This window comes from Carex rostrata, chromosome 2, assembly GCF_964058835.1.
Source record: "Carex rostrata chromosome 2, lpCarRost1.2, whole genome shotgun sequence".
NCBI classification, from domain to species: Eukaryota; Viridiplantae; Streptophyta; class Magnoliopsida; order Poales; family Cyperaceae; genus Carex; species Carex rostrata.
Genome location: NC_135919.1, coordinates 4,386,233 through 4,458,321, shown reverse-complemented (window position 1 = coordinate 4,458,321; position 72,089 = coordinate 4,386,233). Strand labels below are relative to the sequence as shown.

At 34.3% G+C, this 72,089-nt stretch overlaps 4 protein-coding genes across 4 annotated transcripts; 2 read left to right on the top strand and 2 right to left on the bottom strand.

Annotated features, from left to right (window-relative positions):
- The first annotated feature begins 3,481 nt into the window (after positions 1 to 3,481).
- Positions 3,482 to 6,551, top strand: LOC144569805 (uncharacterized). Its single transcript, XM_078320284.1, has 3 exons — positions 3,482 to 3,811; positions 5,228 to 5,512; positions 5,618 to 6,551. Exons 1-3 carry the CDS (start codon positions 3,482 to 3,484, stop codon positions 6,545 to 6,547), a joined length of 1,545 nt encoding a protein of 514 aa, XP_078176410.1. The 3' UTR covers positions 6,548 to 6,551.
- A 35,079-nt stretch (positions 6,552 to 41,630) lies between these two features.
- Positions 41,631 to 55,038, bottom strand: LOC144569771 (cysteine-rich receptor-like protein kinase 8). Its single transcript, XM_078320246.1, has 7 exons — positions 54,175 to 55,038; positions 47,293 to 47,397; positions 47,022 to 47,200; positions 43,410 to 43,620; positions 42,789 to 43,029; positions 42,498 to 42,648; positions 41,631 to 42,076 (listed from the first exon to the last, which is right to left on the bottom strand). The coding sequence occupies exons 1-7, from the start codon at positions 55,025 to 55,027 to the stop codon at positions 41,768 to 41,770; spliced, it is 2,049 nt and encodes a 682-aa protein (XP_078176372.1). The 5' UTR covers positions 55,028 to 55,038; the 3' UTR covers positions 41,631 to 41,767.
- On the bottom strand, positions 45,219 to 46,276 carry LOC144550642 (uncharacterized). Its single transcript, XM_078298629.1, has one exon. It carries the CDS (start codon positions 46,077 to 46,079, stop codon positions 45,219 to 45,221), a length of 861 nt encoding a protein of 286 aa, XP_078154755.1. The 5' UTR covers positions 46,080 to 46,276.
- Positions 55,039 to 58,020: 2,982 nt separating the features above from the next.
- LOC144569801 (F-box protein At4g22280-like) lies at positions 58,021 to 61,257 on the top strand. The gene is made up of 4 exons (XM_078320279.1): positions 58,021 to 58,172; positions 59,047 to 59,992; positions 60,477 to 60,626; positions 60,970 to 61,257. The coding sequence occupies exons 2-4, from the start codon at positions 59,054 to 59,056 to the stop codon at positions 61,129 to 61,131; spliced, it is 1,251 nt and encodes a 416-aa protein (XP_078176405.1). The 5' UTR covers positions 58,021 to 58,172; positions 59,047 to 59,053; the 3' UTR covers positions 61,132 to 61,257.
- The last annotated feature ends 10,832 nt before the right edge of the window (positions 61,258 to 72,089 follow it).

The following is a 72,089-nucleotide window of genomic DNA, read 5'->3' as shown; positions in this document are numbered from 1 at the left end:
ATGTAATCACAACGGAGTCCGACATGGTAGGATATGTAAATTTTACCGCCTCAGTGTGCATCAAACTATTTAGAAGTTCTACAAAATAAAGTATGAGCTTAGTTCTTGCTTATTTTCAAGAACTATTATTTTAATTATAGCCAACAGCTGAAGTGAATCATTAAAAACCACTATTTGTATAAATAAAAATCAAAAGACAACAGCTGAAAGAATTAGTTTACGACTCAGAGTCGTCTATTCTTTATCATGCACAGGCAGTCATATGATAAAATTATGGTATTACACAAGATGCTGATCATATAAATTAAATTAATTGTAATTACACAAGTGACCGTATGATCAGATGAGGGATATTTGATACAGAGAGAGAGATAGTAGATAATTAAAATGATGCATGTATTCAATTTGGATGATACAATCAGACCCGGAAAGCTACTGGGCTCAATCCCTGAGATGTTAGATCGTTATATATGGGATAAATCAGGTAGCTCACATAGCTGTGAATAACTCCCAATCTTTCTTCCTGAAGCAACTTCAACAACTGGCACAGTTCTTACACTGTTCAGTTCAGCAAGATGATGCCAGTGCACAAATCAAGTAGTGATGGACTCAGAGGCGGAGTTACATTCAAGAAATGGAGGCCAATTAATCTCATATATTTTCAAAAGTTTTTGTACTTATACATAATTTTTTATATGAGAAGGGTTCCAATACCTCATACTTTTTATACCTCATATTTTATATTTTCGTTTTCAAAGTTCAAACTATTAATCCAAACCACTCAACATAATTTTTATACTAAAATATGCATGGAGATGAAATTTTATATTTTTTGGAAAATTTTTACTATTTTTTAAGATAGGTACAAAATCACTGTTTTTGGACTGTTAAAAAAACAGTGATTTTATATCCATTTTTAAAAATAGTACAAAATTTTCAAAAATTATAAAATTTCATTCCTAACCATAATTTAGTACAGATATCACGTTGAATGGTTCTGATTGACAATTTAGACTTTGAAAACAAAAATATAAAATATGAGGTATGATGAGGTATATATGAAAGGCATGAAGCATTGGAACCCTCCTCTTTTTATATAGTTTAGAGTAAAATTGATCCCCGTTCGCAATGAAAAATAATTTTTTTTTATATAATTGAGCTCTATTTATGTTTGATTTTCATAACTGGAAAATCTAACTCAGTTCCTGAATGGACTTACAGTCGCTTATACAGCAGCAAGTCAACATATAATCGGTTGCATAATTAATAAGGGGTGATCTGTATTGTACATATCATCCGCAGGTGCTGCTTGTCAGAGGCTGCAATATCATACCAAATTGGGCTTTACGTGGTGACACTACAATTGAGACGAAGCATTTACTCTAGTCATTCACATTCTCTCAAATATCTTCGAGAGGTCTGACAGCTCAACTAAACCTCAGATTGGTGAATAAACGGTATGAAACAATAGTGCATGCGCACGTGGGGTGGGATAACAACCGGGCCATAATGAATAAATCGGTAAAAATTGCCAAATCAAATGGGAAACTCATATTTTCTCAAAGAACTTGTTTTATACTAAAAAAACAGAAAAAATTATACAATTTTTAAAAAAAAAAAAAAAAAAGGCAAAAGCCCATTTCATTAGATTGAAATTGGTTAAATACAAAAGTTTCGATTTTTGTGAATTCCAATAAGAAAATCACATCGACTAAGTATTTAAGATCTTATGCCACAAAAACAAAAAAGAGCACATACACCATTCATATAAGTACCATTAAAAAATTATGATAACTCAAAAGTACATTCAAATAATAACTAATATAATATAACACATTTATTTTGTCAAATTTTTTTATTTATTTATCTATTTTTTATAAAATTTGTTTAATTAGAGACCGCTATTATTTTACCAGCTTTTAACTCTCGGGTAGGCAATTCACTAAATATAGTATCTAGAATTTCTATGCCTTTTGAGTTATGAAATTATGATTTTTTTTTAGCTACATCCCTCTGGCACTACCCCAGCAAAGAAGTGAATTTCAATCTTACAGCTACCGTAGGCCAGTTCTACAACCTTGCAAGGCACAATTGTAGAACTCATTTATCTTATTTTATTCCGTGTCATTTTTACCAGCCCATTTTTTTTTTTTTTCAATAAAAAAAAAGGCTAACTACCCGTTTCATTTCACTGAAACAAATAATTACAAGATAACAGGTTTCCCAGAGTGGCCACAACACTCCGGCCTGGGACACATATCTCTGCCAGAAATTCTCACAAAATAAACGAGCAATAAGCTGATAGTTGCTAAATGCCAAAAAAAACTCAAGTTTGCTAATACTAAGCCCACTTAATAAAGGACTAGGAGTAAGTAACAACAAAAACAAAATTTTGTTGCTGGTGTTTCTGCATCTTCATTCCCAATTACTTTTCTTCTCTCCTAAATCAAGCTCCATCTCAAATTTTCTAATATTGATCTCTGCTCAAATCTCATCACACAAATCTCCACATACATCTTTCTTTACTTTTATCAGCCACATACATCTTTATATTAATATTCTATTTTAAGGCCCAAACAGAAGTCGGCCCATGGTACTATGCATATCACGGGTATTTACTGTGCTACGGTTCTATATTTGAGTTTTCAAATCCTAACGGTCGATCCAAACCGTTCATCATGTTCTCCATATTAATATGTGTTTGGAGACCAAATTTTACATTTTTTGAAATTTTTTTACTATTTTTTTAGATATTTAGAAAATCACTTGATCTGAAAATTCTGGACCATCCAAAAACAGTGATTTTCAATCAATCTAAAAAAATAGTAAAAAAATTTCAAAAAATGTAAAATTTGGTCTCCAAATACATATTAATATGGAGAACAAAATGAACGGTTCAGATCGACTGTTAAGATTTGAAAACTCGAATACAGAACCGTAGCACGGTGCCAAATCGTAATATGCATAGTACCATAGACTCACTCCTAAACAATTATTCCACTTTTTCAGAATCTCTTTCTACCTCCATTCTGTTCGATGCTTCCTTTCCGAAATAATTATCTAAACAATGACTTCCACGCCAACTGCAAAGCTGCAAAATCTGAGATGCAAGTTTTTACAGGGGTAGGCAACGAAAATTATCTGGAATAGGCAATAGTCCTCATCGGGATTAGACAACAAATCAGTCATATATACTTAGTACAGTTTTTCAAAATCCACATGTAGACAACTAGTTATCTCCATTTCATTCGTACCAAAGAAACTATTACATGCATTGCAATAACAGAACCCAACTACTAAAGGCCCAATTGGAATTTAAGGCCTCAGCACACTTTTGCATCCTTGGCCTATTCCAAAGACCACAACATATCTTCTTCTTAACTTACCGTAGCCACACTCTTCTTTCCGTTGACTCAACATAGTCGGTGTTGGGTCAACACACGGCATAAACTCTATTTAAGGAACTTAACTAGCATTGTGTATGGAAAGAAACTCAACTAAGGAAAGGAGACTGACTATGGATACACTCTTTACAAAACTAGAAGGGGCCTCTCAAGCTGGAGATGTGAATTCATTAAAAGAGCTACTCAAGAAAGATAAGCACTTGCTTGAGAAGGTAATTGGGATTACATTAGTGAGAGATAACGTTAACCCCCTACATATTGCAGCAACGTTTGGTCATGCTGATTTTGTTCGTGAGGTTATCTATCGCAAATCCGAGCTTGCCAAGGAGCTCAACGGCCAGGGCTTATCACCTCTGCATTTGGCTGCTGCACACGGTCATGTCACTGTAGTTAAGGAGTTGTTGAAGGTATATGATCAGTTGATTTTTGTTGTTTCTGACTTTCTGTTATATGTTTTTGTTCCTTCGTTTTTTTCTTTTTCATTTTTTTTTTTGCTATTTGGGTAAATATTTTGACAGAACTAGGTTGGCTTCATGCAGCGCACTAATCATATATTTTCTTCATTTCCTTAATTTATTAATTGTGTGTTGCATGAATTCAAAATAGCATTGTCAATATCTTTAGCACCCAATTTTTTAATAGAAAATTAATGTTTTAGCACGGTCTAACTCGCATGACTCGACTTGAAAATCAGATAACTCAGCCGAATCAAACACTGCTCAACTGAGTTTTGCTAAAAAAATCGCATGGTTGCGAGACTCGGGTGAAACTCGGATCGGACCTGACCTTTGGAAAGTTGGCCGAGTCAGAACGGTATCAGCCTGGTCTGAGCCGAGTTTCATCCGAGTTTCACGCTCATGCGATTTTTTTATCAAAACTCGGTTGAATCGGGGTTGACTCGGCCGAGTTATCCGATTTTTTATCCGAGTCAGGCGAGTCTTGACCGATTCCAGATCGATTCTCTCTCAGAAGAGTCAATTTTGCCTTTTTCCTTTGCGTCAAATTGAGTTTATTGGAAAGTTTTCAATTCGGGGAAGAAAGAAGCGAAAGGTGCTTTGGAGGAGAAACGAAAATGGATTCATTTAAATAGACTTGGTCTACTAGTCTGTTAAGTATAAATATAGAATATACATATGGTCCATAGCGAACTGGGGCTACAAAAAGTTATAAGGAGAGATGGGGCCACTTGTAACATTTAATGAAAAATTAGAAGCTGCCTCTACCTTTTTCTGCTCCTGTCCATTTCAGTTATCAGTGGACCCGTCCATTTAACAGTTTTTTGCAATTTGTGCAAATGCTTCTGAATTAATTTTTCATGTTTTTTACCTTTTTTTTGTTCCTTTTTATTCTTTATTTTTCTTGTATATACTTAGTTCTTTTTTCTAATCAAAAGGATTGTATTTACTATTTTTTTCTATTTTTTTTAGTACAAAACATGCTTCTGCTTAAAAAATCCAAGTTACTGATCCGATTCTGACCGATTCTGATTTCATGATCAAGTGACCGAGTCCGATTCCGATTCCGATTTTATGAACTATGCTGACCAATACCGAATTGACTCGGATTCCAAACCATGGTTTTAGGAACAACCGGCGCCAGGTTAAAAATATATGGCTATTGATGGTAATTAGTACTTTGCATACATGCAAATATATATATGCAGAAGATACAAGTAAACAAGATTCAAATGAGAACACCACTACTATATAGTAGTATATATATATCACTTTGTTGTCAGCAAATTAATTAAACGTACGTCAAGATCTTACGGTTTGCAAAATATATATGCTTGTAATTATTTAATGGTTTATTTTTCTCTGCAGGCTGACTTGGACCTTTGTTTAATAAGGGAGAAACAGGAAGGGCTATTGCCACTTCATATTGCTGTTAAAAAAAGGAGGACAATAATTATCAAAGAGTTAGTGGAAGCCTGCGAGGAGGCAGTGCATGTGCTTACAAATGGTGGAGAAACTATACTTCATTTGGCTGTCAAATATAATTTGTTCGACACAGTTGAGTTCTTGATCGACCGGGTGCACAACCTTAATGCAAAGGATGACAAAGGAAATACTATTTTGCATCACGCTGTGGCAAGCAAGCAATTATCAGTATGCCAAATATAGCTTTCTTTCTGATAAGAAAAGTGGGTTAATATATTCATCCTTGATGCCTTTCTAAGCATGTACTTAACAAATTGCACCTTTGCATCTCAGGTAATCAAATTTTTGTTGAGTAAAGCAGCCATCGATGTGAACACCATGAACTTGAAGTTCTTAACTCCACTCGATGTTTTATTGGAATCACGGCAGCAGAGGGGAGATCTCGTCCTTGACGAGATGATACGAACAGCGGACGAGATGATACGAGCAGCTGGGGGAAAGACTGCAGCTGAAGTGTTGTCTGAATCAGAACCTGTTGTCAGGGACTCTAATTTAAGTGACAGTTCAAACCCAATAGTGCGACAACCTGGCACAATAAATGACATAGAACAAGGAACTGTAGAGTTGCCAAAGGTGAAAAAGAAAACTAAGTACGATCCGCAAATTCTATTGTTGGTGTCAACGTTGGTGGCGACTCTTACCTTCACAGCAGCAATATTAAATCCACCAGGAGGATTCCGTTCTGATGGTAAACCTCTCCTCGCTGATTCTTTAATTTCTTTCTGGAATCTTACGATGTTGGCATTTTTTTCATCCGTTAGTGTTATGATGCTTTTCTTATGTGTGGTCCCTCGGAAGAAAAAAGTTGTGAGAGAGTTGTTGGTGCTGGTGATATGGCTTACTGCCTACTTAATGCTTCGGGCATTCCTGGAGGGCATAAATGTACTCTATGGTAATGATAATGAACATAAAGAGTTACCGAGAAACATGTTCAAGGCACTGAACGTTCTCTACACACTCGGTTTCTCTTGGATGTTAGGTCGGTTTCTGATTTTCTTGCTGAAGAAAAGTGGGTTCCTGGAGCCAGTTCGACAGCGTTTTGCTTTGCGAAAGAGACAATGCCTTTTGAAGTGGCAACAATTTAGTAATGGATCAAATTGTTTTAAGTGGTTCAAGAGGATAATTTGTGTTGTATCGATCCTTCTTGTTCTGGGGTTGTATGCCATACTATTGCTTGTAATAATAGAGACTGTTAGTTCTTAACAATATTAATACATATACGTAGTATCCTTTTTATGAAATATATTTAATTTTTCTTAATTACAAAAAAATATATCTGGTCTTCCTAAAAATGAAAAAACTCATTTTGTTGATTTCAATTGTCACAATTCATGTTTTTTATATGATATTTGATTTCCATTAAAAAAATTTCTGATTCCGCTCATGAGTACATATATCGGTTTAGGTGTCGTGAGATGGTGTTGTGAGAAGGGAATATAGACCCCATGAGATACTCCACTGTACCGTGGGGGGTTATATTTGAACCGCGCATCCGCTATAAATTAACATGAATCTTAAAAGTCTGATATATCAAACATGAATTCTTTACCCGGTCGGAGTAACCTCACCTGTGAGATAACTCGGAGGATACTCGTGGAGAGGAAGATGGCAAGCTACATTACAAAGAGATCCGGATTATGCAAGAAATGTGTGTATGTACATGTGAGCGTGCACAAGAGGTCTCTTCTCCCTAATAATCATAACATATTTTTAATGAATTTGTATATTTCTCCCTTAAATAAAAGAAAATAATATTTATAGAGCTCTATTATTGAAAAATTCATACCTCCTACCTCGATTAATTTTTGTTTTGATATACATCATGCTCATTTTCGAAAGTGATCCAGTTTTGAATTTTCTAGAAGATGTTTCACTGAAAGTACATCAAGTGGCCTCTCTGCAAGTACAGTAATTTTGTCTTGTTATGCAAGTTGCAAATGGTTAGCAACAAACTTGGGACCACTTCGTAGGGTCGCTGGTTGATATTTTATTTACTGACGTATTATATGTGATATATTGTTTAAGTATACAGTATGGATGAAGAGTTTTACAGTATTCACGTAATTAAGTCAAATAACAGTTTTTTTGTGTTAAAAACTAGGTACAGCTCAGTGTGTACAATTAACTGCTTCCATATATAATATGTTTATTTTTAGATAAATGTAGTTTTAAATTTTAAATTTTATTTATAAAATAAACTAAATATTTATAAACTAAGTTTTAATTAATAATTTAATTTGCGTAGAACTTGAACTCAATTAATATATTCATGTTATTAATCTTGACTTGGATCAACTCAACTTATAATTAAATTAAGCTAGAGTTAGAGTTAACAATCCGAATTATCAAAATTTGACAACATTATGTCTAGAATCAAACACATGCCTTCACAATATTCACGATTGAATGTAACCATTCAAAGGGGAAAAAGATTTTCCAAGCATGAGATGAATGAACCAAATCTAAAAAACACATCTTTTGCACGCATTCGCTCATGTCCACCCCTCTCATCTGTTTTTTTGTGAGTTTTTTTTTTCTTTTTTGAGGCATGTGTTCTGTCAAAACTATTGAACGAATTTGTGTCTGACAGAAAACAAAGGAATTACAAAGAAATTTCTTAATGAATATTAGTATCACACAACAATAATACCCTGAATTTATATATATGAATTATAGTATATTCTTATATATAAAAGAGTATCTACTATCGTAATACAATTTCTATATTATGTTTAATATCAAATATTTTTTTTTTCAAAATAGATGCTCCAAAGAGAAATTAAGTTCCAACTATAGAAAGATACTTCTGTGAGGAAAGTATTTCTTTTGAAGGTCAGCGTTAAGCTGACATTTCCATTAATAAGAAAAAGTATGTACAAGCCTTAAGTGACAACTCTATTTACATGAATGATATAATATAGCTACTCTAACCTACTCCCTGCCTCTGTGCCGGCCCTGCTATCCTAACTAAACATTTGTACCAGTTGGCTGCCTCCTCTCTCGCCTGTTGGATTATGTCTTGCACCCGCCTTCTTTCCTGAGTGAAAACTCGCCTATTTCTCTCATGCCAAATTGACCAGCATGTAGCCGCCCATAGGCCATCCCATCTGTGTCTTACCCTTGATTGCATCCCTTTCCTGGTTGCATACCAGTATTGTATCAGGTCCATGTCAGGGTTGAATTGACCGCCCCTCACTCCCCTCCATATTACCATGGAGAAGCTGCACGTGTACAGTAGGTGCTCCGTGGTTTCCTCTGTATTCTGATTACATAAATGGCATCCTTGCTGCACCACACACCCTTTTATTCTCAAATTTTCCTGTGTTTGGATTTTATTTTGCAAAGCCACCCAAAGGAAATTTTTTATTTTGAGCAAAACCTTGATCTTCCAGAGAGTTGTATTTGTTTCGACATGTACCCCACTGTTATGCAGCATCGCATAAGCCGATGAGGTTGTAAAAACTCCCTTCTTGGACCATCTCCATATTAACTCCCTTTGATCATTCAGCTTGATTGACACTTTGTAGAATGGTAAGTATGAATGGTAAGTACGATCATTGGGGCAAGCAACACCCTCACCTGCATAGAACCCTTTAACAAAATTAATGACATTAGTGCCTACAATTTTCCAAAATACCTGGTAGAACTCTGCCGGCATGCCATTCGGGCCGGTTGCTTTCCCTTTTGGTAACCCAAAGACTGCACTTTTTATTTCCTCATCTGTTATATCCTCATCCATGTGTGCTAGTTCTTCCGTCCACTGTTCTCCTACCTTCCCGACTAGGTCAAAGGCCAGATATCAATGACTGTTGTCTTGCTCCCAGTAGGTTACTAAAGTGAGCAAATATGGTTTCTTTTAATTCTGCTTGCCGAATTGCTACCCCTGATTCATCACTGAGTACCGAAATCTCATTACAATTTTTCCTACCATTTGCCACCACGTGGAAGTACTTGGTGTTGTTGTCACCTAAGTTTAGCCACCTTACGCATGATCTCTGTTTCCATTTTTCCTCTGCTTGGGCTGCCAGGTTATAAATATGCTCCTTTAGTTTGATTCACAGTCTGAGTTCTCCCGCATTTAGAACCCTAATCTCTTGAGCGAAGTCCAGCTGTAGCACCACCCACTTTGATCTGCGCAGGTAGGTGTCCCTTCTTTAATAAGTGAGATTTGCCCATGAGGTAAGCGCTGCCTGCGTTCCTCTCAACCGCTGTTGCAATCTCTTTATTGGGTTTCGGTTGTTATTGGGTATAACCCATGCCGCCTGTACCACTACTTTAATGTCAGTATGTTTCAACCAATATGTCTCGAATTTAAAAGGTCTCCTACCCCTAGCCGAGTGGGGCCTCATGTGTAGCATGATTGGCGAGTGGTCAGACGCTGTTTGTGGTACATCGGTGAGAGTATAGGACGCCCCCAATGAGTTCCAGTGAGGTGATATCAGCACACGGTCCAATTTCGTGAAGGTCGGACGCTGTCTGCCATTGGACCATGTATAACTCCTCCCCACCAGAGGTATGTCCAACAGGTTCAGATGTGCAATGAAATTATTGAATTGCAAACAAGTTCCAATGTTTTGACTTATTGCAGTGGTGTCATTTTGCGATCTTATCATGTTGAAATCTCCTAACAGTAACCATGGTAGATTATTTAGGTTTCTTATTTGTCTCATTTCAATTAGAAACCGCAATTTATCCGGATCTCTTTGTGGCCCATATATTCCCGTTAACATAAATTTAAAATCTCCTCATTTTAAAATTACTATCACACTATATTCTCTTATGTAAGATTGTAGGGATGTATAGGAACTACTTCACGCGAGTAGAATCCCACCCCTCGTACCTATCACATCTAGTGTTATGTAATTTACAAATTTTGCGGGGCACACTTGTCTTACACGAAAAATAGAGTGTTCACTCCACTTTGTCAAGAAACAAATTAGATCACAATTAGAGTCTATTACCGCATCTTTGATTACAGCACATGTCGCACATTCCAATCAAGAAATTTAAAAGAAAACTTAAATTCAAGATGATTAGGTTCGTTTGACATCATTAAGTAAACAAAAGTTGTAGTGCTAAACACTTGCACAGAACCTACAAAATATCCTTAACTTAAAAACTTAAATAAACTTAGGTTAACACCTAATCAGAGGTATAACCTCCCTTCCCATCCTGAAGGAGGTAATCCTCATCAGATTCGAAATCGATGCCGTCCATGACTGATTCCCCTTCCTCATTGAAGTCAAGACCCGCCAGGTCCATTTCTTCATTCTGGGTTTCTTCCGGCTCGACTTTCTCCAGCTCAGACTCTATCATATAACCGCCGTGCTCCTTGCCAGTCCCCTGTTCCTTCTCTTGAACCTTCCCCAGTGACAGTAACTGTTCCACCATCAGCCCCAATGTCTGCCACCCCTTCCCCAGTGACATTTACATCTTGGCATCTCTCTCAAATTGATATATAGTGGTGATGATACCTATATCAATTTGTTCACTAAGAAATATGTTAACTAACGTATACATGGCATAAAAATCGTTGGTGTTTAATCATTGTTGATCAGATGGTCTGTAGCAGTGAAAATAAATATCTTATTCGTATGATGTCTATTGGATAGAAAGTCCTTTAAACATAATAAATTTCATTTGACCTAATCAAACATGCCTTCAATTGACAGCAGCAGTTGGTGCATTGACTAGTGACTAGCTAGTGGTGTTACATTCATTGCTGTTGTTTTCATCTTAGAGAAGAATAATCTACATTCATAGAGAGTGAAGTTTTAAGCCTATGTGAACAATATCTCAATAGGTTTGATTCATTCGTGAAAAAATTGGATTCTTATGATTCGCTCTGAATTGTCTAAAACATCACGATGGTTGCTTTCAAATATTAAGTTATTGTCGATATCAAACTTGACTAACAAATTACTTACCATGTAAGCCTTGAGCCCTTTATTCAACTTAGAATGTGACCATGAGTCCATGACGCGTCACAAAACCCTCAAACATCAAAATCATGACATTCTTTATTGTGCACCTTAAAATCAACAAACCCTCAAACATTAGAAACACCAAAATATCAAAATATCCGGTGAGATCATCACAATTGTCCAAAACAGCGCTTCGACAAGATTGCCCAATTCTATTAACCGAGACACCAAATCAACCAAACAACAAATTAATACACATTTTTTTCAAAAACTTTAAAATAAACTGGAGTGTATCACCCCAACTTATCCAGTTCAATTTTCATGTTTTAATCCTTGCTTGGATACAAAAACCCTGGTAGCTACCTAAATGGCCAATTATCTCTTCACATCAAAGAAAAAAAACGAGAGAGAGAGAGAGAGAGAGCGTGTAAAAAACGATGATAATATTTCAAGAAGTTTTATATTGGATAGTTCCTATGTAATGAGTTAATTAATGGTTTCAATTGCTAGTTCAGACTACAGTACATGTAGCTAGGAATATAATATACTTGAATATCTATCTTGACAAAAATATTTATTATAGACCTAGATTGTGATTAAATTAATGACTATTTTTCCTTTGATGGAATAAATACAGAAAGCACCGACATAACTAATATAACTTGTCAGTTCTTTCCTTCTGGTGTAGATGCAAATGAAATGACCCACACCCACCTATAAATCAATCATATAATTTTTCTGGAGTAATTGCTTTCTTCTACTACACATATATTGATTAAAACAATATTAATGCATAACCCCAATACGAAGATACTATACACAAACCTTAATCCTAAGATTAGCTTACTTGCAATAGATAGAATATACTTTAGTATTAACTTGATATGCAATTTTGTACAAGATTTAATTATATTTTTCTTAATCAATATATTTGTTAGTGGCAACCTTTGCCGCTAACGATCAAAAGATTTTCACACACCTTTTTCTACAGATGCGCTCATATGTCATAAGTATGACAGTGGAAAATCACTGTGGGCCAGAAACTCGTGCACCATTCCATTCACCTCTATCAGACTGCCTCCTCTTTCTTTTCTCAGACCTCTCTCTCATCTTTAATCTACCGCTAATAGACTCACCAAATTCTTGACCATTGGCAAAAATATTCGAGAAGATAGCATGTCCACTGTTATCTCGTGCATCCAATTCCATGACCCTTTTTTCTTCGCAATTTGCTAACTCTTTGGCCCCATACATCTTACAAACAGAGAGCAATGCACCCCATATTGCCACGTCAGGCTTCATGGGCATTTTTGTAATTAACTCCTCGGCTTCTGTTAAAAACCCTGCTTGACCTAATGCATCAACCATGCAACCATAGTGTTGGATCTCTGGTTCAATGCCGTAGTGCTGAGACATCAGATAGAAGTAATTTTTTGCTTAATTAACTCTACCAGAATGACTACATGCCATTAAGATACCGATAATTGTGACATTGTCTGGTTTTAATCCTGAATTTTGAAGCATGGAAAACAAATCAGTTGCTTCATGGTAACGGCCGTATCCTGTCATTCCAGTTGCTCAAAACATTTCAAAGGACATTACACTTCTCTAGATCACCTAGACCCCTTACAATGCAGGTCACTATTTTTTTTTTTTTTTTCATATTCATAATTAAACTAAAAGCTACAATCACTTCAACAAAAAACTGACTTAACTTCAATCGGCAGCAACTCTAGAGCTCTTCCATATCCTCTCTCATGTGCACCAGTTGTTCTCCCTCTGATTCAATACCCTGACAGAATCGGATGTATCGATTAGGCATGGTTCTCATGATCTGATTCTCCTGTTCTACTGCTTTGACAACCTGATCCGTGCGCACTCCGCAAAGGGCCCCCAGTATTCCACCCTTACCTGGAAGAATCCATCTGGGTAGAGGCCCATGTGAACAGGCCCTGTTGTCTCTTTTCTATTGGGCTTTAATAGTCTTTCGGCCCCACTTGATTAGTTTCACCCGAGTTAGCTCTAGTTGGGCCTTGGTTATTTTCCGAGCCCGCTTTTCTCTTCTGCTTCTGTTGGGCCCGGTTTGACCCACTTCCATCATCTCGGTTTGGGATACCTCCATTTCTTTTTCCATTTGAACCGTTGATTTGTCCTTACCTACCAATAAAATATTGCTTTGTTAATTTTAAAAAATAATTACTTTTGTCTGTGCCTATTAAATTAAAATTACATGAATAAAAACATGAAATTTACTAAATTTCAATTGGGATAATTATATTCAATTATATATTACAATTGTAGAAACGGACATGCTCTCAGATGAATAATAATTAAAAAAAACCGTAGCACGATTTCTTTAGAATATTTAAAGTTTTAGTGCTTCGAAAAATATGGTAACCTTCTCCTTTATTTATAAATTAATATTCTAATTACTAAAATATAAAAATTAGCATTATTTCCATGACCAGCTAACTTGCTAGATTAATTACGACACGATAATGATATAAATTATTGTTTATTAATTTTTAATGTGATTGTCATGTCTACATGACTATTGACTACAAGTCTGTGTCCCCCCAGGTACCTCAGGTACAATTTAAAAAAAAATGGATGGTCGAGATTAATCCCAATTGGGCCAAACTCAATCTGGAGCTAGTTGGGGCAGTAGGGGGTCTGCTTTGAGATTCATGCCACATGTAAAGAACGGTTCAGATTTATAACTTGCACCTCAGATACCTGGGGTGATACGGATTCATTGATTACAACCCTCTAGATTGATTGTTCAACACGTTATTACATGTCATGCATATATATGTTGTTATTATTTAATTAATACCTGAGACTTGTAGTTAACTGTCCCTAATTAGTGCTCTCTCACTTTGTTGAATTTTTTAAAGATATTTTTAAGACAAGTCACCTCATTTTTGAAAATCTCAATATGAAATGCAAATTTCAATTATAAGTCACCTCATTTAATTTGCGTTGAAGCTTTTGTAATACTTGAATTTAAATCCTAATCATGCATGTAGAACTTAAGGTTATTAAAAAAGTTAGATCACAATTATAACAAGTCTGTCTTTGAATTTTGGACGTAAAAATTTTGACAATAATTTTTCAAATCAATTCAACTGATGTTTGGAAAATTAATGAAAAATTTTGACAATAATTTTTCAACATTCAATTTACTTTTGCTTTTGCGACAAAAAAATAATGAAAAATGGAGAGATAGAATATACCTAGGGGACAGCGCAGCAGAGGAGAGGCAGCACGAATTCGCATCCTCTGAGATCAAATGAACTTGTCTGCAAAATCTTGGTCAATTTTAAGGTGCTAACATAGGGGTGTCAATGAGTACGATACGGGAGGGTAGAATCATTTTCATACCCATACCCACTAAGAATTGATCTTACCCATATCCTACCCATACCCGTTAAGAATTTGTCTTACCCTACCCTACCCATACCCGTTATGATTAACGGGTAACGAAACGGTAGTGGGCGAATAACGAAAATAATAATATAATGGTTCGGACAGCATAGGGTCAATTTTGTCACTTGTTACATTTTTTCTTCTAACATTTCATTCCATCTCATTCAATTATTAAATATATATATTCATAGTATAACCTTGAGAAAGCTGACATGTGATGCCAAATTCAGACGCTAACACCTGAGCTGACATTAATGGATTACTTATTTAGATCAAACAATACATTATTGTCAGAAAATAAGGTGAGGATATATTTTCTTTGAAACATGGAATATTTTCATTTGTAGAATTGAGAAAAATGCAATAACGATGAATAAGAAAGAAAACAAGGAAATGAATTCGTTGATATATGTCTCTAGCGTTGATACAGTCATACAACAATATGAACAGAAGAAAAATAAATAAATTGGATATAATATTGATATATTTATATATAATATATTTCATATAATTACCCATTACCCAACGGGTACGAAATAACCTTTACCCGTACCCATACCCGTTTATCTAACAAAAAAAAATCTTTACCCATACCCAAACCCAATAAACTAACGAAAAAAAAACCTAACCCATACCCGTCTTATCGAATACGATACGAGTAGTGTAAACGGGTAAACAGGTGTCATTGACACCCCTATGCTAACATGATATGGCGCAGAACAAAATTCAACAAAGGTTATAAAAGTCATTTCTTATAATTATTATATTTTAATGAAAAGTAGTGCTATTATTCTAATTGTTGGTGTGGGGAACACACTTGGAATAGACAAGAAGAATGATCAATTCTCAATTTCATAATTCCTCTATTTTTCTACTATTTCATGCTCAGCCGAACAGACTCATAGAGTGATGAGATGGATCTATATGGGCTAAACAAACGGGCTTTGTAAATGGTCTTAGGTCGTGACTAAAAAAAAAGTTTTTGATTGTCCAAAAAGAAAAACATTATGGAAGTTTTCATGTAAATTATCTCTATTCTATTATTAAGTACGTTGGGTGTCCGATCCGTCAACAGCTACGATTGAGAGATAAAACTTCGGATTTGATCTCAGCTCTCAAATTATATAATTTGTCTTCTTTTGATTAAATGCATCTGTTTTATGTATAGAAATCTAAATTTAGTTAAAAACATACCCACCACATATGTTGCCACACGATACGTTACAATTAAAATTGAATAAAATCTGAAATTTAGCGATATATTTATCTGTTTTCTTATTTTTTTGTTTCCATATTTTTCATCTTCAATTGAGAAGACTCCACCTTCCATTTTTGTATTTATTGTTTTCTTACTTCTTCGTTTCTATACGGATCACAATGAAAATCATTTTTTTTATTTCCTTATTTCTCTTTCTTTGTTTCTATACATGTTGGTGTAGGCAATTTAGAATATATTTCCGATATAGAATATATCAATGTGTGTGTGTGTGTGTGTGTGTATTCTAAATTGAAAACAAAGAAGAATATAAATTGGAACGTGTGTGTGAATATATATTTTTCTTATAATATATGTGTGTGTGTGTGTGTATCCTATACATACACACGATAACACTTTTTATTTATGTTTTTTAATATCATATTATATGTTAATATTGAATTGTTGTATGATATGTGGTATTAAATTCGAATCGAGCTATTATTTGATATCATTGGTACTTAAAAATAAAAAATCATCACATCATCAAATTGTTATCAGAGATCACGATTAAAGTAATTAAAAATACAATATCATATAAATTTTCTATTAACATGTGTTTTAATTTTTAGATAATTATTATTTTCATTGATATATTTGTTTCTTATAATATGTCTCCGTTGCAACGCACGGGTATGATACTAGTATATGAATATAATCGCACAAATAATACAAACAATTGCGGATACTTCAATAATTTCATGGATGAAATACAAATAATGGGTTAAAAAATCGGTTATGACATGCATAATTAATATGAAGAAATTTCATTTATATTCTTCAAAAACTTCAAGATTACGTATTTCTCTCTCTAAAATTCATAAAATCATATTACTCTTCTAAATTTTACTTAATTTAACCTCTGGAACATAATATAATTCATGATCAAATAAACGGTTTATTTTTTGGAATTAAGGTACATTATTTTTGCATCAGATAGTTTGTAGCGTTTTTTTTTTCTTTTCCATTATTAACTAATATATTTTATGGTAATATGGTTTGTTGATTACTTGTGTTGTATTTTTATAAGTATGCAAGTACCTTAATATTAGACGCATATAATTGGGCCTCACAGATAGATTTAATGTTCATAGTTATCAAGTCCTGGGTGAAGTCTCAGTTGATATTAATTGTATACATACCGGCAGGTTTTGTAGCTTTTGTTATTACTTATCCAGGTGTTTGGTGCTTGCAAAATTCTAACTGTATCCGAAGCAACATTTTAAATACAGTATAGATAGTCTGCTAGCTATGTCAGAAAAAGAATATACACAATGCAAACACTACATGGCATCTCATGATTCACCGTGAAAATTTATGCGTGATTCACACATACATTTTCCTTTTTTTCAAATACTTGGTGATGCCAAAAAATAAATAAATAAATAAAGCAGTCATTTATTCGCCAACTACTATATATTTCTCATATCAGATCGCAGACGTTCGATCCGTGTCAAGGTTTTCCGTGGATCAAGTGCATACAAATCTTGGCGCGAATCAAAACGCTCCCCAATTTGTTCCAATGCCCATCATAACGCATCGATAGAAAAACAAACTTTGTGAAAGTTTCGAAGATGATTCCGGAATCCATTAACTAGTTTGTATAGAAAGGCATTTCATTTTTTTTTTCAAATATTTTACTATGCTCACGAGAAAAATCACAACAATGTTCTATAATCAAAGGAAAACATGCATAATAAAAATAAATATAAAAAACTAAAAGAGTAAATAATCCATTTGGTTTACTCAATATAATCCCAACATACATTACAATTAACACACAGATACATAAAAGACAACATACAATGAAACATGAACATTATAAACAAGGGACACACATGCCCAGAAAAGAAAAAGAAAAAAAAGGAAGTCAAACTGAATTAAATGAAGAGAGTGAAAGCAACATTTCAACCTATAACTTTATCAGTAACATGATCTAGATTAGGAAGTTTGTTGAGTTTCAGGCATTGAACAACACGCAGTGTGGTAAGCTGTGGAATACCCATCTTTTTCACTGATCCATCCATCACAAATTCTACCTCCCAATTCTCCAAGTTCTCCAATTTCTCAAGTTCTAAGAATTGCAAATTTGGGAACCCATTTGCGGAGCAAATCATTTGCTTCCCTGTGTATGCTCCATCTTTTATACTCAGAAATTTCAGAGCTTGTAATCTTTCTAGTGTCGGCATGGGGTCTTCCTTCAAACCAGAATTGGTTAGGGTGAGTTTTGCAAGATTTGGTGGAAATTTAAAATTATCTATGAAAAGGTTCCTACAAATCCATTTTCCCTCTAATTTAATTGATTTGACAGTCTCGAGGTTTGGAAATGCTCTTAGATCAACTGACTCTGACGGTATAATGTTGCTTATAATTGCCATTGATATGAGTTTATCCATGCGACTCAATAGGTTGGAAATATCTTTCCATTTTAGAATGTCCTTTTTCGAAAGTGCTAACTTTCTAAGGTGGATCAGGAAGTGTGGAATGTTTTCTACCCATGACTCATGAGCCGCAACTGTTTTCAGGGTATGTAGGCTATCTATAGGTGCTGCATAGGGTGGGCCTTTAATTTGGGAGCTTGGTTTCACATAAACATGGCGAAGTTTTTTGATGTTCCATAGAGATTCCGGTAGGGTTTCTATGCTTGTATCTCTAACATCTAGCGTTTGGAGATATTTCATGTCTCCTATATTGTTAGGAAGCTCAGATATGTTGCTACCCCTCAAACCCAGATATTGTAGGTAAAGCATGTTTGGTAAAGCTGTTTCTGGGATTGCGGAGTTTCTCAATTCCAACACTCTCAGGAGCATGGCACTTTTAAGAATATTTCTATCAGAATTAATAGATATAAAGGAATGCAGATGGTTATGTTTCATCTCTGTGTATTGTTTCTCATTGTCCGCATGGATTGATAAACGGAACAAGAATTTCATTTGTCCCTGATCTGGATTGGCAACGAGAAACTCATCCGTGTAGGATTCTTTGATGGCAAATTCATGAATAGGACGGAGGTACTCGACAAGTTTTTATTGTACCTAAGAATGATCTCTTTGAAACACAAACCAACGACCTGCACACAAGGAAAATAAGGAAACATCAAGTACATATTTATAAAATATCACAGTTTCTCCGTTTACTTCAAATAAGAAAAAAAAATTGATTTTGTTTATCATAAAGTAGACGAAATAACATTATTTACTATTATAATAAAAAAAATATATTTTTATTGATGACCTTTTTTTAATGAAACCACGACCTAATGTTTGAAACAGCAACCATCCTATTAATAACTGTGATGTCATTTATTCCATGACGGGTAAAATCATAGATCTAATAATCACCTATAAATTATAAGACCGAATGTCAATTTAAAATAAAAATTGAGAATACCTTTGAACAAGTTGCTCTAGGTACTGATTTGCCATCTCCTCTCTAGTCTCTTGATCTTCCTTTGGTCTATCAGGTCCTTCAATACCCCATTCTTCGTCGGATGTAACAAATCCTTCAGCAATCCATATGTTAGTTAGAGAGGTTGCAGGTATCTCGTAACCAATTGGGTAACATGCAAAATAAAGAAAGCACTGCTGGAGAAAGTAAGGTAAATCATCAAAGCAATATTTAATAATGTTCCTCATATTAAACGCTTTGATTTTGACCAGATCATCCTTCACCCTCTTCCAGGTTTCGTAGGTCATTGGTTTGAATGAAAGGAGGCCCCCTATAAGGAGAAGAGCCAGAGGTTGTCCTTTACATGCATTGCAAATCCACCAAGGGAGTTTGTGCAGTTCCCAGGGTACAACGACAGCAGCTGGAATCGCTTTCTTCATGAGGAGTACGATGATCTGGTACCTATCTTTCAGTGCTTCAAAGTTTGAACAATCTGATGTCTCAAGAAGCATCTCTTCAATTCTCTCTATATTGTCGCAGTGGAGTCTGATCAAACCATTTATTGGAAAATGTCTTATAAACATATTCAAGATTAAAGAACTGATTTCGTCCCAATCGTTCGGCAAATCATGGCTCCTGGAATCGGAGGACTGCTTACTAGAGCCTCCTTTTTGTTCAACAATCTTACCCACAAAATTTCCAACTTTATAGGCTATTAGTCGCACACTTTCAATTATAGCCTGATTTTTGTCCTGAATGAGCACCCTGAGTTTTTTGCTCTTCAGAATTTCCCGTGACTCCAACATTCCAATTGAACAGTGCCCTAATTCATTTTCCCGAAATAAATCCAAGAGGTCGGGTTGGGATAGCAATTTAATTGTGAGGTGTAAGGCATCCATCTCTGTTTTAAAATTTTCAAAATCACACCCAAAATCCTTCCCTCCTCCTCTCTTTCTACCCTTGATTGACTAATCAAAATAGTTTAATCATGCAGAATACATCCTCACATCCAATTCAACCCCAAGCTCATGAACCATGTAACTGCAATGCAAAAGAAATATTTTTAAATGAAAAATACTATAAATGGTGATTGTAATTAACTTCAAAACTCTTGACCTCAGAGCTGTCGTACTATCTCTTAGATTTTTGTATGTTCCCCACATCACATGAGAATATAGAGGTAACAACTAAAAAACAATTATTCTCTTGTCCTTGTAATTTCGGAAATGCATATTCTTTGACCGTGTTTCGGTAGTTAATTAATTTGCATGGTCGCCAATTAATTTTGCTTTCATATTTGCTTGTGTCTATTTTGATGTTTTGATGTATATATCCTTCAGACTAAAACAAATTAAAATTAATGAAGAAGCTGGTCATGCCCTTCTCAGCTGAACTTCAACCTTAGTTTCTAATTCTATTGGTGCTTATTGGTAGTTTTTGTTACAAAATACTACTTGCTAATTGAGTGTGTGTATATTTTGTTTAGTTACAAAATATGCCAAAATTGATTATGTATATATATTATTTTACAAAATACTATTTGCTTGTTTTCTATTGTGAATATATCATCTATATTTCAAAAATCTTTTATAATATTATTTCCACACAATAAAAATATTATTCAATATCCAAATATATATTTGGCTAGCGCTTAAGAATATTCCAGGTCATATTAAGATAGACTAGATCAATATCATGCATTGCTTTTCTTTTCTTTTTTAAATGAATATTCCAGGTCATATAATTCAGTTAGAATGTAGCTATTTTACAAATTATAATTTTCTATAATTCGGTTATTACGTCAAAGATTATGAGAGCAATTTTATGCAAACAAAAGCTAACTATCATATATTATATCTAATATTTATATAAATAATTATTAGGGAAAATATCGGAATTAATTATTAATTTTTATGCAAACAAATGCTACAAGATTTACAAAAAAGTGACAATACTATTATTAGATTTTTTTTTTGTTTAATTCTATACACATTAAAATGATTAAATCGTCAAAACCGACACTTGTGCTTCAAATAATTAATATCTAAAACATGTACAAATTATTATTAGAGCAATTTTAAAAGGTCGACCGACTGTTTTTAGATTAATATTCTGTAATTGTCATTTTTAAATAATCTTTTCTACATAATTCAAAACAGCCATGCCTTACTAATTTGCAGATTAAACTAAAACAAGGAAGATTCAAAAAGTGGAGCGTGAGATACTTTGGTTGTGTCTAAGTTTAGGAATAAAGTAGCAGAATGCCTCGCTTTGTTTGAACAGTGATAATTGAGATTAAGTGTAAAAAATAACCATAGTGCATAGTATGCAATAAAGTATAGGAAATACAATGCAGATGAAGAGCAAACATAAAACATGGTGCATATCATACAATATTTTTTTGTAATATATCAATGTCAAGTAAAATTCACGAGAAAAATGAGGTGCTAATGTCTAATTACAAACCTATTGAAAAATTAATACTATATATTAGGATTAAGAAAAAATTATAATCATATAAAATATGCATATATAACTACATTTAATAAATTGAGCATCTACATTAGATTTTCGAATATAAATTGATCATGCACATCATATTTCAGAATATAATTTTGTGAAATAAAAGAAGATGAGAATACCTCGACACGTGTAGAAAGAGTAATGCACTGAATGCAGATATGTAAGTATAAATCTTATTCTGGATTCCTGTCATTAAGAGCAATTGAATTAATAAACAACAACTGGATAACATATATTTTATCAGTCAACTAGTTATTAAAAAAAATAGTTATATACCTCTATGCAGATAAAGATAGATAGGGAGAGGCTCAAGTATACAACTGAAAATCAGATGTTTACTGGTGGCGACTTTCGTACTAAACTGGAGAAGGAGCAAAAATTTGGCATTAGATTTCAATTTTTTTTAGCAAAATCAGAAAAACCATAAAGCCTAATATCCATGACTTACAATTAATACCTTTATAGATGGGCTGTGTAAGAAAGGTGAAATTGAGAAGACATGGAATTTTGTATATGTTATTGATTTCTAAAAGGCTGTGTAGCTCCTTTACATATCGCTCTGAACACTTATAAATTATTAGCAAGTTTCAACATATTCTTAACAAACTATACAACTAAATAAATAAAAAATTCGAGTCTAATATAAAGTCACATATCAAAAATGTCAATTAAAAGTAATATAATAATAAACTAAAGAATAATATTTTTCTAGTTTTTCCAAAAAAAAATATCATTTTTAGAAAAGAGCACACCGTCGGAACAACTTTTTACATGTATTACACTTTACTCAAATTTCAATCTCCAATATTAATTTTGTACGAAACACATGGTATAATCCAATATTACCAGGAAATATTTCAATTAATAAAATATTAACTACATTTAATAAATTAGGCATGCACATTAGATTTCAAATATAATTTTGTGAAATAAAAAAAAAAAAGAGGAATACCTCGACACGTGTACAAAGAGTAGAAATCTTATCCTGAATCCTTGTTGTTAAGAGAAATTGAATTAATAAACAACGATAGGATAACATGTATATTATCAATCAACTAGTTATTCAAAAAAATATATATACCTCTGTGCAAATAAATAGAGGCTCAAGTACACAACTGAAAATTAGATGTTTGGTGACGACTTTCGTATTAAACTGGAGAAAGAGAGAAAATTTGGCATTATATTTCGACTTTTTTTAGCAAAATCAGAAAAACAATAATGCCTAAATCAGCCTAACATCATGACTTAATTACAATACCTTTATAGATGGGCTGTGTAAGAAAGTTGAAGTTGAGAAGACAATGGATTTTGTATAGGTTATTGATTTCTAGAAGTCATGATTTTCTAGGGACATGAGTCTAATATCGTGTCATACAGCTCTCTTATACATGGCCTATGCAAAAAAAGGTGAAATTTCCTGACCAAACTGTTGGATTTCATAATATAGTTTTGCGAAATCTAGAGAGAGGTGACAATAGCTGCTTACCCAAAACTGTTGTTCTATCAGGACAGGAGGTTCGTTCTGATGCTCTCGACAGAAGAAGAAAGAGGAAGAAGAGGGTAACTGAGAGAAGGGGGAGGAAGTATATATAGGGGTAGATTGACAGTTTTTCTTATTAATACCATGTAAATACCATTAAGGTCCTCAACATCATTCAAAAAAGCAATCCCCTATTTAGAAATAAACTAAAACTATGAAGATTCAAAGAGTGAATTGAATGCTAAAGCAGAGTAAGATACTTTGGATATATAGTGTCTAAATTTTGGAATAAAGAGAGACCGATCGTTGGATTTTTTTTTATGTTCCCCACGTCTATAAAGCAATTATTGTCTCATACTTGTAACTTTTGATTGAAAATGCATATTCTTTGCTTGTGCATCAGTAGTTGCATAAATTATAAATCTTTTCAATCCAAATCGCTCAACATGTTATTTTTTTTTTATATGCAAAATCATTGTTTTCTAAAGGATTGTAAATATCCCAAAAAGTGATTTTATACTATCTAAAAAATTAATAAAAGTTTTTAAGAAAATGTAAATCATCTCAAAGCATATTTTAATATGACAATCGTCTTGAGTGGTTCATATCAATTGTTTGAACTTAGAAAATGGAGATAAAAATGAATGTGATGCATAGTTTAGGCGTAAAATAATTGGCTATTTTAACCCCACTAATATATTATTATTTTTTTAAATACTATATGGTTGTTTTCTAGTGTGAATTAATCAGTTTGTTTTATTATTGAAATAAAATTATTTGTATATCCGGCACCATCTATATTATAAATCATTTTAATAAAAATTAAACATACATCACTGCACCCAGAAAAAATATTCTTTATTGTCTACATATATGTTAGTCTTTACGGTTAAAAATTAATCCAGTCCGAATATTAAGATAGACTAGATCCATAACATCAATTATTGAATAGATAAAATTTGTATAAAAATCATTTTTATGGAGATTAAAAGATTGAATACTAGCTCCACACCTCCACATACAGTCTGTTGCACGCAAAATGAGATACTTTGATAGTGTTTAAGTTTAGGAATAAATAAAGACTGGTTATTGGAATAAGTAAAGATAAGAAAGTAATTATTCTTTGATAGTGAGATCCTTTGAGAGTGTTTAAGTTTAGGTAATAGCTGAAAAGTAATTATTATCTTGTCCTCCTAACTCTTTGGTAGGAAATTTCATATTCATTGCCTTTGTGTATATTTTTTTTTATCACTACTACAAAAATGCAAAAATGCTAATTATACAGTGTACATTGTACATGGCTCTCAGCAATTTTCAATTAAAATGTGTGTCAAGGATGGAGGCACGTGTGCGAGAATGATATCTAAGAATAGTACACGATTAATTAAGACATAAGTGGAGAAGTGATGTACGAAAAGTCCAAATAAAGACCTCCAAATGTACTTTTGTTTTATACACAGTTGCTTCATAAGCAGCCATGTACAATTAAAAATAATTATACACAGTTAAGGTTAACTGAACCATATATATAAGTGGTTAAGTTTTAGCTAAAAAAACATCAATTGTAAAGTGTGATACTTTGGATGATGTGTAAGTTTAGGAATACATAAAGTCCGACTTTTAGATTTTTATAGGTTCCTCACATCACATGAGGATATAGAAGTAACAGCTGCAAAACAATTATTTTTTTGTCCTGGAAACTCCTTGTGTGTTGGTGATTTTGATAGCATGCATGTGCTTAGACATCCAAATGTACTCTTATTTTATTTTCAGCATTTTCTCATTTTATAGTTCTTAAAAAAAATCTTAAACTTAATTAATAAAATGTATTATTTAAATAGATACCATACATGTTCTTGTGATTCATCCAAATAAATATATATCTAAGACATGCACGCATACATTACACAAATAAATATATATCTATGACATGCACGCATATATTACGTCTTATTGAAACAGTGATATTTTTTTAAGCCACTCATTTATTAATAATATCCACAAGTAACAAACTTCATTTTTAGTTTCCATATTACACCATTTTGCCCAAGCAAATTGCCAACAGCTAATTTCGTTATACCCAAATAAGTAAAGTGAAACACATCCAATCTCAATCCTTTAATTATATTTTGTTGGAGGTCGATGTTGCTTGGCCTCCCCTTCTTTCTAACATTATTATTGTTTCGATGAGAAGTATCAAATTTAAGTGACACAATTTGTGTGATGTATCTATTTCCAGGAAAATTCATTTTATCTCTTGGAAGAGTCTTCAACTCAGGCAACCAATAGGATACATACTCCCCATCTGGATCATACATCTTTGCCTATGTACATATATATAACAAGCATTAATTAAATCCTTAATTAGTTACTAGAATTCTACCATATGTCATAGCTTTTTATCTCAACCACTCAGCACCCATTCGCCAATCTATTCCCATATCTCTCACCAGGAATGAGCATACAATCTTCACAGTTCATACCATATATAACACAGTCAATTAATTTGTAATAGTACGTCATTTAAAGTTGATTTCAATTATTAATTGGAGAATATTCACAATTATAGGTCCCAACCAGATCTAATGACCCATTTAGGCATACTCTTTTAATATTCTTATACTTTTATTATACAATAACGTTCAGAAAATTGTGAAAAAGAATCCACCTGGCGACCCCGATTTGACATGAATCCAGTGGTAGATAGCTCTTTCATGTTTGCATCTATAAGCGGGTATCTAGAATTAATAAAGAGGAAAAAATGTTAAGTGGTTATTTTTATTATTGACAAAAACTATTTAGCGAAAACAAAAGCTGTGTATGTACCCAGTTCGACCGTCTCCCCAAGCTTCAAAAAGTATTTGTTCTGGCTCCAGTTAGACTCTAATTTGCAGGGCCCACCTAAAAGATGATCAATCAAAACAAATTACTTTTAGTCTTTTCTTTCTTTCTTTAATTATGCTTTTTAAGAGTTGCAAATCTTTGATTCTATTCACTTAGGCGATACAGCAACAGATTGGGAGTGGACTGAACGTGCAAATATCCTATGGGCGTTATGGAGGTGCAGGAATGAGCGAATGTATGCGGGAACCGAGCCTACCTTCAAAAGGTTCATGAAATTGTTCAATGAGATAAATATGGAGACTAAGGTAGGCATGACATATAATATGGTTCAATCTGAAAGCACTTTATTCAATTCAGATTTGTCAGTAGATAGATGCAACACTTATTCATGTTATGTAGATGGGTCATGGATGGATCAATGGAGTGGAGGATTAGGCTATATAATTTTTAAGGGAGACTTGCTGATAGAGTATTGTTCTGCTGCAGTGAGAGCTTGTTGCCCAGCTCAAGCAGAAGCAATTGCTTTAGTACAATTAAGCTATGGAAAAGGTTGCCTCCATGAATATAAACTCATGCATGTTCTATACAGATTGTCAAGTGTTTGCAACTTCTTGTACTTCATTAAGGTCTCCCATGGAAGCAGATTGGAGAGCATTCAAGGAATTTTACAAGGCATGGGAGCTTTTTAAGGTTTATAAGGATTTTGATTGTACTTTTATTCATAGAGAGAGTAATATGATAGCAGATAGTTTAGCAAAATTAGGAAGAGGAAATGGGTGGGACTACTCAGGTTTTACTTTTCCTTTATTTTTGCAAACTTCTTTTATGGGTACTGAGTAATTGTAATTGGGAGGAGTATGATATATGTTGTAATTTGCCTACGGACTTGAGGTAAGCAAAAAAAAAAAAAAATCTTTGATTCTAAACTGTTGAGTTTTTGAGTTTGAGACAGAAAGTTATTTTTTCATTTCTAATTTTTTGTTACAGTGCAGTCCTATATATCTAAAAGAGAAAAATAGCTGTTGGAATAACAACTGTAAATTCCAACGGTTACCTATGTTCTAAAAATAAGTGTAATGCTACAGTAGGCTTCATTTAATTCTAAATGGGTCTAAGGCTTAATGGGTCTAGAGCTTATCGGGTCTAACTTGTTCCTTATTCTTAACACTCCCCCTCAAGTTAGGCGTGTAGATATCGATCAACCCTAACTTGCTAAGATTTTCTTCAAATTGTTTCGGATCTAAACCCTTTGTGAAGATATCCGCCAATTGGTCTTCACTTCTTACAAATGGAGTTTCAATTTCTTTTGATTGAATTTTTTCTCTAATGAAGTGACAATCCACTTCGATATGCTTCGTTCTTTCGTGAAACACCGGATTGGTTGCTATATGTCGTGCCGCTTGGTTATCACAAAACATTTTTATTGATTCTTGAATTTTAATTCCAACATCCGCAAGAAGTTGTTTGATCCAAGTTAGCTCGCTTGCGGTGGATGCCATGGCTCGATATTCCGCCTCGGCGCTCGATCTTGCCACGATACTTTGTTTCTTGCTTTTCCATGTGACTAGATTTCCGCCTACATATGTGCAAAAGCCGGTTGTTGATTTTCTATCAAAACTTCCGGCCCAATCTGCATCGGAATAGCCACACACATTATTAGAATTGTTATTTTTCATAAAAATCCCTTTTCCGGGTGTTCCTTTTAGATATTTTAAAATTCTATTTATTGATTCCAAATGAGGTATTCTTGGAGCATGCATAAATTGACTAATTTGGCTTACGGAGAAAGATATGTCCGGTCGAGTTACCGTTAGATATATTAATTTCTCAACTAGTCTTTGAAATTGATTTATATTATCTAACGGTTCACCTTCTTCGCTATTTAATTTATGTCTACCTTTTATTGGTGTTGAGACAGGTTTACAACCTAATTTACCGGTTTCTTTTAACAATTCTATAGTATATTTTCTTTGAGAAATAAAGAGGCCATTTTTTGAATGTGCTATTTCTATTCCTAGAAAGTATTTTAAATAACCAAGGTCTTTGATGTCATATTTTTCTTTCAAGTGAAATTTAATTTTATTAATTTCTTTTTCGTTATTTTCGGTGATTATAATGTCATCAACATATACTAATATGATGGTAATACTAGTTCTTTCAATTTTTATAAATAATGAGTGATCGGCACTACTAATTTTAAAATTGCAAAATTTTAAATAGGAGCTTAGTTTGCCATACCATGCCCTTGGAGATTGCTTCAATCCATAGATTGTTTTCTTCAATTTACAAACTAATCCATGTTTTCTTTCATTTTCACAACCGGGTGGTAAATCCATATATACCTCTTCTTCAAGTGTTCCTTGAAGAAAGACATTTTTGACATCCATTTGGTACAATTTCCAATCTTGATTAACCGCAATAGAAAAAAGTATTCTCACCGTATTCATTTTGGCCACAGGTGCAAATGTTTCGTGATAGTCTATACCGTAGGTTTGAGTATACCCTTTCGCAACTAAGCGAGCCTTGTACCGTTCTATGGTACCATCGGAATTATATTTAATTTTATATACCCATTTACAACCTACGGGTTTTTTTGTCTTTTGGTAATTGTACAATAACCCAAGTTTCATTTTTTTCAAGAGCATTTAATTCTTCTTTCATAGCTTTGGTCCATGTATAATTTTTTATGGCTTCCTCATAATTGTTTGGCTCTTGTTCTTTTGCAATTGAGGTCAAAAATGATTTATGGTTAGAAGAGATATTATCATACGTAATGAAATTTTGAATAGGATAATGTACCTTGTAGGTTATAAAATCCCTTAGCCTTGTTGAAGGTTGTCTTGTTCGAATTGACCTTCTCAATTGTGTTTCTTCCATGTTTTGATCTCCATCGTTTGAAGAAATTTCTTCTATTTCTTCTTCATTTTCATTTCCATTTTCACTTTCGTTTGCTACCCCATTTTCATTTTCAGTTTCATTCTCATTTTCTATCAATCTTCCCTCGTCTCTTGTTGGATTGTATTGGGGCAACATAATTCCCTTGAAGGATTCTCTAATATCTTCCTCATTAATTTTTTCTTTGTAATACGACTCATTTTCTAAAAATGTTACATCTCTAGAAATGTATAACCTTTTTTCTTTGGGATCATAGCATTTATATCCCTTTTTTTGTGATGAGTAACCCAAGAAGATAACCTTAATTGAGGTATAATCCAATTTATCTTGTTTATTTTTGTGCACATAACATGCACAACCAAATATTTTTAGATGCTCAATACTAAGTTTTCTTTGATAAAGAATTTCTAATGGGCTCTTGTAATCCAAATTAACACTTGGCAATCTATTTATTAAATATGTTGCGGTAAGAACGGCATCCGACCAATAGGTTTTTGGTACATTATTTTGAAATAAAAGTACACGAGTCATTTCAAGCAAGTGTCTATTTTTCCTTTCGGAAACACCGTTTTGTTGAGGTGTATAAACACATGTTGTTTGATGCAAAATTCCCTTATCCTTAAATAAATTTGAGAAATTTTGATTTATAAATTCCGTTCCGTTATCGGATCTAAAGGTTTTGATTTTTGCTTCATATTGATTTTCTATGAAGTTATAAAAGTCTAGGAATTTTGAAAATACTTCACTTTTATTTTTTAATAAATATAACCAAGTTGTTTTAGAGAAATCATCAATAAAGATAACAAAATATTTGTATCCATTATAAGAATTAATTGGGGCGGGGCCCCATACATCCGAATGAACCAAATCAAAAGGTTTTTCGCTTTTACAACTTGATAAATTAAACGGTAACCTAGTGTGTTTCCCTAGCTTACATGTCTCACAACTACTATTATCTAATTTTGAAAAATTAAATATGCTCTTTAAAATCTTGTCGGAAGGATGTCCAATTCATCTATGCCAAAGTATGCTTAATTCTTCATTTTTGGTTATGTTGAGATTGAATTTTTCTTCATTTAGAATGTAAAGCCCATTTTCTAGAAATCCTTCACCAATCATAATCTTGGTTATCCGATCCTGAAAAATCACATTTTTTGTCAAAAAAATGAGCTCACAATTTAACTCATTTGTGATTTTACTAATGGATAATAGATTTGATGAGCAATCTTTAATATACAAGACATTTTGGATTATTTTAGAGAAAATAGTTATTGAACCTTCTCCAAGGATTTCCATTTTATCACCATTTGCAACCGTAACAAATTGTTTGGCTTTGTATTTTTTAAATGAGGTCAATAAATTTATATTACCGGTCATATGGTCAGTTGTACCCAAATCCAATATCCATCTAGAGTTTTTTGGTGTAAAAGATAAATTAGAGACACAAATCATACCAGAGGAGTTGCCGCATAGGAGCTGCCGCATAGGATCAGAAGAGTTACCGGTCATTTTCTTGTTTTTGATTTAGCAACACAGAGAGAGACTGAAGGAGCTGCCGCATAGGATCAGAAGAGTTGGCCTCATTAGATCCGGGCCCAGGAGCTGTGAAGGAAGGCCCAGCCCCAGCGAAATTCATTCCAGTGTTATTCTTAGCACTGTTAGTGACAGAGAGATGCATCCCAGCGCTAGATTTGGTGGACGGTTCAGATTCAACTCGATCCCTTTGCTCTCTTCCTTCCACTGCGTAGCCTCCTCTTTCTCCCTTTATCCAGTTTACCCCAGCACCTCTTTCTCCTCTCCGATCCCCCTTTTTGTTCCACTTAGGCCGGAGATGAGGGTAGAGAAACCAACAAGCCTCTTTACGGTGACCCTCTCTCTTGCAGTGCTCACATTTTTCGACCCCTTGATCTCCTCTTCCCTCTAGCCGAAAGTTAGGGTTTGGCCTTGCCATGGCAGCAAACCCTTTCACCTCTGAATTTTCTAGGTTTTGTGACCCCATTACCTCTCTTCTTGTTTCTTCTCCTTGTATCATGAAAGCCACTTCATCTGGAGATGGTAATTCGGCCATGAGAAGAATCTGTGATCTTACCGCCTCATAAGATGAGTCAAGGCATGAGAGGAACTGAAACACGTCATCTTGTTCTTCTTTTTTTTGGATTTCGGCAAGGTCAGTAGTAAAGGGTCGATAGACTCTAATTTCATCTTTTTTCTTTTGGAGAAATCCAAACAGATTCATGGCTGGTTGGCCTTGTAGTTGTTTTGCTTGTTGCATCTCTCTTTGGATTTGATAAATATGGGCATAATTTTTCTTGTGACCATATAATTTTTCGGCTCTTTGCCAAATTTCTAATGCCGTATCTTTGTAAGAAAGTAAGTCGGATACCTGTGGCTCCATTGTTGCTAGTAACCACGTGATTACTGTATGATCGCTTACTTTCCATCTTGCTAATGCCCTTTTTTCTGATTCAGTCGGAGGATCGGACTGTTTGGGAGCCTTGTTCTCCGAGTCGATATGATCACTCCTCTCTCGGCCACTTAAGGCAAAGACAACTTGTCTTGCCCAAACGTGATAATTTTTGCCATTTAGCATCACCCCGGTGAGCTTTTCTTGATTTTGCGACATTTTGACAGCTAATGGTACTGTCTTGTTTTTCTGAGTTTACAGCTGCTTGTGCTGTTGCAATTTTTCTGTCTTTGAATTAAGATCTAAACTACAGCTCTGATACCATGTTGAGTTTTTGAGTTTGAGACAGAAAGTTATTTTTTCATTTCTAATTTTTTGTTACAGTGCAGTCCTATATATCTAAAAGAGAAAAATAGCTGTTGGAATAACAACTGTAAATTCCAACGGTTACCTATGTTCTAAAAATAGGTGTAATGCTACAGTAGGCTTCATTTAATTCTAAATGGGTCTAAGGCTTAATGGGTCTAGAGCTTATCGGGTCTAACTTGTTCCTTATTCTTAACATAAACAGATCATACTTTTTCATTAAAATTTCAAACTGCCCCAACCCAAGTAATTGGCTTCAAACATTTTTCAAATGAGAAGAGACGGAATTGTCGAAAAATATTACAATATTGAAGACATTAAAGATGACAATCAGGGTTAAATAAAAAATTGAAGGAACTAAATTATTTTAATTGGTACCTAAATGAAATATGGAGTTGCCGTACTTCACAGAAAGAAACCTGAAGTAATCCCGCCATATCAACTCAAATAAACCCTAAATTGTTAATCAATAACATATAATAAGACAGTGAGCAGAAGACAACTTAATTTAATATGCCTTTGCTACAAAAACATAAGATATATGTAATATTGGTAGGAATGTCAGTGATTAGTTACCAGTATGTTGAGTCATTTCCAATTCTCTGTTTCTCGTATCTATGTACCTAATTAAGCAAGGAACAGCTCTGATTTAGAATGACATAATGCAAAACATCACTCTGTTCCTTTACTTTTGTGCTTCTATATTATTTACTATTTTCATTTGCTATTCTCTTATAATTCTTTTATTTTTCCAAATGATGAAAATCGATATTTTATATTTTTCTTGGATATCATTAGCTATATGATTCGATTACTATTTGATCCAGTAGTACTCTTTTACTCGGGCTAGAGACCCACTTTCGCCTCCGATGAAATGCATCCCTATGTCAATTCTGTAATTTCTTTATTAGCGTTGTGTTTTAAGATTCGATAAGCCTTGATTCTGAGTGAGGCCACTGGCCCCCTATCAAATAAGAGAGAGGGATTCATATTATTTAAGGTACCTTATTTTTGAATTCTTTGTGCAAAATAGGTGACTTCAGACTTGACATTACATAATCATTCGAGGTAACAGAAATTTGGAGTTGGAAATTACAGCGTCCGATCAGAATGGGGTTGGAATCGGTGCCAGTAAAGCAAACGAACGGACCTAGTCTGCACTCAAAAGTTGAGCTACTTTAGAGGATGTGATTAAAATTTACACCATAAAATAAATTGCAACAAAACTTTCTACCATAGAAAAATTTCACCATAAATTTTTTTTGGGACATTAAATTAGATACATATTATTGTTATTGTTATTGTTGGTATTATTATTGTTATTATTATTATTATTATTATTATTATTATTATTATTATTATTATTATTATTATTTTAATAATTAGATATACATCTACAGTTTCATGCACATTATTTGACAAAATGGATACATATGTAGACCAAACTTTGCAAGGCTTGATTTTTAAATACTGAAATTTTGTTACACTTTTCCCATGTTTAACATTTAAATCTTGAATCACACAGTCGAAATTACATTATCAATGGCAAATCACCATATACACATTAAGTAACAGCCAAATAATATACATTATACTTAAACGGTTACATGTACACATTAGAGCAAAACTGCCAAATAATATTAATAACATCACTCGAGTCCAATTCAACTCAACTCCTTAACAACAGAAATAGCTCACCGTTCAAATTTTGATTGGGGAGTTTCATGTATACCCCTCGAAAATATAAAAATTACATATTTGCCCCTCTAAAATTCATAATATCATATTTACCCAATTATAAAAGTTTCTCCCACTAGTGGAAAATATGGAATCAGGATCGGTTATATACACATATCAGTATCGGAATCCAACCGATACTGATGAAGGCGATACTGATACTATCAGGATCGGTTTTATATTTTTTAAAGAACCGATCAAAATAGAAACTATTAGGATCGGTTTTTTAACAAAACCGATCTTAATAGTTGTTATCTAGATCGGTTTTTGACTAAGAACCGATCCAGATACGTACTATCAAGATCGGTTTTTATATAAAAACCGATCTTGATATTTTTTTCGAAATTTTTTAATTAAAAATTACATATCAAGATCGTTTTTTATATAAAAACCGATCTTGATATTTTTTCGAATTTTTTTTTTAATTAAAAATTACATATCAAGATCGGTTTTTATATAAAAACCGATCCAGATACGTACTATCAAGATCGGTTTTTATATAAATACCGATCTTGATAGTATTTTCAATTTTTTAAAAAAAAAATTACATATCTAGATCGGTTTTTGAATAAAAACCGATCTTGATACGTACTATCAAGATCGGTTTTTATTCAAAAACCGATCCTCATGTTTTATTGAGGCTAAAAAAAATATTTTTATTTATTTGACCAGCTTCCATATATATTTTGCTGGCTAGCATCCTAAATTTTTTTTTTTGCACAGTAAGAAGCAATAATCAATTAAATATCATATACACATTCTAAATTAATTATCATACACATCTTAAACTATTACAAAAAATTCATGTACTTCATACAAAGTTTTGTGAAGCATTACATATTATAACAAGAAATTTAAATTAAAAAAAAATTAATTAACAAACATACAAGTGACTAATTGGGCTATTTATTCAATTAACACACATTTATGCAATATACACATTTATGCAATTAATGTAAAGCACAACAATAAAAAAAATCAATAATTACCTCTTTTGCAATCACATCACTTGAGATTAAAAAAAATCCTAAAAACAAAAACAAAGGTAACAATTAGATGGAAAAACATTTTCCAATAAAAAATACAAAAAAATGTGTTTTAAAAGTATAATAATGAGAAAATTAGATAAAGCTAATACCATGATAGTTGATCGGCCGGATGATTAAGTAACTTGAGAGAGATGTCCTCAAAACTGTAAAACAATATACAAACATCATTAATTCATTTTTGAAACAATAAAAAAAAATAAAAACTGGCACAATTGAGCCGGAGGTGCGAGAGGCTCGGATTTGAGAGGAAGAGACGGAGAGAAAGAGAGAGAGAGACACGGAGGAGAGGGAGAGACGGAGACAGAGAGAGAGAGAGTACTGAGGATTTGAGAGGGAGATACGGAGACAGAGACAGAGACAGAGACGCTAAATTGAAAATGAGAGGCGCGAAATGAAAATAAGAAGAACCCTAGCTAAGCTGGTTATATAGGAAGTTATCATTAGGATCGGTTGTTTATGAAGAACCGATCCTAATAGTATCAGGATCGGTTTTTATAAAAAAACCGATCCTGATACTAATTTTTTTGAAAAAAAAATAGTATCAGGATCGGTTTTTTATTATAAAAAACCGATCCTGATACAATTTTTTTTTCAAAAAATTTTCTGCAAAAAATATAAATAAATAAATAAATAAAATAAATAAATAAATCAGGGTCGGTTTTTAATAAAAAACCGATCCTAATACTATTAGGATCGGTTTTTTATTAAAAACCGACCCTGATTTTTTTTTTTTTTTTTTTGCAGAAAATTTTTTGAAAAAAAAAATTGTATCAGGATCGGTTTTATTGCTAAAAACCGATCCTGATAGTATCTGGATCGGTTTTTAGCAATAAAACCGATCCAGATAGTTTTTTTCTTTTATTTGGAAAATCTTTTCATATGGTTATGTTTAAATAAATATAAAAAATTACATATCAGAAATATAAGTTAATTATTTAATAAAATTTTTATTTAATTTTCAAATTCTACTTAAATAATATTAAACAGCAGATAGGTACTATTTGACATTGATATTTCATTAATGTAATTTTGATGAAAATTAATGTAATTTATATTATTAAAATTTATGTGATAATATAATTAATTATTTGACATTGATATTTCATTTTGAAGTCATTTTGACTATTGAATTTTTTTATACAATCATGCATGATGCATCAATGACTTGTGCCATATAGTAATATACATAGGACTTGAACCCTTGTTGTGTGGGGTTGTGAAGGAACGAATACGAACATTAGCATTTGGTCGATCGGAACCGTTAAAATGAAAGAATGTCATATTAATTTCACCATTATAAAATTTGATACAATTCGGGATTCATTTACTAGTTCATCAAAGCAAAACAATATAGCAACATCACACGGCCGTAAATAGTTTACGTTGGATCAAGACTTACAGTTGTTGGGCCTTCGGCACTTTTACGTTATTAATGTTCCATGTTATATCTTGATCATTTTAAAAATTATTACAATTCATTTAATTACAGATCCACCGTTGGATGATCATGCAGAAATGAACGGTCTGCATTCCATTTAACAATTTGATGCCATTAATAATAATAAAATTGTACAAAATTGCTCATGGTAGAGTTGATTTGGCCATACAAAAACAAATAAATAATTTTTATATTTTTCACATTTTTCTTAATATTTATCCGTGTAGATGCATTACCAAACAGAAAAGAAAATAAATGGTAGCCGTTTGATGGTTGATAGACCATCAATATGAGTGGGGTTTAGTGATGTTTCTCATATAAACTATTAGGATCGGTTTTTTATAAAAAACCGATCCTAATAGTATCAGGATCGGTTTTTTATAAAAAACCGATCTTGATACTATTTTTTTTTTAAAGTTGGTTAGGCAAAAATCAACTCTACCATGATCACATAAATTTTAATAATATAAATTACATTAATATTATTTAAGTAGAATTTGAAAATTAAATAAAATTTCTATTAAATAATTAACTTATATTTCTAATATGTAATTTTTTATATTTATTTAAACATAACCATATGAAAAGATGTTCCAAATAAAAGAAAAAAACTATCTGGATCGGTTTTATTGCTAAAAACCGATCCAGATAATATCAGGATCGGTTTTTAGCAATAAAACTGATCCTGATACAATTTTTTTTTTCAAAAAAATTTCTGCAAAAAAAAAAAATCAGGGTCGGTTTTTAATAAAAAACCGATCCTAATAGTATTAGGAATTTAAAACAAACACTTTACTGCTTGATTTTCCATTTTAAGGATTTTTTTTGCTATTTTATATGTGCATTTGAATCTCATCTTTGAAGGATATAAAAACTATTAAATAAAATCTAATGTTTACTGTAATGCCCCTGTAGAGATAAAAACAAAACTTATAGTTCTCTGTCTCCAAAAATTCTGACTCATGTTAGACATTTAGACTGAGCTTTCTTCTACATTTTTATAAAAAAAAAACAAAAATTTTGGTTTATAGTTTGTCCAGAATTTAATTTTGAAGTTTGACAGTCAAAAATATAATAAAAAAAATCAACACCTTGTATAAACCTCAAAATAAAATATAAATCAATCTCCAAAAATCAAGTTCCTAAGATCATAGGGTTATTCTTAGAAAAAACTGATGAACAATAGTAAAACAAAGACTGTAGCATAGTACCTATCTGCTGTTTAATATTATTTAAGTAGAATTTGAAAATTAAATAAAATTTCTATTAAATAATTAACTTATTTTTCTAATATGTAATTTTTTATATTTATTTAAACATAACCATATGAAAAGATGTTCCGAATAAAAGAAAAAAACTATCTGGATCGGTTTTATTGCTAAAAACCGATCCTAATAGTTTAACTATTAGGATCGGTTTTTTAGAACAACTGATCCTGATAGTTCACAAATTTGGATCGGTTGACTAAAAAACCCGATCTAACTAGTTTTTAGGATCGGTTTTGTTCAGAAAACCGATCCAGATAGGTATTAGTATCGGTTGTTTCATATAACCGATCCAGATAGGCCGATACTGATTCCAGTTTTTCCACTAGTGTCCCTAAACCCTAAACCCAGAAATAATGATGCAGTAAACAAATTTTGTAAGAAACGATACAATTATATTACAAAAATTGAGGTAAGGAAATTGGGGATAAGTAACCTTGAAAAAAATACTCTTTGACATTTCATGGAACGGATTGTGTACATGAGTAATGATGCAGTAATTAAACAACAAGCAAAGCAAAGATAGAAAGAAAGACCGGACAGGACAACCAAATCATAGAGAGGGAAGGAAGAGAAGACCTTGATGTGGTCCCAAGTGTCAGAGATGATGAGGCATCGATCGATCGGCTTGATGGAATCACATCATTATCATTGTTTGTTGTTGGAGAATGAAGAGAGAGCAATAGAGAGAAAGAGAGAGGAGATTTGAAATTTCCGACTAGGCGGAAGCGGGAGGAATTCCTTCAAATTATAGATGTGATCCGTGAGCAGTGGATTTTACGGTTAGATGAGATGTGATGCACTTCTGGATGGATGGACAAGATGCTTCCTCGGAGGGACGATCCGTGGGAGATGCTGAGAGCCAATGAGAAAAGAGGAATTTGGCGGTGTCATTTTGCCGCTTCTATAAGACATGTCCTTTATGTTGAAAGTTGATCCAAAATTAGCTTTCCACATTTAGAATTATGTTGAGAGTTGGTCTAAATTCATCTCTTTATATTTGGAGTGCTATAATTAGTCATGGAGCATGTAAGAGTTAGTGGGTTCTATAATTAGTCAAGTAGGTTCAGCTTGTAAGGAGGATAGGTAGTGGGGTACTAAATTTAGATGTTCCAGATTTAGTCTTGTTGTTGTGCTATAAATTCAGCATGTTGTAATCGAATTTAATTAAGCAATAGAAGTTAATTTCAGCAGCAAATTTCTTCTCTTTGTTTCATTGTATCCTTCCGAAATTTCCAACAAATTGGTATCAGAGCCGAAGGTTAGAGATCAGGGCAGATCCGACCATGGCAGAGAACATGAGCGTTTCGAATCCATCGATTCCGCTGTTCAAGGGAGACAACTACAAGTTCTGGAGCATCAAGATACGAACTTTGCTCAAGTCACAAGGTCTATGGGAATTGGTGGAGACGGGAGCACCGACCGTAGATCCCACACCAACAGAAACAGCAAAGCGAAATGCGAAGGCGCTATTCTTCATCCAACAAGCAGTGCATGACACCATCTTCTCGAAAATTGCAGCAGCCACCAACGCAAAGGAGGCGTGGACAACCCTGAAAACAACATTTCAAGGGAGTACTCGAGTCATGGAAATCAAACTTCAAGGCCTACGCAGGGACTTCGAAACATTGCAGATGAACAAGGAGGAATCCGTGCAGATTTTCCTCTCAAGAGTACAAGGGGTGGTCAACCAAATTCGAGCATTTGGAGACACCATGGAAGAGAAGACGGTGGTGGCGAAAGTGTTAAGGAGCCTAACACCCAAGTTTGATCATGTAGTTACAGCAATTGAAGAGTCCAAAGATCTAGCAACCTACACCTTTGATGAACTCATGGGATCACTACAGACTCATGAAGCAAGGATGTCAAAGGCTAAAGATAAAGGCAATGACAAGGCATTTTATATGCAGAGGGAGACGTCAAGAAGTAGAGGCAGAGGCAATTTCAGCAAGGGAAGAGGAAGAGGAAGAGGCAGAAGCAACACTGCCGAAAATAGTCAATCATATGATGAATCCAAGAAGAACATCCAATGCTACTACTGCAATAAGTTTGGGCACTACCAATCCGAGTGCTACAAGAAGCAAAGGGAGGAGAATCAAGCAAGTTATGCTGTAAAAGAAAATGAGCAACCGGCACTCTTCATGGCATACACCAAGAGCAAGATTGATGCAAGCAACAAGGGCACGGTAGCAGTGCACACAAGAGATAATGGTGGCAGCAGTCCAGAAAGTAGCAAAATCATGGTGAGTAGAAATTTTTTGTTTGATGAAAAAGTCATCAAGGTGGAGAATGTAGGGCTCATTCGTCCGAGGCCGTTGAAGTTGGTGTACAACCAAGATATACGGCTGGCTCAGATGCCAGAAAAATGTATTTTCAAGGTGTTGAGAGATATTGTGACAAAGATGTTTCCTTCATTAATATCTGTGCTGATCAAGTACAAGGATTCTGATGGGGATCTGGTTACCATTACTGATACACAAGTGCTGAGGATGGCAGAATCATGTTTTGACCAGCCCGTACAGATGGAGGCAGAGAAAGAAGAAAAGGGACTTTCCTTGATGAGACTACATATTGTAGAAGTCAATCCTGAGCAAGAGCCTACAATCACAGAGGAGGAAGATGCAAAAATTGCGGTCCCAGTTGAATCAGAGGGAGAAAAATGGAAAGAAACGGAGAAATCAGACTCTCTTGATGATGACAGAGAAGGTGGCAGATTCGAGCCTGAAATAGAACCAGAGAGGTTGAGAGAAGTTACTGTTTATGAGATGAAAGAGGATGGTCAAACTGCAGGAGCTGAGAATCCTAATGCTGACCAACCTATTGTTTTCACTGAAGAGGTGAAACCCAAAGTCCTTGCAAGTCCTCCTGTTGAAACTGTACATGTACCAGTTATTGGTACAGCTGGTTCAAGTACTGTTATTGTTAAAGGGGAGTGTTGAAAATTAATTCAAATTGATTAAAGCATGTACAAATCAGTTTTTAACAGCATAAAAACTGCATTGGTTATTTTAGACATTGGTTATTGTAAGCATAGTTATTTTAGGATTAGTTAGAGTAGTGGTTAGTTATTTTTAGCATGTTGTGTAGTGGGTGCTTAATTTATGGAAGTTGTGGGTGGTTATTTTAGGAACATTGTATTGCTTTAAATACTGCAGAACTCTATGTAATTGACTAAGAGAGAAAGGAAATAAAGCGTTGTTTCTATTCAGAAAAATATTATTCTCTCTTCAATCTTTTGCATACTGGCACAAAGCAGTGCAGTATTGCTGAGTTTATCCCAACAAAGCTTGGAGTAAACCAATTTTGAATCAAGGGGGAGTGTTCAAAGTTGATCCAAAATTAGCTTTCCACATTTAGAATTATGTTGAGAGTTGGTCTAAATTCATCTCTTTATATTTGGAGTGCTATAATTAGTCATGGAGCATGTAAGAGTTAGTGGGTTCTATAATTAGTCAAGTAGGTTCAGCTTGTAAGGAGGATAGGTAGTGGGGTACTAAATTTAGATGTTCCAGATTTAGTCTTGTTGTTGTGCTATAAATTCAGCATGTTGTAATCGAATTTAATTAAGCAATAGAAGTTAATTTCAGCAGCAAATTTCTTCTCTTTGTTTCATTGTATCCTTCCAAAATTTCCAACACTTTAATATATTAAAAGAAATTTGGGAATAATTGGCAAGAGACGAAAAAGCAAATTTGTGGGACTACTGAATTCGCATTTTATTTCGGATACCCTCCAACTAGAGAAATACAGGAGTCGGATGGACGGAATAAAGTTATCTTATTTGGAATGTTGGATTTAGACCGGACAGTTGAATGATGAATAGCTGCATCCTTACTACTTTTTCTCAGTGGTTTACCTTGCCTTGCTTGTATATTGAATTGGGCTCTATTAATTGGAGTAATAAAAATGAGACAAATACTAAGACGCTACCAATTGTTGATCGAGCAGTATAGTGTCTTGTAACTAAACTAAGACGTTACAAATACTAATTAAGGACAAAGATAATGATTATAACAGTCGAATTTTGTAACTAAACTATCAGATTTAATGCTTAATTTAGTTATAGTTAACTATCATTTGAAAAATTAATTGAATTATTTATGAGAATCAATTATTTCTTTAATTATCTCGTTATTTAGAAAGTATGATATTTTATTAAACAAATAAAATTGATCTACGAAATGCACATTATGATCGCATTGTCACCTCTATTTAGAAGCTTAATAAATACTCAATTTGCTATCAATTGTTATCATTTTGTTGACACCTAATTAACTGAACAATTAATCGTACAAGCATCATAACTAGAATTTAAAATTTAAGCACCAACACTTCAAATTTATATGTTGTACATCTCATTCATATACATATAAAAATGAGATTAAGCAAAAATTAATTACCTAACTCAGATAATAGGTATTGCAGAATTACCTAACATCCGGGTTGGTCAAGGTCACATCATTTATTGAGCATGATGAACCAAAAAAATCAGATGATTCCACTCCTTTCTCTGTTATTCTTACATTGAAGTATGCCGGTTGCTTGGGCTCGGGTAGAGTTATACTTGCAGTGGTAAGAAACACAATAACATCAGACATGGTAGGTCGATCGGCTGGATTCTCTTGTACGCACAGTAATGACACATGGATGCATCTCTCTATCTGTCTATGAGGAGCTTCAGTTAATACAAGAGATATTAGCTCTGCAATGTTTCTTCCTTTCCATCTATCCCAAGCCTGGAAAGGGAAAGAAGAATATCAATACCGACTGCTATTTGGTACCATAATACCAACAATAAATTGAGTTTAGAAACGGAATTCACATTTTTTTTAAAACAAAAAAAGAGGCCAAAGACCATTCCATTACTGAAATAGAGTTAAATACAAAAAGGAGAGTGTTGTTAGGATGCCATCAACATAAGGCACTCCGCAAAGCTAACAAAGCATAGTCTAAACAAGTCATACAGCACCAAAATTATCACAATTGCTAAACGCCAAAAGCATGCAAAAACAGCTAGAACTAAGCCACATATAATAGGGCTAAGGTTAGGGTAACTATTGAAGCAAAACAAGTCAGCTAAACGGAATTCACTTTTAAGTTTGTAACATATAATTGTATAACTATTAAGAGTTTGTGTGTATATATGTGTTTCATTACATATCCAAGAAGGTTGAGAAAGTCTCCGTATTGGTTAAAACCTATATTCCTTTTGCCGCTTATAATCTCCAGAAGCAGCACACCGAAACTAAATACATCTGATTTGATTGAGAAAAGACCCTCGGATGCATACTCTGGTGCCATGTAACCACTGGGAAAAAAAGAAGAAGAAAAACAACACGGTGTTATAGACCATCATTATTTGAATTAATTTGTTTTCTACTTGAACTATGTTTACAATAAAATAAAATTTATCAAATTTTTATTTTGCATATGGCGCTATATACTCACTAAGTCCCAACTACCCTGTTGGTATTTGCTTGGAGCTGATCTTTTGCGCTAAAAATCCTAGCCAATCCAAAATCTGATATCTTCGGATTCATTTCAGAGTCCAAGAGGATGTTGCTTGCTTTCAGATCTCTGTGAACAATTCTTAGCCTAGAGTGTTTGTGGAGATATAAGAGTCCTTGAGCAATGCCTTCAATTATCTCAAAACGCCTTTCCCAATTTAGAAGTTCTCCTCTTGTTTCATCTGTGATATAACAAATATATACAGAAAGGAGATGGATTAATCTTTGTTATTATATTTCAAAAACTCAAAATTTCCTTGGTCTTGAATTGTTAGCTTTTAATTAAAATTTTAAAATATAAGGAGTCAAATATTGAACTGTTTATAAAGCAACTATTGGGTGAATAGGTTCTTAGAATGGAAGAGAGAGATCTTGTGATCTGAGAGGCCTCCGAAATCAGATTACTACATGATTAAAAATTAGTTTGCTAACTAACAAGCCCGGTGATATATTACAGATGACTTAGCAAAATGGAACTAGTACTGTAATTTATGGAAACATATGGAAAAAAATGGATAAAATATTATGAAAATCCTTCCATAATAGGTTTCTGGAGACGTACCGAAAATGAAATAGTCTAAGCTCTTGTTGGGCATAAACTCATAAATTAGTATTTTCTCCTCTCCTTGGATGCACCACCCGACCAGTCGGACTAAGTTTCTGTGTTGCAACTTTGCAATAAGCTGGATTTCATTTTTAAATTCAACTAGACCTTGACCTGAATATGAAGAAAGCCTCTTGACAGCTATCTCAAGTCCATCTTGTAGCACCCCCTAGAAAAAGAACTTTCAATCACCATAAAACCTAATTCTTCTTTTTAATCTCATCATAAAGTATTTTCATGCATTTTATATGTAGATCTTTGGATAAAATTAGGGTTAACCTTCTCTCATGGAGAGGCCCCACTTTTATATTAATACACTCTTACAAATAAGTCCTTATAACATTAACTAATTAACTTAATAGATCTAAACAACTCAACACTCCCCCTCAAGATGGGCGATAGATATCAATCATCCCCATCTTGTTACAAAAGATATTATACTCTTTAGAACCTAATCCTTTTATTAAACAATCAGCTAACTGCTCTTGTGATTTCACATAGCTCAAAGTCAGAACTCCTCTATTCAGTTGCTCCTTGATAAAGAACCGATCAATCTCCACATGTTTGGTGCAATCATGCTGAACTGGATTGTTTGCAATATTAATTGCCGATTTGTTGTCACACCAAAGTTGTAGGGAGTCTCCTCTAAACAAGAGCAATTCATATAGCATGTTTCTCACCCACATTAACTCGCATAGGCTAACTGCCATAGCCCTGTACTCAGCCTCAGCTGTAGACCTAGCCACCACATCTTGCTTCTTGCTACGCCAGGATACGAGGTTGCCTCCAACAAATACACAGTAGCCTGTAGTGGATCTACGATCATCCATACAACCCGCCCAATCAGCATCACAATAGCCTTCAATTCTCAAATGTCCAGATCTCCTGAACCATAACCCCTTTCCTGGGCTTCCTTTAATATACTTGAGAATTCTACGAACTGCCTCCATATGCTGCTCTCTGGGATCATGCATATATCTACTCACCACACTCACTGCATGAGTAATATCAGGTCTTGTATGACAGAGATATATAAGCCGTCCAACTAGTCTTTGATACTGCTCTTTACATACTGGGTCACGACTCTCGGCACACATCTTATGATTATGCTCGATAGGAGTAGATGCAACTCTGCAACCCAACATCCCTGTCTCTGAGAGAAGATCCAAAGCATACTTTCGCTGAGAAAGCACTATACCCTTTCGCGACCTTGCAATTTCAATCCCAAGGAAGTACTTTAACTGCCCCAGATCTTTAACTTCAAATGCCTCTCCCAGCTTCTTCTTCAACCGTAGGATTTCCTCAGCATCATCTCCAGTGATTACAATATCATCAACATAGACCGCCAGGATAGTGATACGAGTTTTGGAGTGCCTGTAAAACACTGTATGATCCCCATTGCACTGCTTGTATCCCATACCACAAACTGCCAACCTGAATCTATCAAACCATGCCCTCGGAGACTGCTTTAACCCATACAGAGATTTCTTCAACTTGCATACCTTCCCAGCTGCTTGAGAAGTAGCGACGCCTGGTGGAATCTCCATATACACCTCCTCCTGGAGATCTCCATGCAAAAATGCATTCTTGACATCTAGCTGATGTAGTGGCCAATTGAAGTTGGCAGCACATGACACCAACATTCTAACTGTGCTCATCTTTGCTACTGGAGCAAATGTCTCATCATAGTCGATGCCATACGTTTGACTGTAGCCTTTAGCAACCAATCTGGCCTTGTATCTGTCGATCTTGCCCTCCGGAGTTTGCTTAACAGTATACACCCACAGCTAGGTGAGCAACTCCTCGGCCTCCACATCCCCTGCCTCCTCGACCTGCACGACCACCTCTCTGTCCTCTGCCCCCTCGGCTACCACCAGTATTGCGGGGTTGAGGGCAATTGTAGCTGAGATGCCCTTTCTTTTCACAATTGTAGCACTCTCTATCATCCCTGATGTAAGCATCAGGAACCACCAATGCCGAGCGGACAGCAGGTGAGGCCTCGCCTGTCATCACCTTCTGTCTAATCTCCTCTTGTTCCATGGATGCAATAGCCTCATCCAAGGAGGGGAGAGATGACATGTGATACATTGCTGCCCTTCTTCCCTCAAACTTTGGATTCAGGCCCTTGAGAAAACGAGCCACACGTCTGCGCTCAAGATACTGCCTCCCAAGAAGAACATCTGTCGGGGTCTGCAGTGATAGCGGATCATAGTGGTCCAAATCTGCCCATAAATGACGTAGCTCTGCTGCATACTGGTGAACTGTTTTCTCCCCCTGTGTGGTGGCATCAATCTTCTCCTTCACTTCCATCATCATCATCACACTCCCAGCTCCAGAGTACATCCCCTCCAATGTCTTCCAGACATCAGCTGCACTTGAGATAGACTCAACCATCCCAGCTATGGTTGAAGACATAGAAGTCAACAACCAAGAAACCACCAGAGAATTAGTATTACTCCATGTATTCCACTCAGCACTCGCGTTTTTCTCCGGCTCAGTACACTCCTCCTTCACATACTTTTCAAGTCCTTTGATCCGAAGGTTCAACAATGCCCTCCTAGACCAACTCAGATAGTTTCTCGTTCCCTCAAGCCTGATGTCATTAGGCAGCAACTCTATTCTTTGCATTACCTGCGCCGACTCCGGTGCGGCCACGACTGTCCTACTAGAATTCTCCTCTAGTTTGGTCTGAAATACCCTGGCTACCCCCTCCAGGATCTCCTTCAGTTCCTGACTAGTCACAGGTGTTCACATCTTCCTAATTGACTGCCCAAACCCAACAAAGGAACGAGATCAAACACAACTCAATCACACGCCGTATGCCTACAAGCGATCACGGCTTTCTCCATCTATTTGTAAAACACCAAGTTCATACACATCTAAAAGAAAATCTAATGCATTTTTCTTTTTTCTTTCCCCTTTTTTTTTTTAATATAACAAAAAAGAAACGGAAGTCACCAGCAGCAAAAATAAATAAACAAAAAATCTTGTAAGTCACCAGCGAATAAGAAATCAGTGGAGAAGAACATCTGTCACATTTAATGTGAACACATGAATAAGAAATCAGTGGAGAAATCAACGGAAGTCGCTAGTGACTCCAGATAGCCAGCGCCAAAAAAGGGAAAAAAAACGCGGCCAGAAGAGTCGCGTCAGAGAGATCGCCAAAAAATTAGAAGAAACTGAAGCGGTCAGTATCGCTAATAGATCGAACGAAACTGAAGCGGAGCGGAGTCGCCAGATTCGTTATCGGAGGAATTTCATACAGCCGCCTCTAACAGCTCTGATACCATGTAGATCTTTGAATAAAATTAGGGTTAACCTTCTCTCATGGAGAGGCCCCACTTTTATATTAATACACTCTTACAAATAAGTCCTTATAACATTAACTAATTAACTTAATAGATCTAAACAACTCAACATTATATTTTGTCAGGTTCTTTTACTGTCTTCCTTTACTTTAATGGCCACGTTATACTTATGGTTTTTCGTTCTCTTAAAAAAATAATAATTAGCATAACTAAGAAAGATAAAAAGGAAAGCAGTATGGAGAAGGAAGGAAATAGGAAGCACCTTATAGACGGGTCCAAATCCACCTTCGCCAAGTTTATTGTCTAATGAGAAGTTACCGGTCGCAGTAGCTATTTGATTGAAATCAAAGAATGGAAAATCTGAATTTGTTTCTCTGCTCCATAGATCCAGTGTTTCATTGTTAGTTGTGAGCATTCTTTCTTCTTGAGAAATCTCGGTTTCTAATTGAAGAAGATATAGTGTTTAGCTAAGTTTTCATGCAAATGAACATGTTGACAAGTACTGTTCAATTGCATAAATAAACAAAATTAACCTGCACATCTCTTTTTTCTGATTAACAGAAAGACAAGGAAGCAGACAATTATAAGCGATGCCACCGACACACTGATGATGATAATGAGGCGCCTGCTCCTTCCTCCTGAAGAAATTTGTGAGATTGAAATAATCAACACATATCAATAGTTTAATTATTTTGCAATTTTGCATAGATGACGACTGAAGAAAAAGATTCAACATTTGCATTGAACTGATGGATAAACACATCCAAATAGTGGATATATATAGGTGATAGAGCTGCTGATGATCAAGGTTAGGCTCAAACTCGACTCGGCTCAATGAGAGAAGCAAAATGACTCGGCTCTAACTCGGCTTAGTTTTGAAAGAAAAAGCTCGACTCGGCTCGGCTCATGTAAATACTTGGCTCGATTCCGTCCGGCTCATACTATGTTACTGTACAAACACATTCTAATTTGCAGAAATTATTAATCCAAGTCATATCTAATTTTCTTTTGTCGTTTATATGCTAGAAGAATTCATATCACCTAAGGTAACATAAATTTATGTTTAGATTCAGTTCACTTGATCAAAATCTGTACGAATATTAAAGAATTATTCCGTGCATTCCATTTGTAACTGAATTCTGATAAAACAGTACGAATCTACACACAAATATTGTGTTGTCTCAGATGAAATGAACTCACGCTAGAACCAACTAGTTACGAATCATCATATTTAGTTATTTACCACCATTGAACGTGTACAACAGGAGAAGAGAGAGCATATATTGGAAGGGATGTATCCGTATGCCTTGAGACTGGACACAAATAGAAAGTACTTCCCGGCTCCAATAAGTCCAACTAAGAATATTCATTCATTCAATCACGTGATCGCACATGGGGATGAATGGGGGATATTTATTACTGTACGTCTGTACGGGGTGTATTTATATTGTATGTTTACTTTGAAAGAGGAGGACACTCGATTTGATGGGCTCATGAGCCGGCTCGCCTCGGCTCGGGATTCGGCTCTATTTCAAATTAAAATTTGAGTCGAGTCGAGTTCGGGCTTTTTTTTAAGTTTAGGGCTGGACTCAATTATGAATATTGAGCTGCTCGACTCATTGATTCACGAGCCGGCTCGACTCATTAGCAGTCCTAATAGATGCCAAATGTTCATTAAGTTGGAGTCAGGTTAGTTCACTTTCAAATATAGTCTGGCCAGCTTTGGATTTGGGTTATTTGGATTGCAAATAAGTTTTTATTTCTGGGTAATTTTCAGTTACAGCTCGGGTAGAGCTTGGATTGTTCCAGAGTATAAAGGAACAGTCAGATTAAGGTGAAAACATACCATAGACTGTTAACACAACATTTTGGGTCAGGTGTTTATGTAATTTGGGGATTAGTTTTTTTAAGCATGTTTTGCTGTTTGCTCTATTATGATAAAATAATTTGATTAAGTACCACTAATGTAGATACTGGTAGTGTTGCAGAAAAGGAACAGTTCTGGACCAGATCAGATAGGGTCAACTAATTAGAAATTAAAAGGTCAATTCGGGAATTCGGATTGGAAGGACAGGTCATTTAGTTAGGGTCAATTTTTGTGATACAAGATTTTGGTAAGTGTAACATTGAACCTGCTGCAATCATGCATGGTCCTGATTATCTGAGCCAGTGATCCCAACTCAGTGGCTGTAATTTTTCTGCTGCGAGCCAGATAAACAGAAAAGGTATGTAACAGATCTTGTTACAATATGTAGGGGTGTAAATGGGTATGATACGGTTTTGATGGAAGCATTTTCATACCCATATCTATTAAGAATTGATCCATTTCTATCCTTACCTTTTAAGAATTGATCTAACCCTACTCTATCTATACCCGTTAAAATTACCGGGTAACGAAACGATAGCGGACAAAAAAATTTAAAACACAAATATATATTTTTCATCATATGAAAAAATTGGAGATACATAATTACAGAGAAGTGAAATTGAGCATGGGCTAATCAAATATTTATTACGCTCCGCTCATTGTACGTGTTCGGTTGAGACTCCTTAGACTTCCTTAGGCCTTAATCCCTCTTAATCTAACCGAACAAAAGTTCCTTAGATTGGATTAAGGATTCTCCTGAGCTTCAATTCTTAAGTCGTCTCAGACCCTCCTTAGTCTATTTTTCAAGACAATAATATCCTTGTATCCTTACCTCCTTAAAAGTCACTTTTACTTTTTCTATTTTTTTATTGGTTTCTTCCTCTCCCTCCAGCACATATCTCTAGGTATGAACAAAGAATCACCCTCTCGTTCTAACCTTCGTTGCCGGCTCTCCGGTGATCAAATTGAAAATCCAACGTCACATCCAGATTCTCCTTGAGATAACCTCTTCATTGACAAATCCAAAACGTTAGATGTTCAATTTATATTAAAATGTGGTTGGAGACCAAATTTTACATTTTTTGGAATATTTTTACTATCTATAAAGCTGGTTTGAAAACCGTTGTTTTTCAATGCTGCAGAAATTTAATAAAAACAACGGTTTTCAAACCAGCTTAATAAATAGTAAAAAAATTTTAAAAAATGTAAAATTTGGTCTCCAAGCACATTTTAATTTAGATTGAACATCTAACAGTTTGAATTTGTTGTTTAAACATCAAATACTAAAATTTGACCCCGTAAGCACTTAGGTGGAAGTACTACCGATAGCAATTTAGCAATACTATATATATATATGAGGTGGGCTACGGTGAGTTGCGAAGTAAAACGCATTTCTACTTCACGCCGTATTTCTATTTTGAAAGTCCAAACGACCGATCCGAACCGTTAGATATTTAATCCATATTGAAATGTGCTTGGAGACCAAATTTTACATTTTTTGGAATTTTTTTACTATTTATTAAGCATTTTTGAAAATTGTTGTTTTGCTGTAAACAGTAAAAAACAGTAAAATTTTCTGGACCATCAGATCAGCGACTTTCAAAATTGCTTAATAAATAGTAAAAAAATTCCAAAAAATGTAAAATTTGGTCTCCAAGCACATTTCAATATGGAGAACAAGATGAACGGTTCGGATCGACGTTTTGAACTTAAAAATCACAAAATATGAGCGTGAAGTAAAATAGTCGCTTTACTTCTCAACTCACCGTAGCCCATCTCTCTCTCTATATATATATATATGAGTCTGGCTAATTTGCTACCGGAAGCACATCGACCGAGGTGCTTACGGGGCTATATTTTATTATGTGATGTTCAAACAACAAATCCAAACCATTAGATGTTCAATCTAAATTAAAATCTACTTGGAGACCAAATTTTACATTTTTTGGAATTTATTTACTATTTATTAAGCTGATTTGAAAACCGCTGTTTTCAATGCTGCAGAAATTTACTGAAAACAACGGTTTTCAAACCAGCTTAATAAATAGTAAAAAAATTCCAAAAAATATATAATTTGGTCTCCAAGTAGATTTTAATATAGATTGAACATCTAACGGTTTAGATTTGTTGTTTGAACATCAAATATGCTAATATGACCCCGTAAGCACCTCGTCGAAGTGCTGCCGGTAGCAAATTAGACAGTCCATATATATATATATATAGGACTATATATATTTCTACAAATTACATCAAGATTCCATATTCAATTTGAATTTTGTTGATTTATATTTGTATCTCAAAGTTCATATAACTCAATTATTCGACAAGTATTCGTTTCAAATCTGTATTTGAAGATTATCCACTCCGTATCCGTATACGTTTAAGGCATATTTGGTTTAATATCCATTTTCTATCTATATCTGTATTAATTTGTATCCGCTCATTGAAAGACGGATATGAATATGGTATCGGCATTATCCGCTCCGTTTACACCCCTAGATAAATAACATAAATTTTTCATAATATATATTAAAATATATTGTATATATCTATATTCGGGTACGGATAATTATTGAAACATAAAACTATATCAGTATCGTTATCCACACGGATATTGGGATATCATATATTCACATCTAAGTTTTTGATACGGATCAAATACGGATCGAATATTATCCATACCATTTTCACTCGTACATGGAAGTGGTATGTTACTTTTTAGTATGACGCTATAATTATTGTCTATTGACTACATATTGACATGGAAGATTTTAGATTTGGGCTTGAAGGAAGCAACTTCTGTATATATATATACGTACCCTTATTAACTTTCTGGAATTAAATTCTGTTTTGAGGGATGGGCTTGGGCTTTTACTTCCAACAGCAAAAGTAAACGTAACAACCAAAAATAAAGAAAAGAAAAGAGGGAATTTAAGGAAAAGAAAAGACGGGCTTCCAAGACGCAACGTTTCTCTCAAGTGTTCTTATTACAAAAATCTAGCTTAATTAGCGCATAATATATATGGACTTCTAAAGCAGTCCTTTTCCATTCAAAGATAATATATATATCATGTTTACGTGGCTTTTTATTTTTCTCCCCATCAATAATAAATTCTGCTCTTAGTCTCCTCCTAACATACTTTGTGGAAAATTAATTAGCGCAGAATATATGCATGGACTTCTAAAGCATTCTGTCCTTTTCCATTCAAAGATTATATATATATATATATAGAGAGAGATGAGCTACGCTACTCCATGGAGTAAAACGCGTTGGTGCTCTATGGCACTATATTTTTATTTTGAAAATTCAAATGACTGATCCGAACCGCTCAACATGATCTCCATATTTAAATGTGCTTGGAGACCAAATTTTACATTTTTTTGGAATTTTTTTACTATTTATTAAGCAATTTTGAAAATCGCTGATCCGATGGTCCAGAAATTTTTACTGTTTTTTACTGTTCACATCAAAACAGCAATTTTCAAAATTGTTTAATAAATAGTAAAAAAATTCCAAAAAATGTAAAATTTGGTCTCCAAGCACATTTCAATATGGAGATCACATCTAACGGTTCAGATCGGTCATTTGGACTTTCAAAATGAAAATACGGCGTGGAGTACAAACGCGTTTTACTCCATGGAGTAGCGTAGCTCATCTCTCTCTCTCTCTCTCTATATATATATATAGAGTTAGGCTGGGGTGCTATGGATAGCATAGTGGCCTCTATGCTACGGCTCAATATTCGAGTTTTCAAAATTCAAACAGTCGATCCGAACTGTTCATCTTATTCTCCATATTAATATCTGCTTGGAGACCAAATTTTACATTTTTCTGAATTTTTTTACTATTTATTAAGTATTTTACAAAATTGTTGATCCAACGGTTGCTGCACAAAACAGTAAAACCGTTGGATTAGCAATTTTCAAAGTGGCTTAATAAATAGTAAAAAAATTCAGAAAATTATAAAATTTGGTCTCCAAGCAGATATTAATATGGAGAATAAGATGAACGGTTCGGATTGACCGTTTGGATTTTGAAAACTCGAATATTGAGCCGTAGCATAGAGGCCACTATGCTATCCATAGCACCCCAGCCTAACTCTATATATATATGTATATATATAATCTTTGAATGGAAAAGGACAGAATGCTTTCGGCTGAATTGCTACCGATCCAAATTTCGAAAAGTCAAATTCGAAATTTCAAACTAAGTAGCTCAGTAAATTGGTTATATATTGAACTTGAAGAATACCAATTTTTACTATTTTTGGATTTTTTTTTACTATTTTTATGATTTATGAAATATAGCGAAAAATGGTCTAAAATATTGGCAATTTTCTTTTGTTTTTAAGCCTTTTTTGTCATCTTTCATAAATCATAAAAAATAGTAAAAAAAATTCAAAAATAATAAAAATTAGTATTCTACAAGTTCAATATATAACCAATTTACTGAGCTACTTAGTTCGAAGTTTCGAATTCAGCTTTTCAAAATTTAGATCGGTAGCACTTCAGAAGTGCTACCGAAAGGATATTAGTCTCTCTCTCTCTATATATATATATATATATAGAGAGAGAGAGAGAGAGAGATAGGCTAATGTGCTTTCGGTAGCATATGGGCCGAAATGCACACGGTCCAAATTTGAAATTTTAAAATCCAAAAAGTCGATCTGAACCATTCATCTTGTTCTCCATATTAATATGTGCTTGGAGACCAAATTTTATATTTTTCTAAATTTTTTTACTATTTATTAAGCCACTTTGAAAATCGTTGATCCAACGGTTTTACTATTTTGTTAAGCCACCATTGGATCAGCAATTTTCAAAGTGGCTTAATAAATAATAAAACAATTCAGAAAAATATAAAATTTGGTCTCCAAGCACATATTAATATGGAGAACAAGATGAACGGTTCAGATCGACTTTTTAGATTTTGAAATTTCAAATTTGGACCGTGTGTATTTCGGCCCATATGCTACCGAAAGCACATTAGTCTATCTCTCTCTATATATATATATATATATATATATATATATAATGTTTACGTGGCTTTTTATTTTTCTCGATCCCCATCAATAACAAATTCTGCTCTTAGTCTCCTCCTACACAATACTTTGTGGAAAATTAATTAGATTGTCTATGCTGGTTGCCTAATACAGGCTTGAAATTCATAGAGGGATTGTTTACGCAGGACAACTATACATTAAAAATATATATTTCTGGACTAATATACTTACAAAAAATATTTCATGACTAATATACATTGAAAAGAACCTTAAAAAATATACATTATATAATTCCTATGAGAAAACTTGTATATTACATGTCAGACTATATTATATCATGGATTTTAATTTAAAAGCTAATCACTGTGAATCCTTATCCTACTTAATTTCCCTGACAAATAAGGATTAGTTAGGAGATCTGTGTATGTTGCCATTTTGTAAAATAAACATATATGTAAGAATGAATGATATTCCAGGTTTTCTTTTTTTTCAAAAGATTATAGATCAAGAGCCATGCCAAGTGTTAATTTAAATGAAATACTCACCTTTACTTGTGCTAGATGGAGAATTCATTGGAGGAGTTGATGTTTCCGTCCCCGAGATGTAACCTATTTCTTGATCTGGCTTTCCGGAAAAGAAGGTGTATATTTCATACCTCAGGTTGCATCTCACTCCTATAATCCTTCCACCTTGCCGCCCGTCAAAATAGTTTAGCGTCTCATTAATAAGATTCTGTAAACAAGCACGACATGTATTATTTGAAAAATCAGGTGTGCACTGTGACAAGCCATAGATCACCGGCAAGGATCCTGTTAAGTTTATCACTCCAGTCCCAAAACGCTTTATCGAGTTATAAGCTGCCTGATCCGAGACAGTGCTAAGTAATGTGTTCACCACAGTGTTGAAGTAGGTTTTTACAGTATTATTCGATGGATCCCATCCACTAAATCTACCGCCTGTCACGTTTTGGGTGTTGTACATTATGATTTGGTGTGAATTATCAGTTGAGTTGAGGAACTGCTGGTTGGAGTAACTGAGGAGGCAGTAGTCATAGTATATAGTGGCTTCTTTTGAGTATGGGCATAAATTCATTACATCTCCTACGGATTGGTTAAGGCAGTCGCCACAAACAGAAGAATTGACATCGCCACGACAGAGCACAAGACCATAGGTCTGGTCTGGTGCTGCACCAGTTATATTTTTGGAGAAACCTTGTATCGCAACTGCTTCTGTCGAAAGAGAGGAGAAGAGTTCGTCTAGATTGAAACTGTATGCGCTATTTACGGTGTAGTTGTTGGAGGAATTGCAAAATTGGTAGAGGTCGTCATATGCAGATGCTAGATTTAAGCAGAGATTTATGAGGAAGAGAGCAATAAAGCAGGGAGTAATGCTCTGCATTGCTTTGCTTTTGGTCAGCAACTACTCTCGAAGGAGCTAAAGTATGATATAACACCTGGTTGCAGGGGCGGACCCACATGGTTTCAGGGAGGCAACCTCCCCTCTGAATTTTGAGTTTTAGTGGTAATCTATTGATTATGATTGATTTTTCCTTCCCCTATAATTTTTAAAAATTTGTTCTCATCTAGATATTTGATTTGTAACTCGAGTTAAATTTAGTGTTAAAATCAAAATATTTTTTTAATTATGATTGATAATTAGAATTATAAATTAGAGCATTAGAAATTATAAATCGGTACATTAGAAAATATAAGTTAAAACATTGTTTTTTTATCTAGTACTTAATAGATTTTAATCTTATTAGCTATTTAAGAATATATATAAATAATAGATGATGTTATCATAATTGAACACATCAGAATTGAAGAGGTCAGAAAAAGGCTTTGTGAACACATCAGAATTGAAGATGTCAGAATTGAAGAGGTCAGAAAAAGACTTTGTGAACACATTCGAATTGAAGAGGTCAGAAAAAGGGGTCAGGGCGCTATCCGATGGCCATCGGACTACTTTTGTGTTCGATGAGTTCTCTCACCGTCAGATATGCTTTAGGATTCGTGTGTACGGATTTTAAAGCAGACGCGAAAATCCTAAAGCAGATTCGACGGTGAGAGAACCCATCGAACACAAAAGTGGTCCGATGGACGTCGGACGCCCCCCTCTCCCCAGAAAAAGGCCCAGGCCCGAATTGATTTAACAGCTAACGGCCCGTAATAATAGCGGATTACAGTGGAAACATATATCAATTATTATTACTGGTTTCCGGGAAGCTTACGGCAGGTGGCTATATATACTTGTTATATAATACAGTGAAGACAAAATTAAATGAGACGAAACCCATGTTTTTGATCACGGAAGAAAGGGAAATGAGCAGCAGCGGTTTGTGCTTCTAATTAAAGGCTTAAAGCCGTCACTAAGTCTCCCTTACTAATTTGAACCAAGCTTGATTGAGCCTTTTGGTTTAAAAATTAGTGTTTGAAATTGTAAGAAAGTGTGATAATATATTATTTGTATTGTAGAGAGACTTCAAGTATACTACTTTTGCATCATATTTCCATATTTCTCTCGTAAAAAATTTCAAGTAAAATTTTACCTCTTATATTTTCTTGTACTTGATTGGTTGTCTTTTATATATCTTCATTTAATCATGTATTGATATATGTCCGCAACGTTTTTAACAAAATTATTCTTGACACTTCGGTGTTACCCTCCAACAATATTGAAAATAACAATATTGTACCTTTGAGATATAATCGAACTAATTTCACAACAAAATTACCTTTTAGTTTTAACTTGAAGAGAACCGAGTGAGTTTGGTTTAAACGGTTAAATGGATCGGTTCGGTTAATTTTTAACACCGGTTTAATAGTTTGGTTCGATTTGCTTTAGAAACTTTAAAATCGGTTAGACCGAATCGATTGAAATTTTTAAACTCATCTCCTGTCCGAATCAAATAATTTAAAAAATTTAAAAATATATGTAATGTATATTGCTTGGTTTGATTAAAACCAGTTGAGCCTAACCAAACAAAAATTTAAATTTATCTTTACAAGATTAAAAAAAATTATTTTATAATTAATATCCTATTTTAGTTCAACCAAACAAACCGAAATTTACTTCAGTTTGTTCGGTTCAGTTCTTATTGGATTCTTATTATATTTGGGTTTGGATTGTTTGATTTTTGAAAATCAAATAAAACTTTAATTTACTTATTTTAATTCAGTTTAGACCGAACCAGATGAACATACCTAATTGAGTACTTTCTCTAAGTATAGCGTTTTCATCAACGGGCCAGTCCGTAGAAAAAAGAACATAATAACAAAGATATCTTAATTTCTTCGTCGATTTTCAATGTTACCACGGATCAAATCACAACTTCAATAATTGCGGCGGAAATATACGGATAAATGACTATATACGGTATTGAGTATTGACTCATGACAGGATTTCTTCGGTCAATGGATGAGAAAACTTCGATCTGGGGACCATGCATCTTAGAAGTTAACTAGTTTAATTTGAGTTCTTATTTCTTAATTGAATATTTGAATTGTTTGTTGGACCTTAATTAGCCCGGAATATACTAATCTTAAATTCCTCCCTAGGTTAAACAATTTACTCTGAGTGCCTGCTGTTAAGATGTTCAAGAAAGAGAAAAGAAGATCTTTCTGTCTTACACCTATTTTACAGTAAAAAAATAAAGAGTGAGGATCCATTAATATTAACACGAGACTGAAAACTGAGTAATCATTGTTTTATCCATTGAACTCATTTGACCCCAAAGTTCCTACTAATAAAATCTCAATCAATTACTCCCAATTAATTTTATCATATATATAATTTTTCAAAGTCAATTTTAATAACAATTCTTTTCTGCTGAGTTTGCACAGCATGATGGATTATTTCTTAACTAACAACAACATTGTGAAGAATACATCTACCTTGTATAATTGCAACTTGTGTTTGATTGATGATTCTAGCCATCACTGGCCCTAATTTGTATGTCAACATTTTAGTGATAATTTTAAAGCTGCAATTCACAAGGCTAATAGACCTATATTACTTGATATGGATAGTCTCTTGTTCTTTGAGAATCAAACAGATAACTAATTTGCTGAGATGATGTAGATTAATTAAGTTCATTCCTAAAACAAATTATGGTACATCATCAATCACTTACAAAGGCCCAGTCATTTAATGGCAGAAGCTACTACTAAATGGCCATATTTAATACCAGATTCTCTCAATAATTGTTAACATCTAATCAATCACTTACAAAGGCCCATTTGTTTGGCCCAGACCGATCCATCTCACCTCCTGCTCGAACTCAGATTCAGATCCAGTGCGGTACCCTCCAGACTCCAGTCTAGAATGACATCTGCTAATCTGCATCATCGTTTTAATGTCGAACGAATCTTAAAGCATAAACCCTACAATCGACTGCCTCTCCTCGAGGTAAACTCAATCTCTCCATTTTTCTTAAAACTTAGTCGCCAAATCAAAATTAAATAGCCATTAATGGAGACCGAGGCAGGGCTGAGGGAGAAGTGCTAGATCGAGACCCTCCTTCGCTTGATTCCTCTTCATACTGGTACAAGTCCTTTTTCTCTTATAAGTTTTGTTTGATTTTGGGTAAAATAGCCATTAATGGCTGACCTAAAGTTTCAATGCATGCTTTCTTGCTTGGTTCGTTACTGGATCTGGAGGTTGTGATCTGATTATCTTGATTTCCCCGGGTTTGACTGGTTCATACTTCATACTCGTAGCTGTTATGTGAATTTTTATGAAATTGGAGATTTGTTAATGATGCTATCTAAGATCTGGGGTATGGTAAAAAAATTTAGAATTTTAGAAATACAAATTTTTAAGTTGCATAATGCATATGCACAATAAAGATTTGCATACACTGTGAACTGATGTTTTACAACTAAACATTATAAATTGGGTGGATTATTGAACTTGGTGTGAAAACCAACTAATAGAAGAGCATAAAAGGCTACAAATTGAAAAATGATAACGGTATTTTTCTAGAAGATAGTTCTAAATAAGGTACTACCAACAACGAAGGGTGTAGAATATAAATAGGAGTCATTAATATACTAATAGAAAATTGTATAGTTATTAATTCAATGACATGTATAATATTTTAAGTATGAGACCTCAAATAAAAAATTTCATCTCAAAGTACAAAAATCAAACTAAGTATATATGCAAAAGATTTTCTGAAAAATAATTTTGTTTTACTTTGGATATTTTCTTAAACAAAAATATATTATGGATACTCTTTTTTTTTCTTATTTGGGTTATTGTCTTAAATCATGTGTATGATTGTGGTTGTTTCGTTGGGAGCTAGATCACAATTGTACTTGTAACACTTGATATCTGTAGGTTTTTTTTAATCTTAATTCTTGAAATTTGAGAAGTGATTAACACTGCAACTCATTAAAGCCTGTTGCTTTGTGAAGGTGAAAGATGACGAATATCGATAGATGTGGTAGAGAGAAGAATTTTGGCATTGATAGGATGAGTAGCTTGCCTGATGATGTTCGCACGCATATCCTATCTTTTCTTACTACAAGAGAGGCCGTGCAGACATGCATCTTGTCCAAAAGATGGATAAAAACATGGGCTTCTGTGCCGGATCTGAAATTTGACATTGAAGAGTTTGGGTTGGTAGATATTAATGATGATGAAATGGCTATAGAGTTTGTGAACAAATTTGAACTACTTGTGAAAAGTGTGTTGGAGAAACGAGAGACAACCTGTGTTAATAGATTTCGACTTTGGTTGGTTTCTCAGGTTTATTGGCCTCACACTCAAGCTGTTGCCAAATATATTGGTGATGTGATGAAGTTGGAGCCTCGGGAGTGCTCAGTCAAATTGGGATTGCGTGAAAATTTGAATTTAAACACTGATCTTATTTTCAGTTGTGCATCACTAATATATCTCCAGCTGTGTCTCTATAAAAGACCATCGTATTCTGTAGCTATAGAACCCAACTCAATGAACCTTCCTTGCCTTAAAACCCTTAATCTTTGTGGGGTTACAATGAGCGATGACTCTTTCAAGAAGCTTTTGTTGGGGTGTCCTGTGCTTGAAGACTTACGGCTAGAAGGTTGTTATATTGGCATCATTGAGATATGTTCCAACTCTTTGAAGAAGTTGGAAATTTATAGTGTGAATGATGGAATGAAATTACAGATTTCCACGCCTAATCTCCTGTATTTGGATATTAGTGTCATGGATATGGGGGAAATTATGTTGCTAAATATGCCATCGCTAGTTTATGCCTCCATCTTTCTTCTCGGTTGGTATGATCAGGATAAATATGTTATTAGGGGACCGAAGCTTATTCACGACCTTTCAAATGTTGAAAGCTTACAACTTCACTTCCGTTGCCTCGAGGGACAGGTACTTTCTGTTTGCAATATATTTGAAGTTTTGCATATACTCTTTGTTGGCCTTATTTTAGGTACTTCTGAACTAATGAAAACCCAACACCCTGCTCGTGTTATATGCACTACAATGTCTACCCAAGACCGGTACATACCCCAATTGTTTATTAGGATATATATTAAACTAACTTGCATGACTTCATTTATTAAATAACTTGCCTGACTTCACATGCTACAATAAAATTTAAAAAGCATCATGTTAAATTGATTGGTTCTTGATGATGTGTGCCATAAATACAAAATGATTTTTGTTTTCAATTATAATTTGGATACAATTTAGAATCTTAAGTGTCCATGATATATGTTTGTGGTTCTTGGAGTAAACACATCATGTGGCTATAATAAGCATCCAAAGTTTTCATTTGTAATTAGCTTTATGATTTTTCTTTTTGTTTTTTCTCGGGAATATAGTTTTAATTTGTACTCTGTAATGAAAATAGGTAAAGAAGAAGGATTTTTCTAGTTGCCCCATCTTCAACAACTTAAAGCGCCTGGAACTTGTGACTTGGAGTTTCTATGTCTTTGATCTTGTACCATATTTCCTCCATCACTCACCTAAACTAGAGGAGCTCATCTTAGAAAACAAGCATGTAAGCCCTCTCTCTCTCTTTCTCTCACTAATCAATCGATGTTGCCACTACTAAATTCTTTTTACATGCCTCAATTGAGAGGGTGACAATCACAAAGTCAACTAATGAGATGGCAGAAAGTTCAAATTTATCGAAAAAAAAATGACAAGCTTCGAGTATTTAGGAGTATTTACAGTCAATAGATTTACATGAAATGAACTTAGATCAGGAAGTTAACAATATAGTAAACGCTGTGTAATACAAGGTGCTATTCATAATTGCCTCCACAATTAAGCCCTTGTAGAAGGATCTATGATCAATGAAATATATATAACTTTTTTTGTTTTTTGTTTTACTACTGAAGGCACGGGGTACTTTAGACGAGGAACCGAGAGATGCATTTGTCCAGCGAGAGTTCCTTAAGACAGTTAGAATTGTAGGATTTGGAAATGATAATAGATTTTTTTATAAGCTAATCAACAAATTGCTTGCCCATGTTAAGATCATTGGTGAAATTATTTTTTAAATTATGTCTTTCATCTTGTTTAACTTAGGGGAGCTTTGATGTATGACTCCATGTATTAATATCATCTAATATGTGATATGTTGTGGGTGTATGATTCACATGTAGTAATATAATCCAATGTAACACCGATCCTTGTTGCCTGAAGTTCACCCAAATCATGTGCAAGGTTTTACTAATTGTTGAGGCGTCACTCATATTTGTAATGTTTTGTTCATATTATACCTTGTTTGAAGTGTACACTGTAAAAATTCTGTTTTGATTTTGCTAATGCAAAGTCTTTTCTGTTTTTCCTTGTGTAAAATCAAGAATTCATTTTAAGACCGAAGCTGTAAATTAGTATTTTTTACAAGAGAAGAGAATACTAGTAAATAATTGTATTAACCAAGGAGGAGGATGCTATACCAGGCAACTCTGAATTTACCAAAGAAGTAAAAAATGGCAATTGTAGTAAATTAAATTTCTCTACCAAAATTATGACATCAATGTTCACATCGTTCAAAAAATTCTTAATTTAACCGCAATCTCAACACAATTAAACAGATAACCCCTACAAAAATGAAAGCCTAAAATTGTTAAATCGAGCATAAACAAACAAAATTCCAACGGCAAAAGACCCATATTCACCACCACTAAATAGCCTCCTCTAGCCCTCTACACCTACAGTTGTTTTCCCAGAGCTGGATTCTCTAAACTGTTCCCGAAAAACATTAAGAATATCCAGAAATTCCACAATGCCGACAAGCCCATACTCCTCATCTACGACCCAAATGTACCCGACCCGGTGCGCCAATGCCTGCACCATGACCACCACAAGCGAGCTCCATTCATGGCACACAATGGCATCTTGCCTTTTACTCCCCATCCTTGTTGTATAGCTCCCATTCCTCCTGATCCTACGAATAGTGGGTTCCTCATCTGATGACTCACACCCGGATGACTATGAGCCAGATGAACTATCCGAGACAATCGATGAATTTAGAGAATGATACATAGCTCTTGATTTATCTCAATATTAATTATTCTCTCGATACTTTAAGATACAAATAATATTATTTTTGCCTGTTACAAAAAAAATAAAAATAAAAACAAATTGCATGCATTTAATTATTTATCGGCAGTAATGATTAATGAAATAAACTGTATTAGTAATTTTATTTCTTCAACCTTTAAGGCTTCAAAATCTGAAATCATGTAATTGAACCTAATCTTCATAGATAATTAAACGTAATCTTCCAGTTGGGCCTTGGTTATTTTCCGAGCCCGATTTTCTCTTCTGCTTTTGTTGGGCTCGGTCTGACCCACTCTCCATCATCTCGGTTTGGGATACCTCCATTTCTTTCTCCATTTGAACCGTTGATTTGTACTTTTCTCCAGTACTGCATGCACCAGCTGATAAATTAAAATTACATGAATAAAAACATGAAATTTACTAAATTTCTATTGGGATAATTAAATTAAATTATATATTACAATTGTAGAAACGGAGATGCTCTGAGATGAATATTAATAAAAAAAATCGTAGCATGATTTTTTTAGAAATATTTAATGTTTTAGTGCATAGAAAAAATATGGTAATCTTCTCCTTTATTTATGAATTAATATTCAAATTACTAAAATATAAAAAAAGTTGCATTATTTCCATGACTAGCTAACTTGCTAGATTATAATTACAATACGATAGTGATGCATTTGTTTTTGGTGGTTTTTTTTTTTTACTTTTTTTTTTCTTACATTGCCATCCTGTTAAGTACTTAAGAGTAGATCCGATGTCCAATGGACCTACTTAATTTGGTTCGATAGGTTCAGTCACCGTCCAATCTGTATTAAGATAAGTGAGTTTCTCTTTAATATTTGTGCGTGCCTGCTTCAATTTCCATGCACATAGATCTTAATACGAATCAGATGGTATTAGATATCATTAGATCTAAAAATAAATCTGATGTCCATCAGACCTACTCTATTCTCTCTGTCTATAAATTATTATTTATTAATTTTTAATGTGATTGACATGTCTACATGATTACAACCCTCTAAATTGCTTGTTCAACACGTTATTACATGCCATGTATAAAAGTTATTATTTAATTAATACCTGAGACTTGTTGTTAGCTGTCCCTAATTAGTGCTCTCTCATTTCGTTGAATTTATTAAAGAAATTTTTAGGACAAGTCACCTCATTTTTGAAAATCTCAATATGAAATGCAAATTTCAATTACAAGTCACCTCATGAATTTTACATCATTAAAAAATGTAAGTCACAGTGATGAATGTTAATACATGCAATCAATTTCATTATGTTTAACAAACATAATAGAGTGAGTCTATGGTAGTATGCATATCACGGGTTGTTACTGTGCTACGACTTTATATTCGAGTTTTCAAATTCTAACGGTCGATCCGAACCGTTCATCTTGTTCTCCATATTAATATGTGTTTGGAAACCAAATTTTACATTTTTTGAAATTTTTTTACTATTTTTTTAGATATTTAGAAAATCACTTGATCTGAAAATTCTGGACCATCCAAAAACAGTGATTTTCAATAAATCTAAAAAAATAGTAAAAAAATTTCAAAAAATGTAAAATTTGGTCTCCAAACACATATTAATATGGAGAACAAGATGAACGGTTCGGATCGACCGTTACGATTTGAAAACTCAAATATAGAGCCGTAGCACGATAACAAATCGTAATATGCATAGTACCATAGACTCACTCAACATAATATATTCATCATGTAGACCATTTCTCCAATGCCAGATTTGAATTTAAACTTTATTTTTTTAATTTTGAAGATTTTATTATAATAAATTCTTGTCAATTAACTCTGTATAGGGACTGATGCACTAATAGAAAATGAGTCCATTTACATTTTTTTATTTTCAAAAATATTGACAGTGATATGTTATGTTTTAGATTAAAATACAGTATGTTTCTTAATTTGACCTCACATATTAATTTTTAGTAATTTTAGATTGATCCTTATATATATATATATATATATATTTTATAATAAAACCAATTACTCTTTGAAGTATATATTGTCTCCACCATGTATGTAAAATGGTTGCTTTATATCGGATTGATATGAATTATGATCAGACGGTGCTTATTCAAATTCAAACGGTAAGGTAATGCAGAGGATTCGGACTCTGGCACCATTTATTAGTCATATTCCATAAATGTTCTTCTCAAGTCAAATTTTAAATTTAAAGTTGAAACTCTATTTGGCCGCCGCCGGTGATTTGAATTTAAAATTGCGCCAATTTGTACACCAAACGGACAGATACTCTAATTTTTAAATATTGACAAAATTTGATAGAGAAACAATTGAAACTACAAGGGCAATTTTTTTCTTTTAAAATGAATCAAGTCTGAATTGTAATTTATAATAGGAAGTTAGATTCTGCTCCTGAGTGATTGAGGTTAGTTTAATGCGGTATATGAATTTGAATTATTTGTCTTCTGAGAAAGGGGATATAGCACAGTTGGTTTGAAAAAAAAGTCTTAAGATGGTTAGTTATTCAAAAATCAAGAGTTCAATTAGATCTCCTTATGACTTTACAGCTTTTGCAAAGATTTAAAAAAAAAATTACTTTTGACAAAATCCGGACTGATTTAACCGGTTAACTCTATATCCATATTAAAATATATTTAGAAATCATTTTATATATTTTATTTTATAATTTTTTACTAAAAAAATAGATAGAAATCATTGTTTATGATCATTCAAAAATATCGATTTTGTACATATCTAAAAAAATAAAAAATTTGGTCTCTGAATATATTTTAATATAAATATCCTATTAAGCGATTCAAATTAACAGTTTAGACTTTATAAACTAAGGTATAATACGAGACACGATGAGCCATATGAGCCCATGAACAGCATTTGATTTGTTAAACTCAAAGCAAAAATATTCTGGGGCTAATGCAAATTACAATTTTTTTAGGGGCCAACTGGAAAATATATCTAGAATAGAAGGGATGTAATGTAAACAAACGGGGTTAGACGTAGAACAAAATCAAAACTAACCCAGTTGGGTACTTTGTTGACAGCCTTTCCAAATTGAAAAGGTAAGTTGCAAGTTGCATCTCTCTTTGACCAAATTAAATACATTATTTTATCGCTCTCTCATGTGAACACGTGTCATACTAACAAACAACAAACAAAAAAAAAAAAATCAAAGGTATACATTTTAATTGGAATCTTGTATCGGCATATTTTTGTCTCGTGGTTCAGTGTACCAGTCGATGCTAATAGGTTTATGGGAGCACCTAACTATCCCCTGTAACAATTTCTCATTTCATCCTTCAATCATTAACTACTTCAATAATTACTAACTATATAGGGGGATCACTTACTATTTGAGAACCACATAATATTTGAAAGATTTTACAACTGGCGCGCGCAAGTATTCATCTATAATGCATCAAGTATTCATATATAACACATCAAGTATTCATACCTAATATATCAAGTATTTAAAAAAAAAAACTGGACACGTTTTTAGATGTGAGATTTTTTTTTCTTTGTTCAATCTAATCAATATTTCTGACGATCGGTGAGGAATTTTGCAAATTTAAAGCCACGAATGTTTTTGACATAATTTTATCTTTAAAATTAGATCCATTATGATATACTTTCGAGTTGTCCGTTGTACAAGTATTCATCCTTATCGAGAAAGTATTCATTCTCGTCGTGCAAGTGCAAATATAAAAACTGGACACATCACTCATCCATCTTTTACACGTTTTTAGAGGTGGTTTTTTTTTCTCCGTTCAATCTAACCAATATTTCTGACGATCTATGAGGAATTTTTCAAATCTAAAACCACGAACGTTTTCTACACAATTTTATATTTCAAATGAGATCCATGATGACATACTTTCGAGTTGTCTGTTGCACAAGTATTCATCTTTTATCGAGAAAATATTAATCTTCGTTGTGTAAGTGTAAATATAAAAACTGGACACATCACTCATCCATTTTTTACACGTTTTTAGAGGTGAGTTTTTTTTTCTTCGTTCAATCTAACCAATATTTTTGACGATCTGTGAAGAATTTTGCAAATCTAAAACCACGAACATTATTTTCTACACAATTTTATCTTTCAAATGAGATCCATGATGACATACTTTCGAGTTGTCTGTTGCACAAGTATTAATATCTTATCACGCAAGTATTCATACATAAGATATTAAGTATTAATTTATACACATTGAAGTATTCATTCATATATCTCTATTTTTTTTTCAAATTTTCTTTTATGTCATTTATTTAATACGGAGTGGCCTAATTCACCATTAATAAAGTGTTGTTCTTTGCAAAACTCGCTACTTCATGAGGAAGGGGAAACATAAACATGAAAAGGATTAATTGCATATACATATACAAAATTATTTTGATACGATCGACAGTGACAGATCTGACCCGGTAGAGACGTGCTCTAGTATTCATTCATACACATTGAAGTATTCATTCATATACGTTGAAGTATTCATTCATGGTAGAGGCGTGCTTGATTGGGATGGAGTAACGGATGATCTCCGACAGAACGTTCGCTGGAGCGAGAGCAGCAGGCATAGAGGGAAAAAAACCGATGCGAAAGTGTAAGAGGGAGGGAGCTTATTGTATTTATCATTTCGAGGTGGGAGAGGGTGGGAGGTGGAAGAGGGAGGGGAGCTTATTGATGGAAAAACGGAGGAGGAGGAGGAGGTGGGAGGCGGAGATGGGAGAGGGGGGTAGAGGCGGAGGTGAGGTGAAGGTGAGAGATGGAGGTGGGAGGCGGAGGTGGAGGATGGAGGTGGGAGAGGCAGAGGTGGGAGAGGGAGGCGGAGGCGGAGGTGGGAGAATAATATGGAGGTGAAAGAGGAAAATGGAGGTGGAAGAGAAAGGGAGAAAGATGAAATAAATAAAGGTTGTTAAAAATAGTAGTTATAGTTATAGTTAAAATAGAAAGTTAGATGGGGGATGAAATGAGGAATGGATAGGTGGGGGAAATTATAATTACCCTCGATTTATAACCATACGTGTTTGATCTTTCTTTTATCCGAAACAATTGCATTATATTTGTAGTTATTCTGGGTAAAGATTTTTAACAGATTATTTTTGGCTTCAGGCATCGCATTAACCACATGCAGTATTGTTTTGATTCTATATTTCTTGCGCTGTATGAAGTCAAAACTGCTATGTTAAAAATTTTACCCTTATTTCTAGCTTCATTAGATTATTAATTGAATTAAATTAATAGTCAGGCGATTAATGCAATGTTTGTTTTCAGTTTCGCGCATGTCCAAAATATTGCAAAAAACGGAGGTTTCAGTTTGAGTATGTTTTTCATTGAAAACGGGGCCGAAATTTTTTTAATTACCACTTTAAATTTTTAAAATTCACACTTTATTATAGATTGTTTAAAAATTCATATTTTGCCACGTGCACAGACTGAAGCATCATTCTTAGCGAGTGCGCAGATTCAATTTGCACACCAAATTTTCTTTTTTGTTAGAATTCTTGTAGTTGTTCGGTTGAACAAAAATATGACCTTTTGATGCGCAGATTGAATCTGCGCACTCATAAAAAATGATGTGCAGATTGACAAATATAATTTTTTTGTTGCACATATTAGATCTGTGCATCCAAAAAAAATGATGTGCAGTCTCATTCTGCGTACGTGGCAAGATATTAATTTTTGACAAATCGATGATAATGTTAAAATTTTGAAATATTGAGATGGTAAATAAAAAAAATCAAAAAACAGGAAACAAAAAATGGAACATCTTTAATATTGAAAATTTATTGCCAAAAATTCCTAGTCCTAGTCCTCTTAGGTTACTCAGAATTGAAAAGTAAAGTAACTGGAGAGGTAAATGTTTTAACAGAGCATTTTAGACTTAAGACAGCACACTAACTATATAATCAAAACAGCATTGGATATGGTTTGTGCGCTGAATGAAGTAAACATTTTTGTGTCAATATCTTTACCCCATATGCAGTTACCTCATTCTATATAAATATAATCCCTCCCCTCAATGAACCGCTCTCTTCATCAGTTCCTCTCCTCCTCTTCTTTCTTTCTCCTCTGTCGCGCGGTTGTTTGTGCATGGCAGTAAGCCTCCTGAATTCATACAATGTTTCCGACTTGTGCATCGGCAAGCCAGCGCTGAGATCGCTGACTCCGACTGCCACCGTTGCTGAGGCTCTCTCCCTTCTGAAACGAGGTGGCGGTGCTGTGGCCTTGTGGGGCCCGCCTGAGACGAACCCTACCATTGTAGGCCGACTTTGCATGGTCGATGTGCTCTGTTATCTCTGTGCCGAAGAGAACCTCTCTTCTCCTTCCTCTGCTCTGTCCGCACCGGTCTCTGCTCTGCTCTCAGAAGGATCCGCTGGTCTTGTTCGTAGAGTCGAACCCAAAACTAGGTATTAATTTTTTTTTTTTTCCAATCTTTTATAAGTTGAATCATGAGGACCCGCCACACAAAGTCTTCAGTAAAAGAAAGATGCCACAAAGAATATGAATCTTTCTTTTTCCGTTTTTTTAAAAATTTATTTTGAACACGTAGCGAAAATTGCGAAAATTGCTACTTCTCAGCTGGAATATGCCCCCGAATATATATATATATATATTTTGGATTTCATGTGTCGTTCAGGTGTAGCTTTTCGTGTCCAGGATATCTGTCCCTACTAATTAATTTATTGACACGACCAGTTACGATAATCCATTGGCAGGTCCAGCAGGTAATTAATTATTGTATAAGTTGCCTGAGGGCTGAGGCTGTTGACTTTGTAATAACAATCTATAACATTTCAAAATTAATTTAAGCCACTAACCGTAAATAAATAAAAAAACATTTGGAAATTTTAAGAAAAGAAAAAAAGTAAAGGCGTCTTTCTAATTTATAGAGAAGCAGCTTGGCAGCCTCATATTTACAGCAAAACTGTTTTAGTTAATTATTTGATTGTACTGTTGAGACCGTTATTTAATTATTCCATGAGAGAGCATAGCATTGAGAAACTAAAATTCAATTAAGATCATATTGCGCGATCTTATCCAAATGGCAAATTCCTATTTATTGCCTTGCATTGTAGCATGCCAAATTGCCAAATTGACATGCCAAATTATCCAAATGGCGAAGATCTGGACCACTTCCACCTCCAGAGTTTGCATCAATGGAGACTTCTCCCACTCATTTGTACACAAGAGGGGCTTGCGTCAAGGCGATCCACTCTCGCCTATGTTATTCAACATAGCAGTGGATGTGCTTCAACGCATGGTCCAACACTTGAACTCAATCTTGCACAGACCCCTTACTCGCAGGATTGCAAGTTCAATTGTAGCTCATCAGTATGCAGATGATACAGCCCTCATTGTGAGAGCTGATGTCACCTCCTTAATCTCCATTAAGCTGATCCTTCGCCTCTTCTCTTCTGTTTTTGGGCTACAGATCAACTTCAACAAAAGCAGTTTCATTCCGATAAACGTTCTTGACAACAAAATTGGACTGGTTAAGGCAATCATAGGATGTCAACGTGGGGATTTCCCAATAATGTACCTCGTCATGCCTCTGACAATCAGGAAACCAACAAAGGAGCTCTTTATTCCTCTCATTGAGCGAATTGAGAACCGCTTGACGGGCTGGCAGACCAAGCTAATCTCTAGAGCAGGTCGCCTCCAATTAGTGCAGTCCGTAATGTCAACTATTCCGATTTACCACATGACTTGCTTCAGGCTACCTAAATGGGTAATTTCCCGAATTGACAGAGCAAGAAGAAGATGTTTGTGGGGACACCATAAAAATCAGGGAAGATACATTTCGTTATGCAATTGGAGAATGGCAATTTTACCAACCAAATGGGGAGGTCTAGGTTTGCCGGACCTCGAATTGAGAAACATCTCGCTTATTCTGAGATGGTGGTGGAAACCATATGCCGATCCCAATTCAATGTGGTTAATCTGCATTTCAAATCTCAGAGCAATCAACTTACGGCAACTGGGGCTCTTAATCTGGACGAAGAAGGGCTCCTTCTTTTGGAACCAGTTACTGGGACTTAAAGAGATTTTTGATTGGGCGACTGAGTGGTTTGCTGGGCATGGATACACAATTTCTTATTGGTTTCACGATTGGGGGCAAGGGATACTAGCCAACATGGGACTTCAGATTCAATTTAGGAGAATTTCACTTGGGGCCGCGGCAGAGTCTCGGTCTCTTCCGACACAGGGGGTAACCTTGTCAGAGGAGGACGATGTCCTTCGTTGGAGATGGACGGAAACTGGAATCTACACCGCCAATTCGGCCTACACCATCATGATCTCTGCAGGGAAAATTGGATGGCGGCATGTGAATATCTGGAAATTTGCAATTCCTCCAACGGTTAAGTTGTTCCTTTTTCTGCTAATCAAAGGCAAGGTACTCACTAGGGAGGTCATGACTCGAAGGAAATTCAGATGCGAAGAGGAATGCGCAATGTGCGACCTACAATTGGTGGAGACAGCTCTGCACTTGTTCGTTCAGTGTACCTACGCTCAAGCTATTTGGAGGAGATTGGGAATTTCCATAAACAATCGCTGTCAAACGATTGAAGAGGCCTGGACTGAGGTGTCCATGCGAGAACCGATTCTCTCATCTTGTGCAATTTGGGCGATTTGGAAGAATAGAAATCTGGTGATCTTTGAAAATAAGAAGGTGGCATTAGATGTGACGGTACAGTGGATAATACATGAGGCCACTCTTTGGAAGAGAAATTGTTAAGATGGGTTAATGGGTTAACGGGTCTGAAGCAAAGGATGGGAGGCACAGGGGAAAAGTGGAGAAAATACTTTACGATGGAATTATATACTTGTTTAGGATATAATTTTTTGCATTGCAAAAACTATGATGTACCCTCTGAGCTTTTTATTTTTAATACAACAACCACAGCATCTGTCAGTTTATTCAAAAAAAAAAAAAAAGATAAGACTAGCCGTAAGCCCGTAACTAACAATTTGCCATTGAGAAAACCATAATATCTCTATTCGTTTTAAATAGTTCGATGTTTATTTGGTTATATAATTTGATGTTTTCTGTTGGTTTATTTTCTTTTTTACTGTACTATTTCGGTGAGAGTTTCCTTATTAATAGTTTCTTTCCTCGTTTTAGCAAAAGGTATGGTTATTTAAATTAGTTATCAAAGAGTGAGGCTGTAGTAATATGCATATTACGGATCAATCCGTGCTATGGATCTGTATCTCTATTTTTAAAGTTCAAATAGTCGAACCGAACCGTTAAACACAATCTTTATATCAAAATATACTTGTAGACAAAATTTTATATTTTTTAGAATTTTTTTATTATTTTTTTAGATAAGTAGAAAATCGCTACTTTTAGATGGTTCACAATTTTCAAATTAAGATATTTTTCTACCTATCTAAAAAATTAGTTAAAAAATTCAAATAAATATAAAATTTGGTATGCAAATAAATTTCATATTCCATACGAAGATCATGTTGAACAATTCAGATCAACTGTTTGGCAAGTGTGCCCCTCGAGATTTCGTGAGTTTATTGCACTTGATGCTGAAGGGTCGAGAGGAGGTGTGGTGCTCGCGTGGAGCACTGCATACTCGTGTGTGACAAAATATGTTAACAACTGGACTGTAAGTGTGGTCCTTAGAATTGGTGACTTTAATTTTTTTGTAACAGGGGTATATGCACCACAAGAAGATCGAACCAAATTGCAATTTCTACAAGAGCTGAGGCAGTTAAGAAATTTAAATAATTATCCATGGATCATAATAGGTGATTTCAATATGCTCCGCTCAAATGAGGAATCCACGGGAGGAGGCAGAAATGCTAGTACAATGCAACAATTCAACAATTTCATCTCGGATGAGGGGTTACTGGATGTACCGCTACAGGGAAGGAAGTTCACCTGGTCGAGTAGGCGACCCAACCCAACATTTTCTCGATTAGATAGAGCACT

Excerpts from the sequence above, each read along its gene's own strand:
- LOC144569801 (XM_078320279.1), top strand. The coding sequence starts at position 59,054 with ATGACGAATATCGATAGATGTGGTAGAGAGAAGAATTTTGGCATTGAT. Across the intron at positions 59,993-60,476 it reads TCCGTTGCCTCGAGGGACAG|GTAAAGAAGAAGGATTTTTC; the intron begins GTACTTTCTGTT and ends TAATGAAAATAG. Across the intron at positions 60,627-60,969 it reads TCATCTTAGAAAACAAGCAT|GCACGGGGTACTTTAGACGA; the intron begins GTAAGCCCTCTC and ends TTACTACTGAAG.
- LOC144569805 (XM_078320284.1), top strand. The coding sequence starts at position 3,482 with ATGGAAAGAAACTCAACTAAGGAAAGGAGACTGACTATGGATACACTC. Across the intron at positions 3,812-5,227 it reads TAGTTAAGGAGTTGTTGAAG|GCTGACTTGGACCTTTGTTT; the intron begins GTATATGATCAG and ends TTTTCTCTGCAG. Across the intron at positions 5,513-5,617 it reads TGGCAAGCAAGCAATTATCA|GTAATCAAATTTTTGTTGAG; the intron begins GTATGCCAAATA and ends TTTGCATCTCAG.
- LOC144550642 (XM_078298629.1), bottom strand. The coding sequence starts at position 46,079 with ATGCAAAGAATAGAGTTGCTGCCTAATGACATCAGGCTTGAGGGAACG.
- LOC144569771 (XM_078320246.1), bottom strand. The coding sequence starts at position 55,027 with ATGCAGAGCATTACTCCCTGCTTTATTGCTCTCTTCCTCATAAATCTC. Across the intron at positions 47,201-47,292 it reads CAGAAAAAAGAGATGTGCAG|AAACCGAGATTTCTCAAGAA; the intron begins GTTAATTTTGTT and ends TTCTTCAATTAG. Across the intron at positions 43,030-43,409 it reads CTTAGACTATTTCATTTTCG|ATGAAACAAGAGGAGAACTT; the intron begins GTACGTCTCCAG and ends GTTATATCACAG.